Source organism: Prunus mume, linkage group LG5 (genome assembly GCF_029339155.1).
Source record: "Prunus mume cultivar Tortuosa linkage group LG5, ASM2933915v1, whole genome shotgun sequence".
NCBI classification, from domain to species: Eukaryota; Viridiplantae; Streptophyta; class Magnoliopsida; order Rosales; family Rosaceae; genus Prunus; species Prunus mume.
The window spans coordinates 8912571-8983838 of NC_142702.1; the positions used below are offsets into that span (position 1 = coordinate 8912571).

At 38.4% G+C, this 71268-nt stretch overlaps 5 protein-coding genes, 4 non-coding genes and 2 pseudogenes across 13 annotated transcripts in view; 3 read left to right on the top strand and 8 right to left on the bottom strand.

Moving 5' to 3' along the window:
* Window positions 1-1910, top strand: part of LOC103330954 (cyclic dof factor 1-like) — a 2820-nt gene extending 910 nt beyond the window's left edge. For both annotated transcript variants that reach the window (XM_008233560.2, XM_089052533.1), the window contains one exon: window positions 15-1910. In XM_008233560.2, coding sequence (XP_008231782.1) covers window positions 15-1352 — 1338 coding nt within the window. In that variant the 3' untranslated portion in view covers window positions 1353-1910. The remainder of the gene's footprint in view (window positions 1-14) is intronic.
* Window positions 1911-2648: 738 nt separating this feature from the next.
* On the bottom strand, window positions 2649-9130 carry LOC103330963 (putative inactive leucine-rich repeat receptor-like protein kinase At3g03770). Its single transcript, XM_089052531.1, has 7 exons — window positions 7330-9130; window positions 6468-6598; window positions 4994-5234; window positions 4313-4518; window positions 4176-4225; window positions 3276-3387; window positions 2649-3016 (listed from the first exon to the last, which is right to left on the bottom strand). The coding sequence occupies exons 1-7, from the start codon at window positions 8690-8692 to the stop codon at window positions 2759-2761; spliced, it is 2361 nt and encodes a 786-aa protein (XP_088908657.1). The 5' UTR covers window positions 8693-9130; the 3' UTR covers window positions 2649-2758.
* Window positions 9131-12852: 3722 nt separating this feature from the next.
* On the bottom strand, window positions 12853-19459 carry LOC103330956 (Pentatricopeptide repeat (PPR) superfamily protein). Of its 4 annotated transcripts, none has more exons than XM_089053205.1 (3): window positions 15711-19459; window positions 13325-13426; window positions 12853-13222 (listed from the first exon to the last, which is right to left on the bottom strand). In XM_089053205.1, exon 1 carries the CDS (start codon window positions 17841-17843, stop codon window positions 15852-15854), a length of 1992 nt encoding a protein of 663 aa, XP_088909331.1. In that variant the 5' UTR covers window positions 17844-19459; the 3' UTR covers window positions 12853-13222; window positions 13325-13426; window positions 15711-15851. The 4 variants fall into 4 exon arrangements, with proteins under 4 accessions (XP_088909331.1, XP_088909330.1, XP_008231783.3 ...); XM_089053204.1 differs by having other exon boundaries at window positions 13325-13491; XM_008233561.3 differs by having other exon boundaries at window positions 15707-19459.
* Window positions 19460-32327: 12868 nt separating this feature from the next.
* NOL (NYC1-like protein) lies at window positions 32328-38953 on the bottom strand. Its single transcript, XM_008233562.3, has 13 exons — window positions 38611-38953; window positions 38426-38494; window positions 37209-37270; window positions 36935-37021; window positions 35844-35911; window positions 35692-35740; window positions 35531-35616; window positions 34663-34720; window positions 34269-34319; window positions 33336-33386; window positions 33215-33256; window positions 32642-32752; window positions 32328-32509 (listed from the first exon to the last, which is right to left on the bottom strand). Exons 1-13 carry the CDS (start codon window positions 38885-38887, stop codon window positions 32462-32464), a joined length of 1059 nt encoding a protein of 352 aa, XP_008231784.2. The 5' UTR covers window positions 38888-38953; the 3' UTR covers window positions 32328-32461.
* Window positions 38954-44761: 5808 nt separating this feature from the next.
* LOC148916830 (U1 spliceosomal RNA) lies at window positions 44762-44922 on the bottom strand. Its single transcript, XR_016127598.1, has one exon. It is a non-coding gene; the product is annotated as a U1 spliceosomal RNA (small nuclear RNA).
* Window positions 44923-45604: 682 nt separating this feature from the next.
* LOC148916831 (U1 spliceosomal RNA) lies at window positions 45605-45765 on the bottom strand. Its single transcript, XR_016127609.1, has one exon. It is a non-coding gene; the product is annotated as a U1 spliceosomal RNA (small nuclear RNA).
* Window positions 45766-46402: 637 nt separating this feature from the next.
* Window positions 46403-46598, bottom strand: LOC148916832 (U2 spliceosomal RNA). Its single transcript, XR_016127607.1, has one exon. It is a non-coding gene; the product is annotated as a U2 spliceosomal RNA (small nuclear RNA).
* A 2476-nt stretch (window positions 46599-49074) lies between these two features.
* Window positions 49075-50097, top strand: LOC107881104 (uncharacterized; annotated as a pseudogene).
* A 986-nt stretch (window positions 50098-51083) lies between these two features.
* On the top strand, window positions 51084-53233 carry LOC148916833 (uncharacterized). Its single transcript, XM_089052298.1, has one exon. It carries the CDS (start codon window positions 52364-52366, stop codon window positions 53231-53233), a length of 870 nt encoding a protein of 289 aa, XP_088908424.1. The 5' UTR covers window positions 51084-52363.
* LOC148916834 (small nucleolar RNA R71) lies at window positions 52925-53031 on the bottom strand. Its single transcript, XR_016127620.1, has one exon. It is a non-coding gene; the product is annotated as a small nucleolar RNA R71 (small nucleolar RNA).
* Window positions 53234-64403: 11170 nt separating the features above from the next.
* LOC148916835 (uncharacterized) lies at window positions 64404-65939 on the bottom strand (annotated as a pseudogene).
* Between the last annotated feature and the right edge of the window lie 5329 nt (window positions 65940-71268).

A 71268-nucleotide genomic window follows, 5' to 3' on the forward strand; every position in this document is an offset into this window, starting at 1 on the left:
TTTTCAATTTTCAGAGTGAGTGTAGAGAAATGGAGGACCCTTCTGTGAAAGTATCCTGCAAGCAAGATCAATTTTTTGAACTAGATAAAGGCAGTGAAAACAATCACCATGGTCAAATATTGGAGAATGAGGGTGAAGTTGATTGTAATCCAGAAGAAGATTGCATTGCAAGTGATACTGATGAAGGCAAAGAAAAGTCTTTCACAAAGCCAGAGAAGGTTCTTCCTTGCCCTCGCTGCAACAGCTTAAAAACAAAGTTTTGCTATTTTAATAATTATAGTGTATACCAACCGAGGCACTTTTGCAAGAGCTGCCGAAGATATTGGACAGCGGGGGGAACAATAAGAAATCTTCCTTTAGGGACTAGGCGGCACAGGAATAAGCATTCATCTTCACAGTATCAAGTTGTGGGCGAACCGAGTGCAGTACCAGTCACCCAAGGAGACACCCTTAACTTTGTTGGCCAACAGCATCTATTGCCTGTTCAACTTCCTGCCTCTCCAAAACCTGTCAATGGGATGAGGGAAGTCTTAAATTCTGGCACAGATACAGTTTTAGTTGAATCTATAGCGACTGCGCTTAATCATAAAGACCAGAAGAGAAGTTCTAAAGATGGCTCTGCAGCCGCTGGAGATAATAGTGAGGAGCCCTCATCATCCAGCTCTTCCTTGACAGCCACTACTTCACAGCAAAATGCATGCCTGGGAAAAGAAATGGAGCAGGTTGATCTGCCAAGATATAGAAACGATTATAATCTTACATATACTGAGCAATATTTTCCTGTTCCACAATGGACTGAGAACCCAAGTTGGGGCATGATGATGTTTGGACCTCATAGCAATAATCCTAATCCTTCCCATATGGGTTCTCTGCCTATGGTTACAGTTCCAGGTTTTTGTATTCCCAGTTTCATTTTCCCAATTGCACCTTCCTCATACCAGGGTTACATGCCAAGCTTGGATGCTAGAAAATGGAACGCTCAATTGGTTGGATCTGATGGCAGCTTGTCACCTTCATCTTCCAATGGCAACAGCAGATGTTCAGGCAATAGCTTGCCAAGATCGGGAAAATATTCTAGAGATGCAAATGTACAGGCAGGAATAAAAACAAAACAGTGCCTTTGGGTACCCAAGACATTGAGAATTGATGACCCAGATGAGGCTGCAAAGAGTTCTATATGGTCTACCTTGTGTATCAAACCTGATAAGAATGCACCTATACTTAGAGGTGGTATTTTTAAAGCTTTCCAAAAGAAATCAGACACTAAATCCCAAACACTAAATGCTGATCGAGTTTTACAAGCAAACCCAGCAGCTCACTCTCACTCCCAATTGTTCCAGGTGACCAACTGATTGAGTTTGATATACAGAGTTATGTTTGCGGTTTGTCTACCGATATCCCAGTCTTTGTTCAGTAAAATCAGGAGTGAATGCTTATCATGTCTACATTCTAAGCTTAATTTGGTTGTGGAGGAAGAAGGCAGAAGCTAGTTGAGACAATTTTCAGGCATTTCTTTAGCTTTTCTCTTGAACAAAGTGAGTAGCCAGCCATCAAGATTGTTGTATAAGGTTTGGTCCTATAACAGGTGGCAAATTGAATTCTTAACAACCAAGTCATACATAACATGGTATATGTATCTCAATTTAATCCAAGACCATGGTGACAAATAAAAGGGAACGATTCCTTGGAGGAGAGTTTAATATTCGGAAGGTAGAAATGCGACTCTGCGACTGAAGGTACAGTTTTCTTAATCCGCAGTCCACAGCCGTTGAGATCAGGATACTAACTCTTAATTGTTTTTTCCTTCATAAATTTTGAAGGATTGATCTCTCAACGTGTGAAACTTTTTGTATTTGATGTATTTTTCCAAGCCCTCTAACATTTATCAAGTATTCATATTGCAATGTGAACATCCATAGCCCCCCTTAGCACTCCATCATGGGAGGTAAAAGTATGAAGAAATGTCAGTGATTATCCATAACAATAAAATCTTGAGTCTGATTTGAATAAACTCCGAGTACATACAATTCATTGATCAGCCTGTGTCAATTATGGATTTTAGATCAATGGGGTCCAAGTTAGAATGCCCCGTCAATATCGTAATGTTGGGGGAGGGAAAGAGGGGAATTAAACTTAAGACACGGATACGGGTAGCAATTTTGGCATCCCTTTGTGAGTATAAAAATTATAAATTTCGTAGTTTGGAGCGGCAGAAGCTAAAGGAATGCCAAAATCGCTACCCGTATCCGTATGAAAGCATATACAGTATAAGAACTACCAGACAAAGAATACCATCTCAGATACAGTATTTTCATAGTACAACAAATGGACTGGAACTGCAAAGAAAGTTCATTTGGTACCAATTTATCCATCTCCAAATACAAGATTAGACAGAGTAAGGCACTGTTTTGACCAACCACTTTAATTCCAAGCATTAAGAGCAGAAACGTCAAAGTCCATCAAAATTTTGGTTGGGCTTTTTGTGGGACCCTGGAGCTCATCATGAGGTGAAAAAAAACATAACTAAATAAAATAACTAAACATTTTTATAAAAAAAGAAAAGGGAATTAAGGCCTTGTGGAGCTTTTTTTTTTAAGAAAATGAATTTCATTAAACACATAAAGAATATAGTATAAGATATGACAACGTGCAGACAAAGTGGCCTCATTAAAACCTGAACACTTATACATCTTGTATGGTACATTACATACACTGGCCCTGCTAACTTCTAATTCATGGAAAGGTAGCAAGGTGAAAGTCAGACTTGTTGGGATGATGAAACTGGTGAGCCTTGATGACTCAGATAGTCTTCTCTTACTGAATCCTGAACTTGTGCTGCAAACTGCAAATTCCACAGAATGTCGTCAACAGAAGGCCTATCAGTTGGCTCTTTGGACAGACACCTCACACATATCTCCATCATTGTCTTCAATGATTCATCGGAGCACTCCTTGTGCACTGCTGGATCAACAATGCTCCTTCGACCCGTATCATCAGTCGTTAAACTTACTTGTAACTTCATAAGAACCAAAACCAAATTGCTAGCTTAGTTGGAGAAAGAAAATTTTATGTTTCAGGGTGTTTCAGTTCTGTCAGTATTCAGTAATGAAACAAAAGTTGGGCTTAGCTAGGGGCATATGTTCTATGCAATTTTTTGGTCTTTGCAGGATTTAATTTTCCAAACTTTTCTAACTGGGAAGTAGTAGCAGCCTAATCTTAATGTAAGAGTTTTAGAGTAAACAAAGGGAACCAATTGATTAAGAGAAAACACTCACAAGGTCTTTCAAAACACCGACTTCATTTTGGAACATGATAGGCCTCCCCAAAATGATTTCCAGCAAGATGACTCCAATATCATAAACATCATTCTTACACTCATGGCTTGCTCTGCAAAAGACGGGCAATTAACAAAGCAATCCCAGTATGCGTGCATCTGTTGTTTACTTGTATGCATAGATGAGTTTATGGCATATGTAGTTACAGATGCATTCTCTGAAATAACTAGCATTTTTTTGAAAGAATTACTAAGGCATTATTCAGGTTTCCAGGGGCCTCACATGGAAATTTTTTTCAGAAAATGAAGGATCAAGATAAATAGTATATATATAAAGAATGCAATCCCAAGCATATGAGGAAAAGATGATGCAGGAAAAATTTAATCTTCCACTTCTTTTAATTGGATCTATTTTCTAAATTAAAAGGGAAAACTGGATCAGGAATTGCTTATGAAACTATCACCAATATACAAAGTATGCAAAAATGAATAAAAAAAATTTAAAAGTTAAGTTCTGTGAGATAGTGAAACAATTGTATTGTTGGCATTTTGCACCACCAATGACAATGTACGGTTTAACCAAACAATAATGAGGTTGGGTAAACGAGAAATGACTAAGGAATGCATTTTCGTGAAGCTACATTCAATGACGATTAACTTCGTTTAGGATGGTCCCTTGTTACTACTGATGATCAGTAACTGAACCGGAAGGGAGTAATTTATAATTTTGTTGTACAAGAGATTCATGCAGGATTTGTCTAGATAGTTGAAATTGTTGGTCTTTCTTTTTTTATTTTTTGGCAGAGAAATTATTCGTCTTGTTCATTTGTGTATAAACGTGAAAAGGGAATTCAGTTTAGAAAAGTAGTGTATGATTTTGGGGAAGTAAGCATGTTAGTACCTCGGTTGAATGCTTCCTTTTGGTGCCGGAGAAGAAACTGTGGTGCCCATCTGAAGGATTAAAAAGCAATAGTTAAGTCAGGACAATCTCAAGGGTGATGCATTCACTCAAACAGATACATATTTTTTATGTCTTACCGTTCCCCTGCTTTCAGCCAAAAGAGGTAGGTTATAGCTGCTTATTTTTACATGAAGATCGTGATCCAATAAGACATTTTTTATCCTCAGATTATTTGATTTAACACCAGGAACAATCCCTGTATGCAGAAACTGAATACCCTTTGCAACTCCAATTGCAGCTATTATTCTCTGCAGCCAGGTAAGCTTCCGTCCTGGAGGTCCTTCTGCCAAACTAAGTGTTAGCAATGAATATTTAATTGCTGAAAATGCTAAGACAGTGAGGGAGGAAATCAATCAAAGAAAAAGAAGAAGAAGAAAGTAGTGAGTGGGGTTTTACTCTCCATTGCAACCTGTATGGCATGCATGCAATGTTGAGCAATTGATTAGGTCTCACCTAGAAATCTTCTAAAAAATATGAAATATTGTTGATAAATTTGGGACTTGATGCATTAGATATTATAGATTACTTTGAACAATAACTTGATTGATTTATCTTCGTTTCATATGCGTTACGTGTAGAGTATGAGATAACATCTGAATCTGCAATCACTCTCTCTGAATAGCAAACCAATGGCTCATATATCAAGCTCAGAGTAGGAGCACATTCAATATATCTTCATGGAATAAACTATAAGGTCATTAGCAAATGCGATCCATTTGTTCTAGTTAGCAGTATTAAGTACATGAAAAGAACTTTACCAGAGATGCAGCCTCTGAGCGTTCCATTTGGAACAAACTCAAATATAAGAAATACTCTACTGACGCCTGAATCATCTGGATGGCACTCCAAGCAATGTCCAAGAGCGCTAACCAAATGGCTATGTCTCAGTTTTGAAATCTGCTCAAGGAGGTGTGTGTAGACCTGTGGACTCTGCCTCTTTCTCATTTTCAAGCCTCTTATAGCAACAAAGGTTCCATCAGGGAGCTTCCCTCTATATATCTGGCATTGTTATTTTATTTTGAAGCAGTAACAGTAAGAAAATTGCTTGCTGAAAACTCTCAAGATTTCTTGAACAAAGTATATCAGTCAATAGTGCATAGGACAATTAACTAGAACAAACAGATTCCAAATTCTTGTACAAATTCAAATGATAAGTATTGGACCACTTTAACATTTATAGTAGACTTTCCGTGAACCATTGCAATATGCATAAGATCTATCTGATGGTATAACATCAATGAGTATCTTCTCAGAACGAGCAGAGTTTCACCAGCCCTTGAAAAATTCCCATTACCATTTCAGATTTGGATCCAATCCAATCGTTGAAAGTTTGATTCAAATTAAACAAAAATCAAAGGATTTTTTTTTTAAAATTTGGTCGATTTGAAAGGCTGATATATTATAACTTAACAGGAGTACCATATCTTAATATATGTTTCAAGGACACCAGGAAATACATAAGTAACCTTATTTGTTATGACATGGATATAATAAGGTTAGTGTGTCCGACGCGCCTAAATTGGAAGCATACCTTAAAAAAGGCTGCTTGAAAGGACTAGATTTGCTCCTGCAACCTCTTTTGCAAATTAGTCTTTTGTTCTCTTTCAATTTCTACTCTTTTTTCATTAAATGTGAGGCCACCTTGGAGTTTTAAAGGGAATCTTTACTCAACAGAAGCTTGTTTAAGATGGAGAAGTCTCACGTTTTAAGCATATCAGAAGTTCTACAAAGTAATTCCTAAATCTATTTACATAATGCTCTTGAGGAGTATGAACTCTAAATTAAATAGAGATTACTAAATCTATATACACATTCATACACACATACATATGTCAGTGTGTGTATTTAAGTTGCTTCAACTATGTAGTTCTTCAATTGTGTACCAAGAACTGGAGACTAGATGAAAATCAAGAACCTAGACCCCACCATGCATCGGTGAGCCATCGTAATCTAGTCCGACCTGTATATTATTTATTCCCGAGTAGTTAGATAAAGCTTGTTGAAATGTATCTTGTCCTAAATTGTATTTAAATTCAACATCTACATAATATAGATTCTCTTATCTGAGGTTCTTCAATCCACAAAGGATCTTTTGCATATCCAAATGGATGGAATTATATAAGCAAGAAACATAAAATGTGAAAGCAGGTGCAAATTAAGAGAGAACATCGTATTACTATTACGATGTACTGAATTAGTTAGAATTGTTTTGCAACTATAAAGAATGAATACCTGTCCATGTGAACCTTCACCTAGTAATGTTGAATCATCAAAGTTATGGGTGGCTTCCTGGAGCTCCTCCATAGCAAAAGTTCTATAAGCAGGAAGGCTAGCTCCCAGCTTCATTGTGTCTGATATATATTCTGCAAAGAAAGGATTCTAGTGTTATGACTTATTATAAAAGGAATAGTGATGCTAATTTATTTACCTACTGCCAATTTGAATGAAGTGGTGCCTGGGGTTTTAATAAGAATAAAATTTTGAGCAGTCAATTTGAGCAAGAAAAATTGCTTTCCTGGATGTATAAGCCAGAATTGTCAAGTTTATCATTATAGCAAAAATGAAAGATTCACGAATTGTAACACGCTAAATAGCATGTGAAAAATGCTTCATTTGAAACTGAAAAGCATGGACCTGAACAAGATTTACCATATTCTCCATATTTCTGAATATCAGAATATCCAAGGAAAACTATAAGGAATTGGTGGTACAATAAAATAAAATTCTCTCCATCTTAGTTCGAACCTAAAGACTCCAAAATAAACTAATATGTCTTTTTGGGGTAGCAATATAGTTTTTGGAAACTATTTTCTATAATTAGTAGTTCTTCCTGGAATTTTCTGGAAACATACATCAGTCTAGTTCTTGGACTTCTATGGAAATCTCAACCTTCATGCTACTCAAATAAAATAAAAAGATCACATGGAAATGGTTGCTAATCTATACAGCAAGTTCCCTTCTTCATTTATTTTCTTCGCAAAATCAGCCTTGATCCTCGTACATTAAACAGAAGCAACAAAAAGTTGGTACCAAAAGGAACAACTATAAAAATATTAAAGAAAAAAAAAAAAAAAGGTAGAAAATTTAAACTTACTTGCATCAGAGAGTAGCTTAGCTGTGTTCACTGCTGAGACTGTATCTGAAATTAACCTTGTTTGGGGAGTTTTAGTAGTTTGCTCACTATAAAACTTCTTAGCAGCCATGAAAGCTAAACCAACAACTGCAATTGCACCCACAATACCTCCCACTGCACTTGATGAAACAACGTGTTTACCATAAGTTCTCCTATGCTTTTCCTCACTAGGAGGTGGTATTCGCACAGCCAGAGCTTCATTGTGGCACAAGTAAGAAGGGTGCTGCTTCTGATCTTCATTTACTAAACAATTCCCAGAATACAGAACAACCCTGCTCTTAGAATCCCTTTTCAGACAAGTTGGCAAATCCCCTGACAAAAGATTTGAGGATAAATTGACAAAAGCAAGCTCAGAATTGCAAGTCATGTTCTTAAAGAGAAGTCCAGTGAGTTTATTTTCAGCAATGTCAAGATATTTAATGGAAGGCAGTGACAACCATGATGACAAAAATGGCCCTACAAATCCATTCAATGAAATGTCCAGCTTCTGGAGCTGATAGCAGGAGCCTAATGCAGTCTGGATTCCCAAGCGAAACTTGTTCTTTCTTAGCACAAGTGTGACCAACTTGGAAGGCATACTTGGAAAATGGGGCCCAAAATAGTTGTCTTCCAAATCAAGAACTTGCAAGTTTGTCAAGTTTCTGAGATCAGGCACTTCCCCTGACAAGAAGTTACTTGATAGGCAGAGAACTCTGAGAGTTTGTAAAGATGCCAAAGAATATGGCAAAGAGCCATTAAGCATATTGTTTTTCAGACTGAGAACAGCCAAGACTGGAAGTGAACGCAGCCAACCTGGAACTTGACCAGTGAACTTGTTATGGTCAAGTATGAGAGTCTGAAGGTTCCTCAGATATGAAAGTTGGAGAGGAACTGTACCACTTAAGTAATTTGTGCTTACATTGAGAATCTCCAGTGAAGACAAATGCCCAATACTTGCAGGCATTGGCCCCCATAAACCAAGAGAAACCAGTGAAAGCACTTTCAAGCTTGGTAAGCCAACAAGAGTGGCAAAGAAATAGTCTGCTGAGAAATCACGAGGCAGTGGAGGAAACCCATTGTTGCCAATAATGTGCAGCTGGGTTATGTTGCCTTCATAACAGGATAGAGTCAAAGATGGAGTAGGTTCAATTTTGCAGAAGTCTCTGATGTTGCTTCCATGGCTGAAGCTGGTTAAGGCTGATGGGTAGTTGAGAAGCTGCTGGATCTTCAGAAGGGTTTGTGACTGAGTGTGTTGTTGTAGCTGGCTTGAAGGATGGAGAGAGAGGAAAACTATGATGAGCAGAAGAAGATGTGAATGGCAAACTAGCTTTGCCATTAGAATCATCAACAAAACCCAAGTTGCAGAAACAACACTCAATAGATGAATCTATTTCTCCCCTTCTTTCTCTGCTTCACTTCTTCCAGGAAGGCTTAAAACTTAGCTTTTGGGGGAATGAAAACCAGATTTTGCTAGCAAAAATATGATGACATTTTCAACTGCACCAAACTGACTTAGCCCCTTCAAAATCTATCCTTCAATTTATTTTCCAACTTTTTTTTTTCTTTTCTCTCTTTGGTTATGTTTACTAATTAAACATCTGAACCCAACAAACTTAGTGTGCTAATCATGGAAAATACTTCTGTACCACCTAGTTCCTTACAAACTACAGAACCAGTTAGGTCTAAAATCATAGGGCTTCTTTACTCCACAAGAATTAAAACCACTTGATCTCATGAAAAGTTTTCTACCTAACACAACTAATTTGCCCTCCTCTATCCACCTCAAAAAATCGAACATGAAACACCAAATAAGTTAGTACTTGAGCACTGTACTACGTGGTCCATGCAGTTCACATGAAGTAGATAACCAATTATTTAGTGCACCGTCAATTGAATTACATTTTTTTCTTTCTATAATTCTAATTATTTTTTCATTCTAATATTTTTTTTAATGTAATTAATAGTGTAAATTATAAGATGATGAAAATTTCTCACACACACTACAAAGATGTTATCGAAATTCAAACCTGAAACTACTGTATTTCGAATTAATAATATTTTTTTAATGTGATAATAATTTCGAATTAAAAGTATTTCCAATTCACATGTGATGACATTTCTGTCTCTCAAAAATATTTCCAATCAACTCAAAAAGTAATAATTCTGTTTATTTTTCTTAATAATTTTATATTTGTATGACTTGATTGTCATACAAACAAAATTACGAAACTAAAATTGTCATAATTAAAATAAAAGGGATCAAATGCAATTTGACCAAAAGAAATTAATCACTGCCCTGCTTGGCAGATCAATAAATTAGGAAATTCCTCAAAAGTAGTAGTAATGGCGCATTGAAGTTGTGAACTTTCTGCATGACCCAAAGGCCAAAGCAAAATGTTTATAAGTGTGTGGCAGAACGAGTGCAGATAATTCCAAGGAAATGTCAGGTTTGCATTTTGCTTTTTACGTCAGAAACTGACACACACATACCAAAGGAAAGGAAATTTACAATATGTTTCATTAATTCTTCACGAGAAAACAATAATAATAATAATAATTTATAAGGAATTCCAATTTGTCATCCCTAGCATCTATTGCTGTTCGTGAGTCATGTTCTTCTGGTGGGTGTAATTCTGTCAAGTAGATCTCAAGTATTAGTCATATGAAACAACATCTAATTATCTAATTGTTGACTAATAAATAGATGAACACAACTTTTTATGAACAATGAAAATTTTCACGATAATAATTAAATGATCAAATAATTTTTAATTTGATTAATTATTTGCAATGATGATATTGAAACGATAACTTGAAAAATGACAAATCCAATCGTGATATGACATTGTGTAATGAACCCAAACAAGTGGTTAATATCGTATTAACTCACTAACACGCTAGCTATCATGAGGTGAAGCCCTCGGAGATGAACATTGCACGGCTCCTTTTCAGTTCATTCCTCAAATTCAAAACAATTAGAGCCTAACACACATAGACTCACAAATATTTACCTCATTCAAAGTGTTAAATTCGAAGAAAAGTTTCCTTATAGTGAAAGAGCTAAATATTTTCCTCGAAGACATAGCCCAGAGAAAGTGACATATGAAAATGCTTGCGTTTCTGAATGGTTCACGGGAGCTCATATGCTCTACAAAGGTAGTAAAAGAATACAAGTAGGTAGAGGATTAAATATGCCGCACCAGAAAGAAGGGTACTGTTATTTACACATCATATGAAGCAAGCATTGTTGTTTCGGAAAGAAAAAAGATACCTTAAGAATTCATAAAGCTCAAATCAGTCATTTTCCAGAGGAAAACCCACATTAAACAAGTGGGTTTTTATTGGCCATTCCTCAAGAATACATACAAACAATTGTCTTTGTCGGCCAGACAGTTTCACATCTTGAGAGTCACGGGTGAACTTTTTAATAATTCAGTGCCGTAGTGGTGCTTAACAATGGATACGTCCAAAACTATGAAGTTATTTCAGTGCTAATGCTGAAAAATATATTATATATTTTGAAAGTCTATCAATTATTCCATAAAAAAAAAGGGTAAAACCGTTTTTTTACAAAATTATCCAAAAACAAAGAAAATACTAAAAAGAATATCGCTCTCTCTCTCTCTTCTATCTCTTTCTCCCTTTCTCCCCCACTCAGGTATCAACCCATCCCCACCTGCTTCTTCATAGGCTGAGCTTGTTGAAGCTTCAAATTTGAAATTGGCTTTTCCTTCTCTATTTTTCTCTGTTTATTGACCTCCCAAAAAAAAATTATTACTTTGTCTTCTGGGTTTTCTCTTTTCTCTATTCCTTCAGGGCTCTACATATTTGTAAGGAGAACCTTTTTTTTTTTTTTTTTTGAGTGGCAGATCCAGGATTTAAAAGCCGATCAGGCAAAACTTACATTAAAAACTCAACAATAAGACTGAATTTCATTAATGAACATAGAAAAATACACCTAGTCAATAGATGTAATCAGCATGAATAATACTACTCTTATCACATTTTGTATACAACATTTCCATACCACATGATGTGGCACCTTACTTGGACATGCCACCTCATTTAATTTAATTTTATGTTTTTTAATCTTTCAATTAAAAACCCTAGTAAAAAAAAAATAATTAGACCTTACGTTTTATTCTCCACTCCATCTCTTTCTTCTCTTTCCCACCGAGGTAGCCTCCTCCCTTATTGTCATTCCAACCATTCTCCGTTCTCCATTCTTTTAGTTGATTCTTATTTGATTTCTAGCAAACCATCTTTTCTTTCCTTTTTGCTTTATAAAGAATGATTTTATCTAATTGTTTCATTGAAAATTAAAGGAGTCGAAAGGAAGAAAAATGTCTATATCATGTTAAGGGTTATGGGCCATTGTTCATGGCTGAAAGTTCTCAGAGGTGTCTACAATGATTGGTCTTTTCCTATTAATTGCATTGATCCTGCTGTGTTTTTTTAATTTACTCTTTTGTATCTTTTGTGATGGTTTTTCCATATGTTCTGGAAATTAAGGAGGGTGGGAGGATGAAGGGTTTAAGGTTTAGAGGGACTTTCAAGAGGGAATAGGAAATTGATTTGGGGAGACGAAGAGTGGTGGAGGAGGACTCAAGAATATGAGAAGTCTAACAAAGTTTATTATTATAATAATTATTAAATATATTAACCAAAATGAATGAAAAATAAGATAATTTAAAATGAAATTAAATGAGGTGGCATGTCCAAGTAAGGTGCCACATCATGTGGTACACAAAATGTAGTAAGAGTAGCATTACCTTCAAATGCATCTTTATACATAAATAAAGCTTATAAAAAAAATTAGCACAAGCTCACCCACAAATAATAGGGAGACTTTGGAAAAACCCAAAGGAGAGAGAAATTTTGTAAAAGAACTCAAAATGGACAAATTTGCCCTTATTTATTTTTGAATTTCCTAAGAAATCATTTACACTTGCATGTCTTTGATTTGAAAGTTGAGAGGTTTTTCTGTCTTTTTTTAAAAAGCTTTGACTTTTTCCAAAAGTGAAAAAAAATTTATGACTAAAACCTAAATTTACTCAAATATAATTAATATATTATCAACAAATAACCAAAACTCATACTATACAACTCATTTTCGAATCCTAAAAATTAATCATAAGAAGAATAAAAACCCAATTCATAAAGAGATAGAGAGAGATATATATATATATATATATATATATATATATAATAGGAAACTGAAGCCCACAAAAGAGAGAGAGAGAGAGAGAGAGAGAGAGAGAGAGAGAGATAATAGGAACTAAAGCCCACATGAGAGAGAGAAATCACAAAAATGGGCCGGAAAAAGAGAGAATTCACAAAATCGGTCAGACAGCAGCCCAATCTGACCTCCACTTAGGTTGGCCCATGCTTCTTGTTTTTTCGATCCTTCTAGTTTGCCTCTAATTTTAAATCTCTCGTAATTCAAGGACATTTTATAGATTCTATTAGGATGTCTTCTAATTTCGTCCAAAATATCCCCTCATGTTAGCGAGTCAAGAAATTCGACAGAAATTTGGATGTAACTACATGGGTCCAATTGCCAAAAATAAAATCACACAGACAAAAATGGAAAACCGGCGAACTACAAGGACCAAAGTGACTTTTGGCCTTTAAATTTTAAATTTTTATGTTTTTTTATCTGTGAATATTCCTCCTAGCCACACCCTCAAAAATTTACTCCATGTTTACGGTGTTATCTTTATTATTTAGTGCAGGAATATTTCCAAGTAGCCTCCCTCTTGCAGTTGGATGTGATTGCAGAATCCTGATTGTCGACAAAGTTACAGTAGCTCAGCCATCCCATTCCAATACAAGTTTTGCAGCCTCCCCTTCTTCAAGACTTGAACTCAAGCACCTGCATGAACAAAATTTCACTCACTTTAGGTTTAAACCAAGAATCATAAAGCGAGAGAACTCTCTGTCTTTACAAAACTAAAGCTGGTCAAAGAATACGTACCATTCACAACAAAATCAGCAGAGAACCTTGCAGTACAGCAGATGCGTTGAATTTTCAGTACTTGTTCCATGTATTCTACAGTTTTTACAGCTTCACAAATCACTATCACAACGTTAATGAATTTGCTATTAGTCTCCATCTGTCATGAGCTGTAGGAAGCACTTTTACTGTTTCGAAAAGCAACCAAACAACGAAGTATGCGACAAAAAATAATAATAATAATAAGAAAATGAACATAGTATAAAATAAAGTTATAATTCGAGAAGTAATTATGAAAACAAAAGCAAGAATCCCAATGAAAATTCAAGGCATGGACAATGGAACATTTGTGAAAAGAAAATGCAAATCGTCATCTTCAAAGATCAATTAACCTATTTGGGTCAATCAATTACAAGCCTAAACAGATTCAGAAAAATCATGTCTTCTAATGGAGGATATCATAAATCCAAAAGGGAAAACAAAATTTTCTTTTAAAGTTCCACAACTATCACCAAGATTTGAAAAAAAATTCTGAAAAAAAAAATTCTATCGAAGATCAGAGCCAAGTTTATCCATAAAAAATGAATATTTTATTTTTTAGTTTTGAAATGAAACGATGTGATTTTATTTCACAAATGGAACTGTGCAGAAATGTGGATGAGCAATCTTACCAAGATTCTATGAGAGAAAAAACAACAATTCAAGCTACATCTAGTTTAACAAACCTAAACATATTCATGACACTTTAGCTTTCCAGTCTAGAACAATGACAGAAATAGAAGCGTTCCTAAACAGGTGCCCAAAGTGCTGCCCAATACTTGACCTTCCCCACACCTCCTCCACTTCGATCCACCTAAAATCTTCGAAGATCCGTTGGTTTCTTTCCGACCAAATAGCTTAAATGATAGCCATCATCATACAGCCCCGTATTACTTTAGCATTCTTTCCACCACCCAATACTTTAGATTTCTCACCCAGAAAAGATAAATAGTGTTGCAGCACCACCTAACTAACATTAATCTCATTAAATAAAAACATCATAATTTCCAGCTAAACCGGCAGGATAAGAAAACATGATCCACACTCTCCCCCGCATTCTTGCATAAAATACACCAAATGAAGAATGAAAATACCCTAAAACTACCACGCAGTTCATTGAGCTCTGCAAGTAACTTTGGTGCAACCCACATGCCAGAGGGCCATATCAGTGAGAAAACTTAGACAAAGAGTATGAATAATTATTAAATGAATACTAGCACATTTATCGACACAAGATAAGAAGTCAAAGTACTGACCCTAACAATGTCTCTGACCACGTCATCACCTTCAATCCTCTTAAACATATTCCTACAGTATGTAACAGATGAATCCTTTCTATACCATAATTAACCTAGGTCCATGCAAAAACCAAATCTGACGTGTTCACCAAAACACATAAATAAATACCAAAGCCAAGGATTCTGATTTATTATACAAATCATGTCTTTTATTATTATAAAAATAAAAATAATCAGACAGGAAAATTTCAAAGTTTAATCTTGTGACTCAAATTCATTGCATATAGTACAAAACCAATTAGCTATGGCAGGAGACAAGTAGGTTCACAGAGTAAAAATCAAGACAATAGGAAGGCATTTTTATCCACAAGTTTTAAGGTGTGAGCTATAGTTGATGCTCAGCAGAAATAACTGCCTTGTCATCCACTCTTTGTTAGTAAAGACTATAATAGTCTATTAACAGTAGCCCAGTAATTGAAGTAACTCGTGATTTACCAATATTGCAAGCATTTTAATAAATTTCCAGCTTGCATTAAGTACGTTCAAACCACAAATCCATATAAAACACTAAACTCGGTAGTTTAGTTGACGTGAAATATGCTTGAACAAAGTACTTTGTTGTTCTTTCTCAAAAGTAACATACAAATTAAAAGTAGATCAACCATAAAAATTGATCTGCTTATAACCGAGATATTCGAAAACAACATCCAACCTTTGAAATCATTGCAGTTATCGGTTTTAACCCTCACTGAACTCTAGCAAACAAAAGTTTTCAACTGCACAAGAAACACAAAATTTACCAGAAATAATTTAAACCCATAAAGAAGCATCCACATAAGACATTGCAACATATGCATGTCTCACACAAAAGAACCCAAATTAATACATAAAAAACTAATGAAGCACCAAACCAGAATATCTAAGCCTAGAAGTTTGTCAATGACTGCTGAGTTGTAAGTAGCTCTGGAATATCAACCAAAGGATGAAACAGTATTGCACACAATTTTGAACAAACAATTTATGTGTATGGCTTGATATGCCAAGGGTTACAATATGTTATCTATATGGATGTAGTCTGTAGACTAGAGTAGCATAAAAAATTAGTAACTAGAAAAAGAGAACTTACATGCCTGATATAAACAATGTTGAATAAATGTGTGATTCTTGTTACTTTGGAAAGCCCAGCACGTTCTCTATGGACCGATTGGCCAAAAACACATACTATAGTGCACAATGGAGGACAAATATACACATTGTTGCACTGTCGAAACTCAATTCTGTGTGCTAATCTTTGCATTTTCATTTTCTTCTAGAAGAAATGGACAGACAGCATGTTTGTACGTTTGTCTATCTGGAATTACTCCCTCAATCACCATGTAGTCATGTAATTCAATGACTTCTTCTGGGCTGCAATTCTTACTGAAATTGGTAATAAGAGTGGTGTATGTTATAAAATCAGGAACCATACCCCTAGAAATCATTACCTTCATAAGTTCCTTTGCTTGTTGAGAACACCCAAACTTGCACAAAAAATTGATCAATATATTGTAAGTGACTCTATTGAATGAAATCCCAACCTCTTCCATTTCCCGAAACAAAAAAAATGCCTCATCAATCTTCCCACAGATTAAATATGCATGAATCAATGTGTTAAAGGTTATAATGTCAAGAAAATCTATCCTCTGTAATGCATCCATCAAATTTCTTGCAATATCCACTGATGCCTCTTTGCATAACCCATTTACGACAGAATTGTATATCACCAAATTAGGTTTTTTCTCCACATCTATCAGTTTGCCATAAATTTGAACTGCACTTCCTATGTTTCCTTCTTTGCAGTACCAATCAATCAAGGTTCCATAGGTGACAGTGTCAGGAAGTAGACCACGAACAAACATACTGCCCAACAATTGCATGGCTCCTATCAAGTTTTTGTTTTTGCACATATAATCGATGAGGATATTATGAGAAAAAACATCCTTGACAAGGCTTTTCTCAAGAATTTGGTTATGGAATCTTAGTGCTTCAGTCACAAGCCCATTTCGGCAGAGCCCGTTAATGAGGATTGAGTAGGTAAATTGATCAGGGCATATACGCCTGTCAATCAAGTCGGAAAATAACAAACATGCTTCCTCAACATCTCCTTCTTTGCAAAGCCAATGGATAATTGAATTGTAAACAACAGAGTTAGGGGTCAGACCCCTTTCCACCATTTCATCACACAATCTAAGTGCCACCTCCAAACTCCCTCCTCTTGCATACCCATCTACTAGAGTTGCATAAGTCCTCAAATTGGACTCAACACCTGCCTCAGTCATTTCAGCTTGGATTTCCTCTGCACAAGATAAACTACCAATTTTGCAAAACCCATTAATGATACAATTGTACGAAACTGAATTGGGCGTAACACAGTCCTCCGACATTACTCCCATCTTCCTCAAAAGCTTCAAGGCAAGTTCCATATTACCCATCTTGCACGCTCCATCTATAATCATGTTAAAAGAAACAACACTAGGCCAAATTCCACTCTTCAACATCCGATAATATTCTGACATTGCTTCTAGTAATTTGCATTCCTTACAGAGAGCATAAATAACCAAATTGAAGGTATTGACATTTTCAACATACCCATATGAAACCATTTCTTTATATAGCTTCCAAAACCTAACAATTTCATTCAACTTCAGTACATGATTAAGAAAGTTATTCCAAGCGTGAACCGTAACCCAATAACCATGCATCCTCAGCATCTTAATAACCTCATAAGCACCTTCGGTCTGCCCAAATCGAGTACAAGCCCTCACAAGTGCATCAAACACTGCAGGGCTTGAACAACCACAAGCTTCATCATAGCTACTAACCAACCCTTCCAAAACATCCAATGGGTGCAGACCATCTGCACTCATTAGATTCTCCATAAGAGACAAGGCATCATCAAATCTCCTACAATGGACCAACACATGAATTACAGTACAAGAACATTCTAAACAGTGAGGAAAGCTGTTCTCTCGAACCCAATTGTAAAATTCTAAACCCAATTGTGGGGAGTTTCGAAACTCGAGAACAACACGACTTACTAAGGAATTGGTAAGAGTGGGTGCAATCTGCTCTAGAAACTTCCATCTCCTCTGTTTTAGATTAACACAAATTGCTCTGAAAATAATGTTCTCAGAACTTGGGCTTGAGAATTGCTTACCCAAGTGAAGGCCGCGGCAAATTAGATGACTGGTTTTGGGTAGAGAGAAGCTCAGCACCCAGTTCATCAAAGAGCACAGTTTCTGCAATAAACCTTCAGAGCAAGGAAACCCCAATGCATCATAACTTCTATGATGTTTCTCTTTTAAGATGATAAGGCTGGCTGACTGAGATACCACGAGCAAGGGCGAGCGAGGCCTCAAAGGGTTCTTCGCGCGGGGGAACACGGAGTTTTCACTTTTTTTTTTTTTTCTTTTCAATTTGTGTTTTGAAAACAGAGTTAGGGTTTTTAACTTTATTTTTTGGAGGCTTTTTAACTTTATTGGTCCTTGAACTTATATTTTATTTTTAATTTGATGATTTTTTATTTGTTTTACAAGCGAAGTTCTCTTTAATTGAATCTAAATTATGAGTTAGGAAATTGGAACTTGGGTAGGTAGCACGTAGCTACTTTATTTCACAACTGTTTATTTCACAGCTTTTTAGGCAATTAGTTCCTCCTACTCTCTTTCATTCGTGTTGTGTTACTCACAATTGTACGGGCCAATTAGTAGTATAGCAAGACAAGTATGAGGTTGTATCCATAAGGATTAAGAAGTTAAACTTAGTTATGTAATTAAATTACCCAATTCAAGAAAACAGGAAGTTAAGTCTAAAACAAAATTTCAAGTGAGAGTGATTGTGCTTGTGATTGTCAAAACAAATGAAACAAAACGAAATTGGAATTTGAAGTGAGTGCGAGTGCTTGTGATTGTGAAAACAAATGAACAACATGAAATTGCAAATGAAAGTAAGTAAACAAGTGTAACAAAGAGTAGTCTTAAGGGTTGAAAAATAGATTTTTAGACTAGGGCATTTGATTCACCATAACAATCCAATTCTAGATTATAAGGATTCAAGTGACAAGTCTAATTTAGATTCAAAGAGGTGTAACAAAAAGGTGTCTACTTTAGTTCCAACCAAAATACACAAATTTGAATGGTAGCTTGACATTCTGATTAGCATATAGGCAAGTAGGCATAATGAATAAGAACATGAATCATGAATCAAACTTGAAACTTGAAATTTATAAACCCAGAATAGTCATGTTAGCTTACATCTAGTTATGGATTTAGCAACTCATAATGGGAAAGAAACCTAAAATGAAATGAGGAAACATAATGAATGCAACAAGAGTAGAAAAACCCTTTTATGAAGTTCTTGTGGTGTCCAATGCTTCTCCAAGAGCTTCTCCACATCTAATGCTTCTCCAAGAGCTTTGCCACGTCTAGAAGGATGTATGAAGGTTAAGGAGGTGATTTGTGATGAGTTTGGGTGAGTGGTGATGGCTGAGAAAGAGGAAATTTGTAAGGAAATGCAAGAGAGGCTTGCTGAGACAGTTTTGGTGATTTGGGGCTGTTTAGAGTTGTAGGTTGATTGCTGAAGTATTTGGGGTTGTGGGAGTGTTCAAGGGTGATTTTTGAATGTGTTTGAGAAATGATGGGAGTGTGGAGGATGGAATGAAGGATGGATGAGTTGTGGGAGTGTGAATCCAAGGATGTGGTACATTTTGGTGTGGAATGGAAATGGTATTTGTAGGGAAAAGGAAGTGAGAAATCTGAATTGAGTATGGCTTTCACCTACAACATCCACTTCACCAACCATACCTAACACATCAATGCAATAGAAAATCAGTTTCTTTTCTTGTTTGGATGCTACCAACAAATCCCACTAGAAATCATAGCTCAACCATAGCTCATCGTAACCAAGCAACAATTAGCTCATGCTTAGGTCAGAACGACAGCAAGTTCATGAGCTCATGAATTGGACTTTCCTTAAGCAAATGACAACTTTGAGCCCTCCATCTTGAAGTTTAGAATGTCATCTTTCTAACCACATGTCATTTGGGCCAATCCAAGGTCGGAGGAAGAAGTTAAGGCCGAAACAAATTGTTAACTCGGTTTGCACGTTTTTGCACCATTTTGCATCTTTTCCTATCCAAAGCCACTACTGCCACTAAAAGCTCAATTAACTGAATGACAAAGACAATAGGGTTTAAAAGCACAAATTCAACTCAAAAACATAACTAAATCATAAGTTAGAAGGATACAAAATGATATATAATTATACACTGATCAATTCATTCCCATATTTTTGTCACATTTTATCAATTTATGGGTTAAAATTTTTCATCTAAATAAAAATAAAAATAATTAATAATTTTTTTAAATAAAGTAAAATTAAAACTGAAACTGAACCTTACACCTACAGCCACAAAAACCCACCCCACCCAACGAGTTTTATTATTTTTTTTTTAAAAAAAGTCAAAATTTACTCAAAACTTTCATGAATGTTAGTTCTTATAATAAAAATTCAAAAAAATTCAAAAACTCACTTAAATAGACTTAAATGCTTTGAAAACTAAAACCCACGTAATAATGTCAGTTCTCTTATCTGTGTTGAAGTTTGTGGAACCAAAATTTACATGTTTCATCTTTGTATGGTAAACTAATTGCATTGGCAATATTTATAATTTTTTTATTTAAGCAATTCTTTTCTTATAGAATTGGAGCAGCTATTCTATGTTATGTTTTTTTTGGGCCAAACACTTGGGAGAATTCTATGTTATGTTGATTCGTACTGTGTTGCACTCTTCTATTTTCTTATTTTTTTCTTTGTCTGAATTTCATTTATTTATATGGGATTTAAGTATATTTAAGTGAATTTTTGGTTATTTTTGAAATTTTTTATAAAAATCGATATTTATGAAAAATGAAGAATAAATTTTGGGCTTTTTTTTTTTGTATTAATAATTTATACAATTTCTTTTGTTCTTTAGTTCAATCACTCATGTAAATTGAATAAAATGTAGTATATGAAATGTGGTCTAGTGACCCTAAACTTTACCAATTCAAAAAATATAACAATAAATTGTGCTCTCGCTGCATTGAGGCATTTAATCAAACACTTAATGGGCATTTGATCGAATACTTGTGGGCATTTGATCCAAGAAGTCCATTCATGACAATAAGGACCTACAGAAAATTATCCCAATGACCAAAAAATAGAACCAAGGCTCTCTGGAAGCCCTCATCTCCATGAATGCTTTAATGAATAAACAAAACTTTGCAGAGTAAAGGTTCAATACAATTGAACCAAATAAAATAACAAGTACATAAAACTCATATGGATACTGAAACACCAAATAAAAAATTAAAAAAAATGTTTTTTTATTTATATTTTATTTATATAGTTATATACCCACTTATAGCATCAATATCTTGAAAATATCCAATTCATCTAATTTGGAGAAAGAAATCCAAAATTTAAATATATTTTATATATGATTTTTTATTTATTTATCATTTTGCATGAATTTGAGAGACAAAATGTCCACATCTTGTCAGCTGCGTTAAATTTAAAGGAAAAAGTCCACCAGCTGGGTTAGGTTTAGACAAAAAAGCTCAATAGCTGTTTTAATTGCCTTCACATCTGAATTTACTTAATTTCCTTCGCCTTTAATTTTCAGTTTTTTTGGTTACCAGTCAAACACAACTTGTTCGTTTGAAGCAGCTCATTTTTTCTTCATTGGTTGGGAGCTCTTGCTTTGATTTCTATGATTTCTGGTGCGATTTTTAAATAAGAAACGTAGGTTTTTGTGCTTTATCTCCAATTTTTGTTCACTTGCAGTTTGATCTTTGATTTTCCGACTGTTGTTGCACTGTAGGATTTTTCGCGCGAATCTTTGTTCTTCTTTGAAGTGCGATCGGGGATTCTAGTTGAATTTTGAGTTCTGAAATTGTGAGGGAAGTTAGATTGTCCCGATTTCAAAGCTTTTTTGGATTCAAAGCAAGTGAGTTTTTCTATAAAAAAATTTCTTCCGAATTTACTCAAATTTGGATTATTAATGTTTATTCTCATGCAAAACATGTTTTTCTTTCGATTTTTGGAGGTTTTAATTTCTATGATTTCTATTGCAATTTCTATATATGAAACGTAGGTTTGAGTGCGATTTCTTCAATTTTTGTTTTATTTAATGCATGATGTATTGTTTTAATTTTATTTTTGTGCTTTTGTTCTTCTTTGTTGTAGACTTGTGGATGACATTTGAATTGCCAAATGCACTTATGGTGCAAAAACCCTTATTTAGTTTTGTCAGAGGATTTTCGTTTTGATTGGTAGTGTAATGAGGTGTGTAGTAGGTTCAAAATGCTAAAGTTATGGCACTTTGAGTAGAGATACTCGGTCACGGAGTCAAATTATTTGTTGGAATTGGATAATGATTTAAGGGTCATGTTCATGGTTTGTGGACTAATGAAGGATCAATTAATCCACATTTTTGTTAGGGATAAAGCTGTGATTAATGACTTGCAATTAGTTGTTGGGAATATAAGTTTTGCATTTCCTTTGAATGTTGGTAATACAAGTTCTTTATCTTTAATAAAAGATTCTAGTATGGATGTTATTGCTACTATTGACTCGAATGTTATGTTCTAGTTTTGTTTGAGTTCCGAGGTGTGTAGTAGCAATGAAGATGTTAACCGATATTAGCCAAATATGGGAGTTCTTGAGGTCAGAGGTACTTAACTAGTGATTGTGAGAGCTATATTTCTCATGAAGGACGGCAGTTTGAGAGTAGAGTGTGTGAATTTCGTGAGAATTTGCTGAAATCTTCAATGATTTAAAAGAGGTTTTGAGTTGGGAGTTCTTCTTCGATACTTTGAAGTATCGATACACCAAATTTTTAAGGATAAATATGTCTTTTCATCTTATTTTCAAAACAACATGAAAAAACTAGTATAGAAGGTAACCAGTTTGCTTGAATGCTTGTGACGCTTCGTCTCCACTTTGGCACCTCTTCGACTTCAAGATGGGCTGCAAAACCACCAAAATACCGTCGTTGCTGTTTCTCTCCCTCTCTCTCTCTCTCTCTAAGAAATATACGGGCAAGGGATTCTACTTGTCTTCCTTTTCTATGTTCGTTCATGGCCATAGTTTTCAATACATACTCATTTTTCTCTTCTGCCTAACTCACCTTTGACTATTCAATTGTTGGAAGTCTCCAATAAATTTATATAAGTATTATTTTCTTATATAAATTATTTTTGGTTAAGAATGTTTAGTGGGTAATACCCATTAACATTAAATGTCGGCAATACCTATTAAATTTTGACTATTCATTTGGCTGAGAATGTTTTCATTCAGTTTTCCTTTTTGTTCTGTTTGTCACATGAGAAAATCGGATATAGTATAAAGGGTTATTGATCCTAATGGTCCCTCAATTATTGCTCCAGTATCATTTTGGTCCACGAACTAAATTTTTCATTTGAACTGTCCTTCAACTCTTTTTTTTTTTGGGTATCAAGATGGTCCTAACGTTAAAGTCTGTCAAATATTCCGTTAAATTGAGGGGCAAAAAAGCAAAATATTATTTAAAGGGTTAATGACTGAAATGGTCCCCCAACTATTGCTCTAGTATCATTTTGGTCCATCAACTGAAATTTTCATTTGAACCATCCTTCAACTCTTTTTTTTGTTGTATGAAGATGACCCTACCATCAAAGTCTGTCAATTTTATTGTTATTTATTTTTGTATTTGTTTGATTTTAAAATTTTTAATTAATTTAAACAATAGAGAAAAAAATTATTACTTTTTAAGTCCATGTCAGCAAAAAAAAACCATGTTGGTGGTGAGATTCAATTGTTTCAATTTTAAAATTAGGTACAAGTTCCTATAATAGTTTCCTTTAATTTTTAATTATTGTTTACTCTTTTAAAAAATTTGTTATTTTATTTTTATATTTATGTGATTTTAATTTTTAATTAATTTAAACAATAGAGAATTTTTTATTTATTAATTATTAGATCGTCTCACTAAAGAAAAGCCATGTGGCTGGTGAGATTCAATTTTTTTAAAAATTTTCTAAGTTTTATAATAGATTCCTTTAATTTTTAATTATATATTACTATTTTAATTCATAGAGACATTTTTACCCCTCAATTTAACAATAAAATTGACAGAGTTTAACGGTAGGACCATCTTGATATAAAAAAATAGTTGAAGGACGGTTCAAATGAAAATTTTAGTTGGTGGAACAAAATGATATTGGAGCAATAGTTGTGGGACCATTGGGATCATTAACCCTAGCATAAAACTATAGGGGTAAATTACTCAAATGGTTCTCAAATTTGTACCCGATTTACATTTTGGTCCCTAAATTAAATTCTTTCATCTGCTTGCAATTTTGGTCAAGACTGCCCACCTAAATGCTCATAGAAGGGACTGTGATGTGTGGGGGAATGATTACTTTTGTTCCATAGGCCAGGGAAAATGGTGTCTCTCCGGTCGATCTCCTTTTGGTTATGCGATAAGCCCATAGGACTCTTGGCAACTCGTCGACCCATTTTCCTTTTGCGCTTTCCAGTCTTTTCTTTAGACAGTCCAACACGATCTTGTTGGATGCCTCTGCTTGGCCATTGCCTTGCGGGTATTTAGGAGTTGACAGGTGTTGTTTGATGTTATACTTTGCAAGGAATACGGTGATCTGCCTGCCCACGAATCTGTGTACCATTGTCGTGATTATCAATTGCGGGCAACCAAATCTGCAAATAATGTTCTTCCGGATGAACGCTCAACATCGCTTCCTTGGTAGAGGATAAAGCTTCGGCCTCGATCCATTTGGTGAAGTAATCGTAGCGACGATCATCATCGCCTTCTTGGCAGGTGCCTAGGCATAGGTCCCACTAAGTCAATGGCCCACCGCATGAATGGTCATGGACTGTTCTGCGAATGGTATTCCTCAACTGGAAGGCCAGGGATCGGCTTATAGCGTTGGCATCGATCACATATTTGGGCATACTCCGTGGAGTCTTGTCGCATGGTAGGCCAAAAATAGCCTATGCTGAGAGCCTTCGAGCAAGCGATCCGCCCCAGCGTGATTTCCACATTCGTCGTCGTGTATTTTGTAGAGAACTTCGAGCGTTTGCAGGTACTTGATGCAAGTGAGATGAGACCCGGAGTATGATCTGCGGATAAGCATGTCGCCTTTCATGTTGTATCTTGTAGCCTTTTGCTTGATTTTTCTGGCCTCGGACTTGTCCTTGGGCAAGTTTTCCTTCACCAGGTAATCAATGATGGGGTCTTGCCAGCTAGGATCCTCGTTGATATGTATCAGGTTTGGCTGCTCTGCCTCTTCTATGCTAGGCTGGTCAAGGTGCTCGATCGATAGAGCGCCTAAACTGGGTATCCGTCTGATCCTAAGCTTGCCGGTGCATCCGTGTGCGCGTTCTCGCTCAGGGCACCTGCTGGATGGTGAAGGTGGGAAATGCCTTCAATAGCTCTTGGACTTTGTCAAGGTACAAGATCATCCTTGGGTGCTTTGCCATGTATTCTCTTGAGGCTTGACCTGTGATTAGTTAGGAATCTGAGTAGATGACCAGCTTCTTGATTGATAGCTCATTTGCCAAGCGCAAGCCAGTGAGCAATGCCTCGTACTCTACCTCGTTGTTTGAAGCCAGGAAGCCAAGCGTGATAGCTTGCTCAAACAGATTTCCATCCGGTTGACGTTGACGACGCCGCTCCAGCCTTTTTGGTTCGATGCTCCATCTACGCGCAACTACCACATGTCTCGGGTGGTCGAGTTCGGAGGTCTTGTCATTCTCCAACTTTCCTTCTTTTTGTTGACCACTTCTCTTCTTCGATTGGTGATGTGAATTCGCAACAAAGTCCGCTAGGGCCGGGCTTTTATTGCAGTCTTCGGTCGAGAGGAGGTTGTACGGCTTAACTCTATAGCCTACTTCATGAGTCGCGATAAGCATCAGGGCTGTGGAGGATTGATCTCAAAGGAAAGTCGATCATGACGATGACTCGGTGAGCTTGGTAATAAGGTTGCAGCTTTCTCGCCGAAACTACAAGGGCCAAAATGAGCTTCTCTAATTTCGGGTAGCGAGTCTCTGCATCGAGGAGAGCTTTTGAAGTGTAGAATATCGGATGTTGGGCCCCAAGTTCTTCTCGGATGAGAGCTGAGCTGACAACCGAGTTGGACACTGCCAAGTACACGAACAAGTCTTCACCATGAACTGACTTTGAGAGTAGAGGAGGTGAAGTAAGGTAGGTCTTTATATTCTGGAAAGCTACTTCGCACTCCTCGTCTCACTTGTCTTTTTGTCCATTCTTCAAAGCTTTGAAGAAAGGTCTGCACTTGTCGGTAGATTTTGAGAGGAATCGATTGAGGGCCGCTACTCTGCCCGTCAAACTTTGTATTTCCTTCACTGTGGAAGGTGATTTCATCTCGAGAATGACTTTGATTTGTCGTGGGTGTGCCTCGATACCTCGTTGTGTGAGTAAGTACCCCAGGAATCAGCCGGACGATACACCAAACGTGCATTTACTTGGATTCAGCTTTATGTGATATCGCGGAGTAGGTGAATGCCTCGACGAGGTTTTTGAGGTGGTCTGCACACTTGGGGGCTTTGACCAACATATCATCCACGTAGACTTCCATGGTTCTGTCGATCTGCTCCTTGAAAATTTTATTCACGAGCCTTTGGTAAGTTGCTCCGGCGTTCTTCAGCCCGAAGGGCATGACCTTGTAGCAGTATGTCTCTCTCTCAATGATGAATGAGGTCTTCGCCTTGTCATCGTCGTACATCATAATTTGATTATAGCCGGAGTAGGCATCCATGAAGCTGAGTAGCTGGTTGCCGGTTGAATCCACGAGTTGGTCAATTCTCGGCAATGGGAAGTTGTCTTTGGGGCATGCTCTGTTGAGGTTGGTGTAATCGACGCACACTCTCCATTTGCTATTTTCTTGTTTCGCCACCAGAACAACGTGGGCCAGCCATTCCGAGTAGGAGACCTCTTCAATGAAACTGGTGGCTAGAAGCTTGTCAATCTCGGCTTCAATTATCGCGACTCACTCGGGAGCGAAGTTACATCTCTTCTGCACCACGGGCTTGCTGGCATGATTGACATGAAGTCGGTGGCAGATGATGTTTGGGTCGATGCCTGGCATGTCAGATGGCGACCATGCGAACATATCTTTGTTGTTCTGGAGGAAGGTGGTCAGCTCCACCTTCTCGTTTGGGCTTAGGCACGAGCCGATCCGCGCTTTTTTGTCCGGCCTGATCGGGATCGAGGGTACTAACTCAACATCTTCCTCAGCTTCCAATCTTCTTCAAGGGAGCTTTCGGGGATTCCTCGCCTCGATCCTTCTTGTTTGATTCGCACGAGCCGATCTGCGCTTCTTTGTCCGGTGGCCGCCAGATCGGGTACTAACTCGACGCCATCCTCGCCTTCCAACCCTTTTCGGGAGTCTTCCGGCGGATTCCTCGCCTTGATCATGGCTCCTTAATTGCTATTGTGAGGTAACTCCCTTCCCGCTCGAGCTTGCTTGTCCGATAGGGCGCTTCTCGCTTCACCGGCGGCTTGCATTATGGTGTGAACGCAATCGCTTGCTCTTCTTGAGCCATTGGGCTGTGCATCTCTTTGCCATGGCTTGGTCACTATTGATCTGCCCGATCCCGCCTCCAGGGATGGGGTAGCGGATCTTCTAGTGTAGAGCAGATGAGATGGCCTCGATATTACTGATCCAAGATCGGCCCAAGATTCCATTATAGGAGAGACCTCGTCAATGACCATGAAGGTTTGCGAGCAGACCACTAGGGGTGAGTGAACGTCAAGGTCGATTGTTCCAACAGTGATTGACGTGATCCCATTAAAGCCGGTGAGTGATTTGGCAAATTTGCTAGTCTTGGGCTCTAATCCCATCTGTTGGATAACAGATAGTTGTAGGATGTTGGCTGCGCTGCCCTCATCTACATGAACTCGCTCGATCATAGTTTACTTAATTTGGATGTAGATGACTAGGGCGTCATTATGCGGTAGGTCAAGCCCGATCAAGTCCTTCTGGAAGCCGATGATGGGTGTATGCACAATGACTGGTACTCCCGTTGTGACTTGGGAGACATAAGTTGCATGTGCGATCTTTCTCGTGCGCTCCTTGGTGGTCAGCTCGGACTCCTGGGAGTCAACTAGAATGGTGTTGATCTCAATGACCTTTTGGGAAGGTTCTTTAGCAGCTGCATCACAATCCTTGATCTACTGGATGGCATTCTTTGTGACGAATTATGTGCAATGGCTGTCTCTTACCAGCTCCCCAATGTGCTTTTTTCAAGCGTTGCAGTTCTTGGTGTAATGACCGTGCTCCTTGTGGAATGCGCAGTATTTATTGGTGTCCCTCCTAAAGGGGTCTCCCCTTAGGGGTGGTGGTCTTCTCACCCACGGCTTGTCCTTTACTTGTGCCAAGATCTGGTGGATCGGATAGTGAACTCAGTGAAGGTTCCTGTTTCCGAGCCTCCCTCTTGGGGCCACTATCTGCGCTTATCCCAGGCTTTGTGCTCGAACTTGTTGCTCTTTTGGCTTGCCTGCTTTGTCGGGTGACCAACTTGCTTGCTAGCTTTCTTCACAGCGATACGATCATCGTCCCAAAGTGTTTAGTGCTCTACCGTCACGAAGACTTCTACCAAGGTTTGACTTGGAGTTATGGCCAACTCCCAGTATAGCTCGTGCTCGGTTGGCAAGCCCTTCTTTAAAGCTGAGGATGCAACTTGGTCATTGCATCCTATGATGTTCGCCTTCTCAGCCTTATACTGTCTAAGGTAGTCTCGAAGAAACTCATATGGCTTCTTGCGCAGGTTGAACAGGTGGTCCACATGCTTTCTGACCGTCTTGTAAGAGGTGTACTCCTTTGTGAAGATAAGGGCTAACTCCTTGAAGTTGCTTATCGACGCGGACGGTAGAGTGTGGAACTAGTCTTGAGCTGCTCCTCGCAGAGTCATCGTGTACTTTGCACATCAGGGCGTCGTCTCGCCTTGTACAGATCATGAGGCTCTTGAAGTGCTTCAAATGACTCTCAGGGTCGTGGTCCCCTTGAATGGAGTGATGGATGACATTGTGAACCGCTTCAGTGGCGGAGCTCGTTCCACCTCGTCGGTAAAGGGCGAGCAATCGACTCGATCAATTTCCTTGCATAAGGCCTCCTCCGTGCTTCCTTTAAGTTAGAGACTTTGGAGTCGGTCATTTACTAGCTTCTCGACATCTTCTGCCCGCAGGGCTGGTAGCTCGGTCGACATCCTTAGTGCCTCGAGCGTAGCTAGCTAACTTCTTCATCCGCTCCCAGCGTCGATCCCCTTGGCTGCCCTGCTGGTGGGGTAGATTAGGAGATTGAGCTTGTGAGGATTCCTTTATAGCTTGCCACTGCATGTTGGTTCTCGAACGGGCTGGTGGGTGTCAGTCGACATCTTCAAACCTGCAAGGAGGGTCGCTCGGGCTGACGTCTTAGGTGCCTCAGGCGCGGTGGCTAACTTCTTCCACAGCTCCCAAGATGTTGAACCCCTTAGTTGCCTGTGGGGCGATGAGAATGTTGAGCTTGGGAGGATCCCTCTACAGCTTGCCGCCACATGTTGGTCCTCGAGCGGGCCGGTAGGCGTCGATCATTACGCTCGTCACGCGACTACTCACGAACTCAAGCTCCTTGTGGGCCCAAGCGGGCATGGACATTGGACTGCGGGCCGAGCCTCTCGTACACATTAGTCTTGGGACCTAGCCCCGAATGGCTTAGACTACGGCTTGCAGTTGTCTGCGTCTTGTCCACACGATCTCGTCCTCTCCCTTGCCCGCTTGCTCCGGTCTGACCAGCCAGGGACCTCTTGAACTGCTCACCGAGATGCTCGTGCGCCCTTCTCTCCTCGTCACGGGGTCCAAGGTTTGGGCCTTGATTCAAGTTGATCTGCCTGAGTAGCTGGCCAATCAAGTTGTTTTGATCATCGATCCTCTGTGTGAGTTGATCAACCCGTGAGTTAAGGTCCACCTGAATTTGCGGGTCAAGTAGAGTGGTGTGCATCGGGCCCAACGCCATATGGGCTAGGTCTCCATTAGACGCGTACAGGTGCATACGTCAAGTGTGGTTGCAGAGGATGGAGTGAATGGATATGCTCCAAGACTGGGACGACGTCGGAGTAGCCGTGGGACTGTGCAGCAATTTCGCAATCGAGCAGTGGTGCGGCTGCCGTGTTCCAAAGCGGATGGCGCGCAGAGCGCTCCGGCAGCAAGCTCTTGTGGCTGCAAGCCGTGTAGGTCACGGGACCATGTGGCGGCTGTTCGCAATTCTAGCAGCTGTTCTGCAATTCCAGCAGCTAAAGGTGGCTACAAGGCACTAGGAGACGGCTGCAAGGCGTTGGCAGCCACGATTCGGTGCGATTGCGTTGAGGCTTCTACCACGAAACCATGAGACGGGCCCACCGTGTTGGTGTGACTCTTTGTATGTCTCGTATCAACCATGATTGTTTGAAATAAAGTGTGGAAAATGGATTTGGAGCACGTTTTGAGTATTATTTCGCGCTCTAAATGAAAGCACCAATTTGTGGGAGTGACTTTCGTCCCACTAGAATATTCGCCTAAGATTCCTTCATCTTCTCCGCTTCTCTTTCTCCCTGCAAAACAGATCGGAGTAAAAGGACCACACCCGGGCGGTGTTGGCCAAATGCCCTCCGATGCCTAAGTTAGGTAGGGTGTTTCAAGGAAAACCGAGTGGCCGGAGCCGTGTGTGGTGGCGGAGCCTTGTGTGAGAGAGAGAGAATATGGCAGCTAGAGTTTGTGAGGGATAACTTATGTAGAGTTTCAGTAGGAATTCAGACGTACCTTAATCATTGTGCGTAGCCAAGTATTTATAGGGGGCTTCGGCGAGGTTGGTGAGGTTGGGGAGGTTGGTGTATTTAGGGATTAGGGATTTAACCAAATTCCTAATTAAGGCGAGGATCAAATACATCCAATTTGAATTAGGTAACCTCCCAATTAATTCAAGTAACTCCCAATTAGGTTAGGTAATTCCCAATTAGGTTAGGTAACTCCCAATTATGTCAACCAATTCCCAAATTGATTGGCCTAATTATTTGACCTAGGGTGAGATATTTTGCTTCCACAATATCCAATCCATAATTTTCCTTCAAATCAATAATCAGCTCAATAGGCTTTACTAAAGGATTGCTAGGAACTTTATCTTTGACAATTGAAGACACCAAACGAGACCCCATTGCCTTATTTCTCTTCTCAAGGATCAAACCACTACAACTTATGTATGTTATTTAAATTCTTAATATAAAAAAATCCATTTACATTGGACTTAACAACATGCACATACCACACAGAGCCATTTGATTCCTTCTTAGCACACATGATAGTAACACGACGAGGCTCATTTTTCAAGTACTTCATCTTAAAACCATTCTCATAATAATGTAGGTAGACTTGGATTGGATCCTTACCCAAATTATCAAACATCATGTTAGTTTCCTTCAATGTCTCAAAAGATAGTCCTTTTTAGAGGTAAATGAATTAAAGAAATGTATTTCAAGAAAAAACGAATACAATGAGAAAGAGTGCTTCTTTTGAAATGAAGGATTAAAAACAACAGAATATACACACACATGTACATATTAATATTTATCATGCGCATGTACATGATGAAGTTGTGAGGTACTCATAAAAAAATCAATACAAATATCATGAGTCAATCATGTTATATGTTGGTTCAGCCCCATAAAATGATGAAATACCCATTGTAAAATAAAATGACATAAATTCCACAATATTTTATTTATTTATTCTGAAAGTCTTATTTACAATGTATATTTGATGTAATTACAATTGTATATAACTCGAATATCCTACAGTATACCTACTTAGCTTGTTTTCCAAATACATAAGGAGGATAGAAACGAAAAAGAAGACAAAGATTTGTGGTTTGTTATTTGAATAACCTGTTGTGCATGTGATAACTGTTTGTGAGAAGTTCTTTGATGTAATTTTCTTTTTGGGGTTTTCCTTCATAAACACCAAGATCTACAATTTTAATCATCTAGTTTCCCCATCATGGAGAGAATTTTAAATGAAGAAAAGTGATTTGACATTTGGTTTTTCTTTATTATTTTAAATTGCCACATTAAGAGTCTTTTAGAAAGGTCTCCGCCAACGAGGTCTAGCTCAGTGAAGAACCCCCACGACATTTTGGTTGCGTGTGTGTGAAACTCCTTACTCTCTAGTTAGACTATCGCTTGCACTCAAAATAGAAAATTCTCCATTCTTCCCAAAAAAAAAAAAAAGGAAGTTAAAGCTCTCCATTAATCAGCTTATGTGCCTATATTATATTATCAATCAATTTCTGTCAGATATATGAGAACAAGAAAGAAAAAGTGGAACTAAATATTGACGGTCAACATTTGTGCAATTGATGCTGCTGTTGGATTTTGAAAGATAATGCCGGGATTTTAAGTCCCACATTGGAAAAATTTTTTATAGGCTAAGCAAAGCCCCTTTATCCTTTGGTAAGAATGACTTGGATTATGAGTGGTAGGCTTGTTAGACTTTGGCTATAAAATAATAAGGCATAAAATTTGTCGTTTCGTGCCCTTAAACCACAAAGGCAAAATTTTTGGTCCCTATAGTTTATCAATTCTTTCACTTTCGTCCTTTGGTTTGCCAAATAAAATGTAATTTGTCCAAGTGCAGCCAGCTCCACAAAAACAGCGGTAAAGCAAAATATACATGAAATCAAAATATTCTCAACAGAGTTGAAAATAATGTTGCATTGAGAATTGGTAATTTACATGTAAAAAAACAGCGGATAAAAAGATAACATTATAAACATATTCAATCTTCAAGAACATATCTGTTTCTTCTTGCACCGAAAGCAAATCTCTGCCGATTAAAAGGACCAAAAAAAAAAAAAAACAAAAGGTCAGTACATGTTTTCAGATAAAAATGCTATAATAATGACATTAAGAAGTTGGGGTCTTTCTCTATTTTTTTTTTAATGTTCTTTCACTTAACTGAAAATATCTGGGAGTAGGCTTTTATCCCAGTAAGGAAACGAATGTATGTAGGCTTCATTGATCCATTGGCAGGAACGGATCTTATATTTGGAACAAGATACTCAGCTACCTGTGACACCCATGTAGAATTCACAAACCAGATCGAAGGAAACAAATACGATTATATAATCCACCAAAAAAGGATATCGAGAAAAGAAAAAAGTTAATGCATTTTGCGCAGACCTTCAACATGCATGCACATACACGTGTGTGTGCGCGCACGAGCGTGCCCATGCGTGTTTGTATCTTTTGGCAGAGTATTCTCAGACCAAATGGGATTTGAATTCACTACCTTATATTCCATCCATTCATACCCAGAGACCAAATTTCTTTTCACTCAAAGGTCCATCACTTTTCTATGTGTATCGGTATATCACTTACCTTTTAAACCATATGACATACAGGTAAATCATAATCTTGGTAATTTTAGAACCAGAAAAGATCAAATGGCTTGTGAGTGACCACTAATCAACATAGGCATCATAGAGTAACTCATACATAAAAAATTATTGGATTATGATTGAATTCTTACCACTTCAGGTGGTTCTGCCAAAACATTAATGAAAAACTTGGCCTGTATAAAACATGTTTGATTAATTAATAAGAATTATGCAGAAGATGACTGAAAAAAAGTTCTATGAGCCGTATACAACCTGCTTCGTAGTTGCACCAGACATGAGAAGATCAGTTGTAACCATTCCTGGCTGCAACACCAGAAATTGGCTTCAGTAAGAAGCCAAAAGGAAATATTTTCATAACAAAAGACATTAAATGAACATCTCTCCAGAATAACTACATAAGCTATTGTACTTGTTCATTACAAGAGTAGTTACCAGGGAACAGTATAAATAAAGGGGAAGATTAGGTGATACTGAGATATATACATAACATAGCCATATGCAAAGTAGGTATTAAATGGGAAGAATGTAGATTTCCGAGGAGAAATAATAATTCCATGATTAAAAAGAATCACACAGAAGATGGTGCAAACTAAAGAAAAGCATGATGATATGACTGCCATCAAATTGATATAGTTTTGGAAACCATTTAGTTACACTATCACTCTTTTTGCAGTTGTAAACTACAACTATAATACATTAGAAACTAATCTCATATTATCTTACTAAGTAATGTAATATATTGAAGATTTTAATTCATTGTTGAAATGATAATAACGATTTGATGATGATAATAATAATTAATATATTATTATTATCACTATTCCTATTATTAGTACTGTTATTATTATTTACATGGTTACTTGAAAGGTCAATATCACCATTTTCTTAGACATGCATTTTTTATTGCAAGTGAACAAAAGAATCAACAAGGTCAACTTAATCCAGTTAAAAACTTCCACCACTTTGATAATGACACAAAGAGCATCTAATATTGAAGTAAGCTGATGACGCATTAAGCTGAATAGAGGATACAATCAATGCATACATGATAGCATAATATTAGCAACATAAAGTTTCAATCTTGCAAGTGGAACATATAAGAGTTCAGAAATTAGGTTTTTCTTTTTTGAGAAAATAAACCGAACAAAAGAGAAAAAAAAGAGCACCGAATATGGAATAACATACCGACAAGTTATGCATTGCGACATTTTTGACATCCTGCATCTGCAGTTCAGCCTGCAAAAGTTTTAAGAGTTACATATTATGTAGGTAAAGGAAAGTTAGCTGGGGGCAGATTTGGATATATGATGACAAAAAAAAAAAACAAAAATTAATCGTTCAAATGGTGCCCACATTCACAAGAATCCAACCATGTGACATGGCTAAGAGTTTTAAAATCCAACCTAAACTATATTTATTTCATTTTTTAAAATAATCATACAGTAGTTACTGTGATGGGTGGGAACAAGCCCCTATAGGACCTAGGTAAACATTGCATTGTCAAGGGAAAGCAAGAACATCAACGATAACGAAGAAGATAGAACACTAAGCCTGTAATAATCAAAACAAGTCGAGATACCTGCAATGATTTTGTTAAATGCACCACACTACGCTTTGTTGCCCCGTATGCAGCAAACCTACAGACATAAACAAAAAGAAAGAAAGAGCCATCATGCTACACTGATCCAGAAATTGCATTTTTACAGATTCATCTCATGTGCATGTACAAGATGGTGACATAATAATATAATTGTACTTCAACTACACAGTGATAACCTGACCTCTGTTCTTTAGTTTAAATGATGCATATAAGGTTTACAGAAGACCTAGTCTAATCACCAGAAGTTTCAGTGCCAGTGGTTGGGTGGTTATATGGCGGTGCCAGTAAAGGTATTGCAGCTCCAAATGTAATGGCCATGGTAGAGAAGGGCAGCATGTGTGGTGGCTAGAGGGAGTCATGGTACCAGAATGGAGGTCAGAATGCTGACAAGAAGGTGGTCTTGATGAAGCTAGGGGTGGTGGTGTTCTAGTGATGTTGGAGGAACACGTGTGCATGACAGTATAAGGGTAAGATCCGTATTTTTTCTTTTAAGAAATAAATAAAAATAAGGAAATTTTAGTTCTATGCTGAAATTAAAAAGAATTTGGTGCCTCTCGATTCACTATTCTATGGAGAGAATACCACTTGGCCAGTCAGGTCGGACTCAGTGGATAATAATGGTAACTCAGATCCAGGGTTGGACGATCTTGCTAAAGATTCCGTTTAAGTAGTTTCAATGTTGTCCACTTTTTTGTGGCCCAGATAACCTCCATAACTTGTTTCCACTCTGTAATGGATATGGTTGTCTAGACAAGATGGGAAAGAAGCAGCATTGCACAAATCATATGAACCAAAGTTTTCTACCTAAATATGGACGTATAAAAGATAGGAGAAACTGATATAGCACCTCGGGGTTGGTCTTCCGTCAGAACCAGCTCCATCAATGTTGAAAATATGACCACCTCGAGGCTGGTTTAACATCATCTTTATTGCCTAAACAAATAAACAGAATCATGCATAAGAATCATCTTACATACAAGCCACTTAAAAACCAAGGGAATTTTCTACCTCACGGCAACATAACATCAAACCAAGCGCATTCGTAGTGACAACTTCACTGCACGTATTGTGTCAAAATTGTGAACAACCAAAAGGATTACAAATATGGTCGAGAAAAGTTTAACTGTAAAACAAAAGGAACGAGGGCACGGAATAATCACATGAGATCTTCATCTGAAGCCTCTGACAGTGGTTTAAAGCTATATGCATTTGATCCTGCATTATTGATCTGCATCATTCTCACCATATGGTACATAGAATTAAATATTCCTCAAAATATCACAATCAAATATTCCTCAAAATATCACAATCAAATATTTTTCATGAAGAGAAAAGTAAGAATTGACTGCATAACTGCACACCAATTTATAGTACAACATGAATTGATTGGGAGGAAGGGAGAGAGGGAAGAAATGAGGAAAGGAAGGACCGCTATTGTTGGGAAAATATTAATAACTATGACAGAAAATGGAAACCCCAGCATCAAATTATCCCACTAACTGGGATCTATAAAATTAGAACAGTTTCTTACAATCCAATCGTGATGCAGACAATATAACTTCAAAATCATCCAGAAGAGGAGGAATACATTTTTTTGCATTAAACTGGACTTTAGAATTGTGAATCTTTAATTTCTGGTTCAATTCAGCATGGGAAGAAACTGAATTTTTAAGAATATGCAAATGACTAATTTAAGAATTATCACTAACAGTCTTGCATACATCTAATTCTTCCTAGACCCTGCAAATGCGGAAGCTTTGTACACATGGCCACCCATTAGTTTGTCTTGTCGCTGTTTTTAAATTTGCCCTTGCAATGCTAGACACCCGAGTTAACAATACAAATGTATTTAGATTTACACTGGGCCTATTTATAATTCTTCATAGGTATACTATTTACATTTTCCTTTATAGTCAAATAGAGTGATCAGGCTAATTGGACTACACTCATTGAGGAATATTGTCTTAAAGGATTGCATCATCATCAGACATATATGCAAAAGCGACACTATGTAGCTAAGAGTCACTTGGAAGACCGAGTTTATATTATTAATTAATTGGAACAGCTAGCCCAGTCTTGATTTTTAGTAAATATTCTTAAACAGCTGTAAACAAATACAGAAAACATTAAATGTTGTGGGTGACAAAGACAAAGATGTGACATTCAAAAAGAAACCAAGTCCTTCACATCCCGCCCTTCAAAAAACATCAACCGCCTGTGTGTGATAAAGAAAAGGATCTGAAGTTAATACCCATATATCAATGTATTTCAGTTCTTTCTGTGCGAAAGAAACTAAGTCTTTCACATCCTGCCCTTCTCTAACATCACATGTAGTACCCTGTAAAGGAAGAAGTGAAAAACGAGTTAGAACCAACAACATGAAGTATGTAAAACTCCAGAATCAAAATACAAGAAAAACTATCGCATACACACACATGCAAACAAGTGTGCATGCACGCACAGACACATATCAGGATGAAAAATATTTAATAATTAGATTATAAAAAAAGTCTTAAAGGAGGTACCCACACGCGCTGCTCCCCAAAATCTTCCCTAAGGCTCTGGACAGCAGATTTAACCCGCTCAGCTAGGGATCAAAGTTTCAAAAAAGGAAAAAGGTAACAATTTGGTACTTCAAAAATAAACTTGAAATACATTCTGAGTCACAACTTCCATCAGCCAATAGGTTTTTATACATAACAAACATCGAATGAGGTATATTCATTAAGAAAGTAAAACAGCTAGTAAAATTGCAACTTAATATCAAAAGAAAAAGTCTGCATAATAGAAATCTTTTATTAATGACATAATAAACATGTCCAAACTACACACTCCAAATTGCTTAAATGTGATTTCCATTTTTACAAAATTACTTGTGCATGGTTTTCACACAGAATTTTTTGCCTTTACAAAGCCCTTCAAAGATTCACTATACAGAATTGTGCTCCTAGTGAAGCACCTAGTGTGAAAAGCAAAAAAAGCGTAGCTTGTTACAGATTCCAAAGAATGGCAGCATATATAAATGAGGGCATGTTTGGCAGTAGTTTTCAATACTGAACAAAAATTCTTTCAGCAACAGTGCTTTTGAGAAGAAGTGATGCATTAATAAGAAATTTACGTGAAGTCTGATTTGGACCAATTTAACATTGTTTAAGAAAACTGTAAGAGTATTTTTTTTTAACATTGAACAATGGGAAATAGATTGAAATTACAGCCAGAATTACACAAAAGAAAGTGTAATTTGACCTTACATTTCTAGAGTCCATGTAATTCACAGTGTAATGGTTGCATATAAACACCATGGGACAAATTTTATTCCAAGGAAACCTCTAGGGGCGAAAGACTCTTTTACTTTACTACTGTGTTTTGAAGAACTTGTTGCTTAGTTGTCCAAACCTAGGGTGCCAAGAAAGCCACCCAAACCAAATCCCCTTCTCATGCATGGTTTCTCACACATGTACCTTACTAACTTTGGACCCGTGTTGTATCACTATAAATCCATAGGAAATGGCTATTTTTAAGGCATACTATTCTGAAACTGTATCCAAAATTGCTTTCAGATCCTACATTGGAAGAGACTGCTTTCTTAAAACCGGTACGCATTATGAAATTTATAGATCATCAACACTTGCATATATGATAAAGATACATCACACACACTTGACCACAAAATTTTTGACAATGAAGCAAAGAAATCATATGCCGAGGAAATTCAGAATAGGCACGTTGAGTCAGAAGATACCTGATCTTGAGCAAATTATGACGTTATCCCCTGCTTTTAGAAACTCTTTGGCTAGAGCATATCCTATACCTGAAATAAAGATAAGGGAAAACCAGAGGCATATAAGGAGAACACAACCCAAAACCATAAAACCCATAAAATCATATTTGTGAGAAGAAAAAAAAAAACGAAAGAATGGAGGCGACCTTTCGTTGAACCTGTGATGAGCACATTGTAAGGAGGAACCATGGGCTCTCTTCCATTCCCAGAGGCTTCTGCTCTTACCAATGAAGCATTCAAAACCCAAGTGCCAGAGCTACTCAGGCAAAGAGGGTTTTGGCGGGAACTAACGGTCTGTAAACAGCAACGGTCGAATTTACAGAAATTGGGGTGCGGGTTGAGCCGAGGGAAGTAGGTGTGATGGGTTTTGGAGAAGAGCAGAGGAGAAAGAGAAGGGCAAGAAATGGAAGTGGTGACTGCCATTTGGGGGATAGTGAGGACCGAGGAGGCTAAGACATTAATGAATGAGAGGATATAAGGGATATAGATAAATTCGTGTGGCACTTGGCATTTTCAAAGGATCATCTATTTGCTTTCTTCCAGGCACAACATAAAATTCTTGTAAGTTTCCATTTTTGGCCTTAAGTTCTTAAAAATACAACAGAAAAATAAAAAAATGCAAACAAACAGTATTAATACACTTGTGATATTTGTATTACTAGCCCCTTAGTGAGCATGTACCAATTGGTTTTCTTTTTTCCTTTTTTATTTTATTTTTAAAATTAAGAAAAGATAACATGGTAGTTATGTTCCATAAAAATAAGAACTATATCTGATCTTGTTTTTAATTTTAATTTTTTTAATATGAAAAAAGTGAATTTACTATATTATCCTCATTTAATTCATAATTTCAATTCTTTATGTTTGTATTACCAAAGAGCATTTTATGGTATTTTGAATGTTTCACAATTCTCTATTTTTTGCTTTATATATAGGGAGTTTCACTAAAATACCCAAAATGGGAGTTGAAATTATAAAAAAACCCAAGCACTATTTAAACATATAAACACACCCAAAACCCATCATTACACACACTCAAAATCCATTTATAAACACACCCAAAAAGTTGACTTTGGGGTTGATTTTGGATGTGTTTCTATGTTTAAATAGTGCTTGAGTTTTTTTATAAATACATGTCTAGGATTGGTTTATTTATAAATTTGTATTATATATATAGATTTTAAAGGAAAAATTCCAAAAAGTATCCTTTTGGATTAGAGTTATTTATGCTGATACTCCTGTGGTTTATGGTGTTTTTATAAAACCCTTTCAGATTTCAGAAATTACACTACCACCCCTTGAGGATTCAAATTGCTTTCAAAAACCCTTATCTTTAATTTTTTTTATTCATTTAAATAATTTAAAACCTCATATGGTGTTAGTGAGTTTTGTAAAAATACAAAAAATAAAATGAGATGTTAGTTTAAATGGGTCGATGAATTATTACCGTATGCGCATTCTTAATGTGATATAAACATTAGTAAATTTACCACTTTTACTTCACTTTGTATTAATATGCCGCTGAGCTTTGTAAAGCAAGCTTGTAACCTAAGCGGGGGCTTTGAGTTGATGGAATATTGGCTCAGTATTAGCTGGTCGGGTTCGGATTGGCTATCTACTGGCTCGTCTATTCCAAGCCAGGAGTTGAACCCTGTGGCTCGAGCTTGGTGAGAGATAAGACTTTGGGGGCATATACATGAAGAAGACTTGCGAGAGTAAGAAGGAAGGAAAAAAAAAATACAAATTTATAAATAAACCCAATCCTAGACATGTATTTATAAAAAAACCCAAAAACTATTTAAACATAGAAACACACCCAAAATCAACCCCAAAGTCAACTTTTTGGGTGTGTTTATAAATGGGTTTTGAGTGTGTGTAATGATGGGTTTTGGGTGTGTTTATAAAGTGTTTTGGGTGTTGGGTTTTTTTATAATTTCAACCTCCATTTTGGGTGTTTTAGTGAAACTCCCAAAAAAAAAAGGACATGACGTGTTTTTTGGTTGTTGAGAAAATGAATTTCATTAACACATCAAGATCACAGTACGAGATGTGACAACGTGCACACAAGATGGTCTCATTAAAACCCTTCTAAGGAAAAACCAAAGGTATAAAACCTCTGAGGACTAGAACTGGTAGGACAGTCATCGTAGAGACAGTCCCATAACCATAGGGTGGCATATCAAACCAAAAAGTAAGATCCTCTTGACTAAGACCATAACGTGCAATACTATCGTCAACCCCATTAGCAGTCTAGGGAACATGGTGAATAAAAGAAGACGACGCATAAGCCAGAAGAAGACGAATATCCTCCACCAAAACCCCTTCTGCCGCAACGCAAACTTCATCCTTAAGAATCAATTAGGTTGCAAATAGAGAATCAATTTCAACAATTAGGGGCAAAAATGAAGCATCAATTGCAAATGAGAGCCCAAATTTGAGAGCATACAATTCAATAGCAAGGACAGAGATCAAGCTGGGAGCATGTAGAGCTACAGCCCCGCAAAAACCATCCTCAGAGTCGCGAACCACCATACCTACCCCACGGGTCCCTATAGACAGGTTAAGGGTACCATCAACATTAAGCTTAAAAAAAACCAGCAGGAGGAGGTTGCCATCGCTTCTCAGAAACTAGCCTAGAAGACCGCCTATGATGAAGTAAAAGGAGCTGTTGGTGCTTAGCATCATAGTTCTTGGCACATTAAACAATTTGCTCAAGGGGCAAGACCTCCAAAAATAGTAAAATTACGGGTTTTCCATAATAACCACAGAATAGTAGCCAGGAGAGAATGTTGACCACTAGGAACAGCATCCTAAGCAGCCAACAGCCAACTGGCCGCATCAGTACGAGGGAGGCCATTAAGATAAGAATCCCAAACCTGAGAAATAAGTGCACAATCCTAGAGAGCATGTAAAGAAGTTTCCACCTGAGCAGGACACCAAAAGCAAGTAACATTATGGGTGATCTTATGTTTAAAAAACACATCACGGGTTGGAAGGATATTCTGAGCAAGCTGCAATATAAAATGTTGGACCTTGGGGGGCACCTTCAACTTCCAAAGATGTTTCCAAAGTTTCTTGTGGGGAGGAAGAGGAAGAAGAGGACCCCGCCCCAGAAGAAGAGTGCTTAAGCTGTTGGTACTCCAGAGCAGTCCAGTAACCACTCGTAACCATATAACGCCCATTCTGAGTAAAATGCCAAATGCAACGATCCTCATTATCGAACACAAGAGGGATATAGAAAGAATAAGCTCAGCTTCAGGATAGTTAAACATGCGATAAACCTCAGGAACATTCCATCGGGCATTAGGAGTAATTAAAGTACTCACTCGGACATCGGGAGAAAGTTGGGGTGCGATGGAACAGTAAAATCATGATTATGAGGAATCCATGGGTCACCATAAACTTTGACGAGTCGCCAATTGCCAATGCGCCAACGTTGACCAAGGGTTAGTAACTCACGCCCCCACAAAATAGATTGTCACGTGAAGGAAGGGGCAAATCCTTCAGTAGCTTGCAAAAAATCAGAATCAAGAAAATAGCGAGCCTTGAACATTCGGGCAATAAGAGAGTTAGCAAACTCAAGAAGACGCCACCCTTGTTTAGCCAATAAAGCTTGGTTAAAGCTCACAAGGTCACGGAAAACCCAATCCACCATCATCCTTATGTGTGCTAAGATATTTCCAAGACTTCCAATGCATACCTTTGTCAGTCCCTTTTGACCACCAGTATTGAGCAAAAAGACTTTCAATTTCAGAGCATAAACCAACAGGTATTCAGAAAACACTCATGGAATATATAGGCGTAGTCTGACACACAACTTTAATCAAAACTTCCTTACCAGCTTTGGAGATAAGTTTGCATTCCCAACCAGTAATCTTTTTCTAGACACGATCCTTAACAGCACAAAACATATATTTTTTTATTCTTACCAGCCATAGTAGGAAGACCCAAATGACGTTCATGACAATGAACAACTGGCCCCCCAACAAAACTTGAAGCTGAAACTGAAGTGCCGCATTGGTGGATGGACTAAAACACAGCGCAGATTTTAGAAAGTTTATATGTTGTCCTGAAGCAGTGTCATACACACGGAAGATCCTTTTCAACTCCTCAACCTGGTCAAATTTAGCATCACAAAATATACAAGTTGTCATCAGCAAAAAATAAGTGACTAATAGACGGCTTAGAGGGAGCGATGAAAACCCCTTTGACCTAGCGTCACGGTCAACTTTTTGGAGGAGAGCAGATAAACCTTTAGCAACAACAAAAAATAAATAGGGCAAAATAAGTTCACCCTAGCGAAGACCCCTGGTAGGAATAATATGGCCAGAAGGCCGACCTTGTAATTGCAAAGAGTAAGAGACAGAGGTAATACATCCCATAATCAGCTGAATAAAACGGTCAGGAAATTCCATGGTACGCATCATACGCTTCAAGAAAACCCATTCAACCCTATCATATGCTTTGGCCATATTATGTTTTAGGACAATCTTGCGCTTCCCTGACTTTCCCTACGCTTTAGACAGTGAATAGTTTCAAAGGCAACAAGGACATTATTTAATATCATACGATTAGGAATAAGTATGTGAATACGTAGAGTAATCCTTCAAGATAAAGAAGGTAAACAAAGATTAGGCAGTGCTTTTCGAGATGCTTCTTCTCAACATGCCTTTTTTCTTATGTTACCAAGTTCTACTGGTGCAGACGTCTTTGTCATTGATGCCACACAACATGGGAAAGTGGGAAGATTTGTCAATCATAGTAGTCCTTCTCTTAATCTATTTTTAAAAGGTGTCCTTTATGATCATGACGACGTGAGAATGCCACACATGATGTTATTTGCGAAGAAGAACATACCACCGAAACAAGAGCTCACTTATGATTACAATTCTTCGTAAGCATCAAGTTATCTTCAAGATTCATTAGAAAAGAATTTTCCTCCATTTGAATAAGTGCCTTTTTTTCTTTCTCTTTATCTAGAAAGTGAGAATTTCGCAAGGGTCTTGTAGCTTAAGCAAGTTCAGTTCCCACTCCTCCAATATCGCTTGTACAAAAAAAAAGAGAGAATTTTTAAATTGGTATTTATCTTAGCCACATATTTTATGGAACTATTTTTAGACCACTAATTGTGCCTGAACGAAAATATATAAAAAAAATTGGACCATATATATAATACTTATAGCAAATGTAAAACTACCCGTCAATATCTGTTTTTTTTTTTTATATATATATTATAATAAATGAACTACGCATTTGCAGCAACAGCAAAGGACAATCTTCAATCCATGCTTATAAAGATTTTTATGAACTTTTTTTAATGAGTGACTTTCATGAACTTCACATATTTTTAAGGGCTAACTCTTAAAGGTTTGGGGTCATTCTTAATATCGGCCATAAGGTTTCAATTTCATCAATTTACACCCCAATATTTTCAAATCTGACCAATTTAAGCATTCCGTTAAGTTGGCCATTTTGTCAGACATTAATTGATGACGTGTCTACTATGAGACCCACCTGCTAACCAATCCCTAAAAATAATTTATATAAGATAATAAAATAACATAGAATTTAGGCAAAATTGTAACAATGGTCCCTCAAATAAGACCCCACTTTACTTTTCGTCCCTTAACCCCGAAAATTGTTATGGTCGTTCATCAATTAGATATTGCATTGCACCACTCGTCCTTTCCATCTATTATGTTAGTTTTTTCCGTCAAAATTAATCCCATGTAATGCACGTAATATTTTTTAAGGTGCAAATATGACTTTTACCCAGCTACTATCCTCACCATTTCTCAGCCCTGCCGCACGCCACCCCTCCCCCAAAAACGACCCCTCCCCTTACCTCACCAATGCAGCCAAACAACAACAATTCAAGAATGCAAAAGAGAAATCGTCACAAACCTTCCTATTCTTCTATCACTCAACCCCCACCACTATCCTTTGCCTCCCCACCTGATTCCACTCCCCAACCTACTGTACCCCCAAATTTTTTACCTTTATCCAAAAACTTTGTCACACCTACAATATCACCATATCAACCACCTTTTTCGCAACACACATCCAACCCCATCCCCCATTACCAACCCACCTACGCCTTGACTTCAACACAACCAACAACTTTCAAACTACAGAGAACATATATTTGCAAAATAATAGCACAAAGAAGAAAAGTAACTGCACAGGAAGAATTACAATTGGCTAGGAAGAATTGTTGCCCTCGATAACAAAAATAACAATTGCCTATAAGATTGGCACGAGAATTACTATTTTGATAAATATTGCACTAAAATTTGGACAGGGGCTGCGCGAACGCAAGCCCCCACGGCAACAAATTATGACATTGGCTCTCCTACTTGAGGAGACCATAGGCAGGCACCCCTCCTAAGTGCAATGGAGGTCACCAACCTAGGACATGGGCCTTCTTGATCACCCATAGACCCTGTCCAGGTAAGTATGTTTGCACATGCTCATCCTTTTGTATTTATACGTGCCCACCTCAACCCTCCAACCTTCACTTGGGCGATGTGGGACAAGTACACGCATATTGGTTTTACTAATTGTGCTTGTATTGCAAAGCAAGTTCTCTAGTTTCACTAATGGTCGTTTGAAAGTTGCACTTGATTGCGTGACAAATTCTAAAGGGAGCAGATTGTCTAACAGAGTAGTCGATTCGCTTAGCTTCTGATTCAAATGAAATATTTAAAATCTACAGCTTGAAGGGTATTTATTACAAATTATATAGTGGGGCAGAATTTTTCATTTGTATTTTTCAATATCTTTTGATTTATACTTTTTTCGTTCCGTATTTTACTAATTATGCTTTTTAGTATTCAAAGTAGAAATATTTTCAAATGTGTTAGGTTAGTTTGGTTTAAAGAGGATCATACTTTTTGCAACACACATCCAACCCCATCCCCTATTACCAACCCACCTACGCCTTGACTTCAACACAACCAACAACTTTCAAACTACAGAGAACATATATTTGCAAAATAATAGCACAAAGAAGAAAATTAACTACACAGGAAGAATTACAATTGGCTAGGAAGAATTGTTGCCCTCGATAACAAAAATAACAATTGCCTATAAGATTGGCACGAGAATTACTATTTTGATAAATATTGCACTAAAATTTGGACAGGGGCTGCGCGAACGCAAGCCCCCACGGCAACAAATTATGACATTGGCTCTCCTACTTGAGGAGACCATAGGCAGGCACCCCTCCTAAGTGCAATGGAGGTCACCAACCTAGGACATGGGCCTTCTTGATCGCCCATAGACCTTGTCCAGGTAAGTATGTTTGCACATGCTCATCCTTTTGTATTTATATGTGCCCACCTCACCCTCCAACCTTCACTTGGGCGATGTGGGACAAGTACACGCATATTGGTTTTACCAATTGTGCTTGTATTACAAAGCAAGTTCTCTAGTTTCACTAATGGTCGTTTGAAAGTTGCACTTGATTGCGTGACAAATTCTAAAGGGAGGAGATTGTCTAACAGAGTAGTCGATTCGCTTAGCTTCTGATTCAAATGAAATATTTAAAATCTACAGCTTGAAGGGTATTTATTACAAATTATATAGTGGCAGAATTTTTCATTTGTATTTTTCAATATCTTTTGATTTATACTTTTTTCGTTCCGTATTTAACTAATTATGCTTTTTAGTATTCAAATTAGAAATATTTTCAAATGTGTTAGGTTAGTTTGGTTTAAAGAGGATCATACTTTTTTTTTTAGGTCAAGAAAGAGGATCATACTTACTCTTCAAAGTTGTATACAAAATTGGCTGTAGAGATCAAAATGTACGTTGTCAGGTGCAGAGGAGACCCCCAACATGTTTACGAGTACAAAATAAAAAAGGCCATGATTTTGGGCCACCACGGGAATAGAAAATCGAATAAAATAAGTCAAGAAAAAATTTCAACTAGCTTTGTTGGGGTGCGCCAGGCCCATGCTGTAGTGCAACACTTGGGCGACACGTGAGAGCCCCAGTAGCAAGCTACCGTGATGGACCCTCCCCTTCAAGAAATTAATTTAATATCATGTGAGTCATTTACCCACGTATCAGATATTAAACTGATAAGAACAGATACTACACTTGATCTTAGCCAAAAGGCCGAGAAAGGTATGCGTTGAAGATCTACGTGCTTAGCATTTTATAAGCCATTATGCTTCGCTATTTTGCTCTCTAGTTCGATGTGGGACAAAATAACGCAAGGATATTTGATACATTCTCACATCCCTTTCGTCCTCTTGTGCGTGAAGGCAAATTCAACACATCATTCATTTGGGTCAAATTCCTAATTTGTATTTGATTGCTGTATTGGATGGTCTGGAGAAAAAGTTCGACAAAAAATAAAATAAAATTGATATCCCTTAAAAAATATAAACATATGACAAGGACAATAGTGGAGGTGGCAAGAATTTATATTTCGACGTTGATTGATGGAAGCAGCAGCCACAACTAGAGCGACAGTTTTAGTGAATGGTGATAGAAATAATAGTAATGGTGGTTTTAGTGAATGGTGATAGAAATAATAGTAATGGTGGAGGAAAATCATGTTGCCTATTTTTAACAACTACAAGTCTCTTACTTCTATAATTTCTTTTTATCCTAACTTCACATGGAAATGATTGAAACTCGGCTGATGAGATATCTAAATTCCATCATGACATAAAAGATGAAAACCCTAGCCCCTTCTCTCCAAGAAAACACTCTACAAATGTTTTCACTTTGAGAGAAGAGAGGGTGGGGAGCCATTGTTCTTCCTCCCCTCTCCCTTTCTACCTTCTCCCATTTTCCCTCATTTTCAAAGACAGAAGGTTTCCTCTATTTGTCTTCTTTTTGTAATGATTTCGCTTCGGCTTCAGATTTCCACCACCATCCTTTTTGTTGTTTCTTCATATTTGGAATAAGTCAAAGAGACTCTTTGGATTTTCTATGTAGTTTTCACCTCTCCTTTTGTGAGAGTTTTTACCTTCCTTTGTGAGTTTTCCACCTCTCCTTTGTGAGAGTTTCCCACCCCTCCTTTGTGAGAGTTTTTCACCTCTCTTTTGTGAGAGTTTTATTTGTATTGTTATGGCTTGGTTTTTTTTAATCTTGATCTATTTTTGGTTGTTCTGAGTTTGAACTCTTAGTTGGGATGCTTATGCCAGAGTTTTTCAATTCTGCGTGATCGTTAGTGGAGGAGCCCGTATTGTCTTCATTTTGATGTTAGATTGTTCTGTTATTGTAATGACCCTTTGTGGCTAGTTTGTATTAGACTCTTGTGACTAGTAGCTTTTTTGGTTGAATTATGAATGCAATCCCAAAATTGCAAAAAAAAAAAAAAAAAAAAAAAAAAAGATTTCTAAATTTCATCCCACTCCAAAATATTAAAAACTAAATGTGAACCATGCATTAATTTATGTCCAGCAAACTAAACATGACATGCCATTTCTTCTTAAATACGAGCAGCACCCGAGTTGCTTGAGGCTGCGAACAAGTTGGCTAAGAACACCACACAAGTGAATCGAGGCCTATAACAAGTTTTGAGAAATTGTAGTACCTATGCCACTACAAGTCACATACATACTCACAATTAATTTTATGATAATTTCTATTAATAATGGTGTTAAGTCAATTGCGCGCATAACTGATTTAGATGATTTTTTTTAATCGAAATTGGTAAGTTTTATTAATAGAAAGTCAAAACACTTACAATGTTATCCAGAATTTTAAATTTAGACTCACTCTGTCCAAATAGACCCATTTCATGCCAAGTTCTTCAAAGCCAATGTCTTGTTGATGCGAAAAAGTTGTTCGGTACTTTTGGGCTCAACTTAGTGATATATGGGCCTTCGGAGTGCTTAGGCTTCAGTAGGGCGTGACTCCTGCAAAATAAGGGTCCACTCGGTAAGACCTAAGGCATTGGTGTGGTATCGGCCGAAGGCTCTCCGATGCTTAAGTGACTACGGATTTAGTAAGAGATTTGAACATAGCAGTATGCCGAAAGTTCAGATTACCTCCATTTTGGGGAATTGTGTTCCTTTTATAGACCTTAGGAGATGTGTAAGTTTTGTAGAACTTTGATGTGGGATTGTAGAAAATCATTATGGAGGCTCCACGTGTCCAGTGGGCGATTTTGTGTTTTTAATTGCGATCGGTAGCTTGGGTGCCGAGGGCTTCCTTGCCGATGCCATATTTTGTCCACGCGTCTTGTTCTTATTGGCCGCTAATTTTGGTATCAACATGTCTCTTAGTAGATTTTCCTCATTCATTAGTTTTTGGTCGTAATCCTCATTCATTAGTTGGGTGTTGTAGAAAAGTACAAGCTACGTATGGATCTGGATCCAAAGTTGAGCCGACAAGCTTGACCAACCTTGTCTAAACCTTTTCTAACTCCCATGCTCTTACGTTACTCAATTGTAGATAAAGTTCAACTTTGGGAAATTGCCTCTTTCATTGCCTTTTTGCTTCAAGTTTGGTCAACTTTAATTAAGTCAAACTCAAACCTATCTCACACGTCCTATAAAATTGCCCATTGCCTTTTACTTGATTCCCAGTTTCTCCAAACCCATTTTGCCAATTTTGGAACTTCTTCTCAGAAACCAAGAAACATGAACATGAAGATGCTCTCCTTCCTCTTGCTTGCTATCCTCACCCTCCGGTGCCTCAAGCCCATCTCAGCAGCCTGCCATGTGGACGACGAAGTGGGACTACTTGCCTTCAAATCGGGCATCACAGCTGATCCATCCAACAGGAAATCGGGTACGGACTCTCTCTCGGGTCAACCCGACTAACCCAATACCTTCTTATTGGGTAAAATCTCACCCTCCCTCTCAAAACTCAAGTTCTTAAATGGCATCTATCTCTAAAACCTCAACCTCTTAGGTCCATTCCCGGATCTCCTATTCGGGCTACCCAACCTCCAATACGTCTACATCGAACATAACAGGCTCTTGGGTCAAATACCCAATAAGATTGGCAAGTTGACCTAGCTCGGGGCACTCAGTTTTATTACAACAAGTTCACTGGTCCAATCCCGAGCTTAATCTCCAAGTTGACTCGGTTGACGCAACTCAACATGGGCGGCAACCTCTTAACCGGGTCGATACCGTATGACATTAAAAACCACCATACGACATTAAAAACCTCAAGAGCCTCTCCCTGTCCAATCTCGAGCAAAACGGTTTGTCGGGTCCCATACCCGATTTCTTCAGCTCATTTTCGGAGCTTCAAATTCTCAGACTTTCCTGGAACAAATTTTATGGGAAAATCCCAGCTTCAATTTCAGCTTTGGGCCAAAACTGGCTTACCTTGAGCTCGGTCACAATGCCCTGATGGGTCAAATCCCAGATTTCCTTGGAAATTTCAAGGCCCTCGACACCCTTTATCTCTCATACAATGGCTTCTCGGGAATTGTGCCTTAGAGATTTGTGAATTTGGCCAAGATTTTCAACCTTGATCTTTCTCATAATTATCTCATCGACCCATTTCCACAATTGAACGTGAAGGGCATCGAGTCCCTCGATTTGTCTTACAACAGCTTCCATTTGAACCAAATTCCCAAATGGGTTACTTCATTGCCAATCATTTACTCTCTGAAGCTTGCAAAGTCGCTTTCCTTATCTTGTATGTCAATGTAGAGTTAATCTTATTAGCAGTTTAAACAAAAGCAAAGGGAAAGGTAATGAAAAAACTAATGACCTTTGTTGTTGGAAGAACCTGAACTCATAGACTGGGAGTAGTATTATCTTATAGCAATATTTTTAACATAACAAATTGGGATTCATATAATCTCATCATCTTCTTCTTCTTCTTCTTCTTCATCTCTACCAGCCTATACAAAATGAGATATGCACATGATGCCATCCATTAGTATACAAACAGAGGTATACCATGCTCACACAACCTCAGATCAATCAATATATTGATAAGGTCATAATTTCACACATTTGCATGCCTTCTTTGCTTAGTAATTTTGTTTAGCTTCTCTTTATTTTGAGTTTCTTACCTATGTTTGTGTGTTTTGTAGGTTAAGACAGCAAGAGATCACATTTGATGCAATCCATGCTTGTTAAGGGCTGATTGGGATAAGAGGAATATGGGCTTAAAGACAAACCCAATTTGGGCCACACTCCTTGTCAGTCCAGTTTCGTAGGTCATATTGCAGGCCTCATTTCAGCAACTTACACAAGTCGGATGAGGAGACATCCTTGATATAAGTTGTTCCAATGGGTGTCTATTATAACATATCAAAATTTCAGCCCAATTGGATAAATCTAGAGCCCTTAGCACGTGAAAGACTGAACCAAGTTCACAGAAATGTCATGATTGGCTGCCATCACATCTACATCCCTAGAGCCATGTGCTCAGCATGGGCAGCCATACATGGGAGTCAAATCAGCTCAGGAACTCAGAAAGATGGACAAAAGTCAAGCTTTCCATAAAAGAACCATACCAAGGCATGTATTTGGCAGCTGGAGCAAGTGGCAAGCATGGGCAGAAGGGAGCAGTTGGGAGCAGCTAAGAGAGCTGTGCTTCACCAGCAATAGGGGAGGACGAAATTGCACTCTATAAATAGAGGGCTGCACACTCATTCAAAGAGGGAGAGGCAGATACACAATTTCACTTCACCCATTACTCTCATACACAAATTCAGATTCACCACAAAGAGAGAAGAGAGCTTGGAGTTGTCCTGGGAATTCCTTGCTGCCATCATCTAGTTCTTCTCCTCTCTTTATCCTATCTATGTATTTCTTATTTTCTGTATTCATAGTTATGTTTAACTAATCCATTTAGTTAGGGCTTAGGATGAAGCCCTAGTCATGAATATTCAATGTTATGGATGATTTTATAGTTAATTGATTTCCTTGCTTTCATTATCAAGTTGTTAATCTCCAGTTTATTATGTGCTTGATGTATGTTTTCTTAGAGTAGCTAACTAGGATTTTATGCATCTAGCACAGGTTGGGAAGGGGTTTAGATTCACCAATTCTACTCTCCTTTCACAAGCAACACATGAATGGCCTAAGAATCATTCAAGGGGTTAATAACCATAGGTTGACTAGGACAGATACCATGTTCTAGGACTTGTGTGATTATCATATTTTCAAGGAGCTTAATGACTCTTGTATGCTTTATTCTAAGTAGATACCATGCTTAGGTTGCATATTAGAGATCACGTGTTGTGTAGATACCATGCATAATCACATGCCTTAGGAGAATCATGCATTCTGCACCTAGATAGCATAGGCTTGTATGCGATAATCTATTGTTGATGAAGCTTGAGTCAATTTCTATGCATTCATAACTTGGATAGGAAGACTAGTGGTAGATTCCGAGGCTCTAACACCTCTCAATCTTTGTTTCACAACTTGTTGATTGCTGCCAGTGTTTACTTTCGAGCACTTTCATTTCACGTTCTTCTTTTCATTTCAACAACAAAACCCCCCATTTCGAGTGCGTGTGTGGTGCTAGGATTCTGTCCTAGACCTTGAGTAATTAGCAAGAGGCATTGTTGAATTCGACCTTGCCTTTAGCTAGTTAGTCAGTTTCCTTGTTCTATGATTTTTCTAGCATTCTAAGTAATTTAACTTGGAACCAAGTTACCATTCTCCGTGGGATCGACCTCGTATTTACATAAGCTATACTATAAACGGTTCGTGCACTTGCGAGAATTAAAGTTGCTGTTTTTAATAACTCATTTTAGTTGTTAGGAATTGAATCAACAAGTTTTTGGCGCCGTTGCCGGGGAACCGGTAACGTTGGTGCTATAGTTAGATTACTTTGATTGTTTTGTTTTTGGTTGTTTCATTTGTTTCTTTTCGTTGGTTTTTCTTTTAGTATTCAGTTTTTGTATTTAGTTGTTATCTCCATTGAAAGCACTGAATTGAGTTCCTTGGTGTGTGCATGTCCGAATCTGACCAAGAGCAAAGTTCACCTGAGCCACTTTCACCAAGAACCGCTGCTGTACGTGCTGGTTTGAGGAGGAATTATAGTTCTTCAAGCGCTGATTCTAAAAGTTCCGAATCTGAAGGTTCAATCACGATGGCAGAGATTATGAACACCAACAATAATGTTGAAGGAGGTCGTGCTCTTGTTGTCCAACCTCGGAAACCCCTGCGTGAGTTTTCCATTCCCAAAGTCACCGATCAACCTTCGTGCATCATCTATCCTCACCTCACAGTTGACAGGTTTGAGATTAAAAGTGGTATGATTCATCTTCTTCCAACTTATTATGGTAATACCATTGAGGATCCTTACATGCATATTAAGCAATTCTTTGAAATATGTGCTACGATCAAAATTCATGGCCTTGATGATGAGCAGATTAAGATGAGCCTATTCCCATTCAGTTTAAAAGATAAGGCTAAGTCTTGGTTATACTCTTTGCCTAATGCTTCAATTTGTACTTGGGATGAGCTTTCTAATAAGTTTTTGCAGAAATTCTTTCCGGCTCAAAATACTAACAAGATTAGAAAGGAAATACTTGGTTTCACACAAAATGAAGGAGAAGCTTTTCATGAATGTTGGGAGAGGTACAAGGAGATGATAAGTTCTTGCCCACACCACAACATAGAGAGTTGGATGCAAATGCAATCTTTCTATGAAGGTTTGCTTGATTCCGAAAGGATGATGGTAGATGCAACAAGTGGAGAAGGACTGATGAACAAAACAGCAGATGAGGCTTTTACTCTCTTTGAATCATTGAGTGCTAACTCTCAACAATGGAGCCACAATAAAGGAAGAGGAGCTCCTATGAAAGCTGTGGTCTTCTGAGGTAAATACTAATAATGAGATTGCTGCAAAACTTGATGTTATGTGTTCTTTGCTTCAACAGGCAATGACTGGCCCTCTAGGAAACAAAGTAGAAGTTCAAGATCAATCTTTTGCCAGAGCACATGCTAGAACAAGCAAATGCCCTTCAAGCAAGGAATCCTAATAATGATCCTTACTCAAACACGTACAATCCGGGGTGAAGATATCATCCTAATTTCAAGTGGAGCAATAACTCAAATGTGCAACAATCTCAAGGACCTCCCCCAGGATTTCAAATACAACAAAGGCAATTCCAGCAAGCTCCCCAACAAGTGCAAGAGCAAAGGGGTGATCAAATGGGAGAATTGCAAGACATGTTGAAGAAGTTCATGGGGCAACAGATGAAAACCAATCAGAATCTTCAAAATGCAGTGAACAAACTAGAAGTGCAAGTTGGGTAGATTGCATCCTCCATGAGCAATAGGGCATCCAGAACATTTCCAAGCCAAACAGTGGTGAATCCAAGGCATCAAGAGCATGCTAAAGCAATACACATCTTGAGAAGTGGTAAACAAGTTGATAACAAGGTTGGAGATGTCAACGAAGAGCAAGAAGATGGAGAAAACGTGGAGATCATTCACCCACCACATGGGCAGCCCACAGCTTCCGACAAATAGTCCCTCAATCCTTCTGGAAAGAGCACAAACCCTAAGGTATCATCTAATGCTAATCAAGTTCCAATTTCAACTAATGCTTTTAGGCCTATTGCACCCTTTCCCAGCAGGTTATCAAAGTCAAAGAAAGATCAAGGCTTGGATGAGATAATGGAAACATTCAAGAAGGTGCAAATCAACATCCCATTGCTCAGATTCCAAAGTATGCAAAATTTTTGAATGATCTATGCACTAACAAGAGGAGATTCAAAGAGCATGAACAAGTTGCATTGAGTGAAGAGGTAAGTGCAGTGTTACAAAGAAAGCTACCTCCAAAGCTAAATGATCCAGGTTCATTTTCTATACCTTGCATAGTTGATGATTTTAAGTTTCAAAAAGCTTTGCTTGATCTTGGTGCTTCTATAAACCTTATGCCATATCATGTTTATGAGAAACTTAACATTGGTGAGTTGCAAGCCACATCTGTGAGCATTCAATTGGCAGATATAACTATTAGGTACCCTAAGGGCATTCTAGAAGATGTTTTGGTGAAAGTGGAAGAGCTAATTTTGCTAGAAGATTTCTTGGTGTTGGAAATGGAAGAAGCACCAATTCATGACAATCAGTTACCACTCATTCTAGGTCAGCTATTCATGGCAACTGCCGGTGCCATTATTGATGTGAAGAAGGGTACATTGACCATGAACGTGTTTGATTAAACAATAGCATTCAAAGTGTTTGAAGCCTCCAAGTTTCCAAGTGATGAGCATGAAGTTTTCCAGTTTGATGCAATTGATACTATGGTGAAAGAAGCACTGCCAATGAGTTATTTGTAGCCCATTGAAGCATGCATCACACAAAGCATAAGGAAAGAAGAAGCGGACAGCTTAGAGGCTGTGATCTCTCCTTTACTTTTTGAGCTTGTTTGCAGCATGGATAGCTACATAGAAGTTGGAAAGAGGTATGCAAACAAATTTGAGTCATTACCCCCACCTACTAATAAGGTTTTACCTTCTATTGTGCAGGCACCAGAGTTGGAATTAAAGCAATTGCCAAAACACCTTAAATATGCTTATTTAGGTGAAAATGAGACTCTACCTATTATCATTGCCTCACACCTCGAACCAAATGATGAGAAGAAGCTTTTGAGAGTTCTAAAAGAGCACAAAACTGCAATTGGGTGGAGCATTGCAGATATCAAAGGCATAAGTCCAACACTATGCATGCACAAGATATTATTGGAAGACAACGCAATGCCTAAGAAGGATGCCCAAAGATGTCTCAATCCAAACATGAAGGAGGTGGTAAGGAAAGAGGTAATGAACCTTTTAGATGTTGGTATTATTTACCCTATATCTGATAGTAAATGGGTGAGCCCAGTGCAAGTTGTCCCCAAAAAGTCAGGTATCGCAGTGGTGAAGAATGAAGCAAACGAGCTTGTACCTACACGGGTGACCACGGGCTAGAGAGTTTGCATTGATTATAGGAAGCTCAATACAGCAACAAGTAAGGATCACTTCCCTCTTCCATTCATTGATCAGATGCTTGAGAGATTGGCTGGCCATAGCCACTATTGCTTCCTTAATGGATATTCAGGCTACAACCAAATCGCCATAGCCCCAGAGGATCAAGAGAAGACGACCTTCACATGTCCCTTTGGCACTTTCGCTTATAGGAGGATGCCTTTTGGTCTCTGTAATGCCCCAGCCACTTTTCAAAGGTGCATGATGAGCATTTTCTCCGACATGGTAGAAAGGTTCATTGAGGTATTCATGGATGACTTCTCTGTCTTTGGTGATTCATTTGATCAATGCTTGCATAACTTATCCAAGGTGTTAGCTAGATGTGAACAGACTAACCTTGTGCTTAATTGGGAAAAATGTCATTTTATGGTTAACCAAGGCATAGTTCTTGGTCATGTCATCTCTAGTAAAGGAATCGAGGTAGATAAAGCTAAGATTGATTTGATTGCCTCCATGCCCTCACCTACTTCTGTCAAAGAAGTACGTTCTTTTCTTGGCCATGCAGGTTTCTATAGGCGTTTCATTAAGGAATTTTCTAAGATTGCAAGGCCTTTGTGCAATCTCCTTGCCAAGGACATGGATTTTGTCTTTGATCAAAACTGTGAGAATGCTTTCAATGCTTTGAAGAAGATGCTCACAACTGCCCCAATCATTATACCACCGGATTGGAGTTTGCCTTTTGAACTGATGTGTGACGCCTCAGATTATGCTGTTGGAGCTGTTTTGGGACAGCGAGTTGATAAGAAGCCACATGCCATCTACTATGCTAGTAGAACCCTCAATGATGCCCAACTCAACTATTCCACCACAGAGAAGGAGTTGTTAGCTGTCATATTTGCTTTAGAGAAGTTCAGATCATATTTGATTACTAACAAGGTTATTGTTTACACTGATCATGCAACATTAAAATATTTGTTAGCCAAGAAGGATGCCAAGCCACGACTCATTAGATGGATTCTCTTGTTGCAAGAGTTTGACTTGGAGATAAAAGATAAGAAAGGAAGTGAGAATGTTGTGGCTGATCACTTGAGTAGATTGGTGCATGTATCTAATGAAGAGGAGGATTCATTGCCATTGCATGAAAGCTTCCCTGATGAGCAACTCTTCTCCATTTGTGCTTTGAATTCTCTCAATCCATTGCCTTGGTTTGCTGATATTGTTAATTATTTATGCACTAATGAACTTCCTACAGGGTTATCTACGTTCCAACGTGACAAGCTTAGGAAGCAAGCAAGATACTACTTTTGGGATGATCCATATCTATTCAAGCATTGCCCAGACCAAATAATTCGAAGGTGTGTGCCTGAAGGTGATTTTAAGAGCATTATGGAGTTTTGTCACTCCCATGCATGTGGAGGACATTTTGGAGAAAGAAGACTACCAGCAAAGTGCTACAATCAGGTTTCTTTTGGCCTACCCTTTTTAAGGATGCTTGTGCTTTTTGTGCTTCATGTGATATATGCCAACGGATGGGTAATTTAAATGCTAGAAATCAGATGTCTCTCATTAATATCTTAATCATTGATATATTTGATGTTTGGGGAATTGATTTCATGGGCCCTTTTCCTACCTCTTATGAATTTGAATATATATTAGTTGCTGTCGATTATGTTTCCAAATGGGTGGAAGCCATTGCCACTAGGACTAATGATGCTAAGGTTGTGATTGGTTTTCTCAAAGGAAATATTTTTACAAGGTTTGGCACACCTAGAGCAATCATTAGTGATGGTGGCTCCCACTTTGTTAACCAAGCTTTTGCAGCACTCTTGAAGAAATATGGAATCACGCATAAGGTGGCAACACCCTATCATCCTCAAACTAGTGGGCAGGTTGAGATAAGCAATAGGGAGATTAAGCACATACTTGAAAAGACAGTGAACACCACAAGGAAGGATTGGTCCATACGTTTGGATGATGCACTGTGGGCTTATAGGACTGCTTATAAAACTCCTATAGGTATGTCTCCGTATAGGCTTGTTTTTGGAAAACCTTGTCACTTACCAGTGGAGCTCGAGCACAGGGCTTATTGGGCAATCAAGGCCTTCAATTTTGATATGAAAGCTGCTGGTGAAAAGAGGAGGCTTCAACTCAATGAGTTGGAGGAGTTGCGACATGAAGCGTATGAGAACGCTAAGCTTTACAAGGAGAAAACAAAGCAATATCATGACAAGAAAATTCTTAGGAAGACGTTTGAGAAAGGGCAGAAGGTTCTCCTATTCAATTCACGCCTTAAGCTCTTCCCAGGTAAGCTTCGTTCTCGGTGGATTGGCCCTTTTGTTATTACTAATGTGTTTGATCATGGCGCAGTGGAGATTCAAAATATTAAGGATGGCAGCACCTTCAAGGTGAACGGACATCGGTTGAAACCTTACTTTGATGCCAACTTTGATGCCAATATTGAGTCTCAAGCACTCAAGGAGCCTCCACCACTCTCTTGAAGCTCACTAGTGTTTGGACGTCCGGCTGAAGACATAAAACTTAGCGCTTCTTGGGAGGCAACCCAAGGTGACGAGGAGAAGATAGAATATGCGAGAAAGCTTGCTTGCATCCTAATTGCCTCAAAGGGGAGTTTTTCTGAACTATAACCTTTGGTTATGTCTTTCCCTTATCTTCTTTCCTTTCATTTATGAGGCATTGCTTTTTCTTACACTTTAGACATTGAGTTTGGGGGGAAGGATTTAGTTATGTTGTTTCAAATTGTCAAATTTTAAAATTTTGAGTGTGTCTAATGTCTAAAAACGCAGGATTTTGTGTCTTATTTCGTTATCCTTCCAAACACCTATGATAAGACTTGGATCTAATACTAATATGGTTTCTCAGAGATTGATAGTCATTGTTTAAGGACTTTGTGTGGTTCTGAGTTAACTCTGTCTTGCATGCCATCCTTGCACTTATTGAGCACTTTGCCGAGTTAGTCCAATTTCTTGCTACTTGGAGATGTTATGCAATTCTACTTATCTCATGATCTTGGTTTCATACTCTAGAACTTATTTGAATATCTCTTGAGACATTTTGTTGCCATACAATGCTTAGGAAGTGATTTAGGCCATGTTTGAACCGTTTGAGCTTTTCTAACCATCCCTCTACATGTATTCATCCCTACTCAACCCATTTGAGCCTGCGTTAAGCCTTTCTTTGTTTAAACCATTCCTACCATAATGAACCTCTGTTTTCTTATTCTTACTTATTCTATGAGCAATTAAAGTTATCTTCAAAAAAGAGTTATAAAGAATGCAAGGTTTTTGGAGCAAAAGTGAATCATTAGTGCCATAACCCAAGTGTTGAAGAGAAATAAGTTTGGGGGTATTGGTAACTAATCAAAAGAGGTAATGAAGTGTGACCAATGTAGTCACGGCCCTAGGGTGTTATAAAAGAGAAGATCATGGTGATCTAGGGTAAAGAGCCAAAAAATTAGGCCAAATAAACAGATATAAAGGTGCTGAAATTATGTTGAAAATCTGCTCATGTATGTGTTCCTTGCTTGTTACAAAGTTCAGTAATCTCTTATGCTCTTACCTATGCTTTAATTATGCTCAAAATATTGTATATCTCATATCCCTTCTTTCATTCAATCACTACCCTAAACCTCATTACTACCCTTGTAAAGTCCTTTTGATCCTTGGTGTTGCATGGTATTATGTGGAGAACAGATTGGATAATGAGCTTATGTCGGAATTTTTGATTTTGCTCTAAGTGTGTGCGCATGTACTTATTTGAGTTGCAGGTGTTGTTCTGATTCGGCATTCACACAATACACTTAAGGATGTCATTGTGAGCCTTGGTTACCCCTGAATCATGTGTGGAACTTAGATTGTGATTGTTGTGTTTCTTTGGAACCATATATTTCGGTGATTCTTTGAGGATATTGTTTGGAAGGCTAGCAGCTTATTTCCTTGTTTTCTAAATGGTATTTTTCCTTTGTTTTGCTCGAGGACTAGCAAAATCTAAGTTTGGGGGTATTTGATAAGGTCATAATTTCACACATTTGCATGCCTTCTTTGCTTAGTAATTTTGTTTAGCTTCTCTTTATTTTGAGTCTCTTACCTATGTTTGTGTGTTTTGTAGGTTAAGACAGCAAGAGATCACATTTGATGCAATCCATGCTTGTTAAGGGCTGATTGGGATAAGAGGAATATGGGCTTAAAGACAAACCCAATTTGGGCCACACTCCTCGTCAGTCCAGTTTCGTAGGTCATCTTGCAGGCCTTATTTCAGCAACTTACATAGGTCGGATGAGGAGACATCCTTGATAGAAGTTGTTCCAATGGGTGTCTATTATAACATATAAAAATTTCAGCCCAATTGGATAAATCTGGAGCCCTTAGCACGTGAAAGACTGAACCAAGTTCACAGAAATGTCATGATTGGCTGCCATCACATCTATATCCCTAGAGCCATGTGCTCAGCATGGGCAGCCATACATGGGGCAAAAGATGGACAAAAGTCAAGCTTTCCATAAAAAAACCATACCAAGGCATGTATTTGGCAGCTGGAGCAAGTGGCAAGCATGGGCAGAAGGGAGCAGTTGGGAGCAGCTAAGAGAGGTGTGCTTCACCAGCCAAAGGGGAGGAAGAAATTGCACTCTATAAATAGAGGGCTGCACACTCATTCAAAGAGGGAGAGTCAGATACACAATTTCACTTCACCCATTACTCTCATACACAAATTCAGATTCACCACAAAGAGAGAAGAGAGCTTGGAGCTGTCCTGGGAATTCCTTGCTGCCATCATCTAATTCTTCTCCTCTCTTTATCCTATCTATGTATTTCTTATTTTCTGTATTCATAGTTATGTTTAACTAATCCATTTAGTTAGGGCTTAGGATGAAGCCCTAGTCATGAATATTCAATGTTATGGATGATTTTATAGTTAATTGATTTCCTTGCTTTCATTATCAAGTTGTTAATCTCCAGTTTATTATGTGCTTGATGTATGTTTTCTTAGAGTAGCTAACTAGGATTTTATGCATCTAGCACAGGTTGGGAAGGGGTTTAGATTCACCAATTCTACTCTCCTTTCACAAGCAACACATGAATGGCCTAAGAATCATTCAAGGGGTTAATAACCATAGGTTGACTAGGACAAATACCATGTTCTAGGACTTGTGTGATTATCATATTTTCAGGGAGCTTAATGACTCTTGTATGCTTTATTCTAAGTAGATACCATGCTTAGGTTGCATATTAGAGATGACGTGTTGTGTAGATACCATGCTCTGTGAGCATTCTTCATATCAATCAATACATTATACATACATTCTTCATACATACATTATACAGTTGCAACTGGACTGATTATGATCTAATTGGGAGCAGTTGTAGGATCGAATTGTAATCAGCATAAATAGGTTCTGTTTACCTAGAATGGCTTTCCTTTACTTGTATAAAACACATGCTCCGGATGAGATTGATCACCCACGACAAATCTATGAATTTTATTTCCATGTTCAATAAAACTGCATCCAGGGTTTCTGATGAGACCTTTCTCCTTCATCAAAGCCCTCACCTTTGAAGCATCTCTCCACAAACCAGCTGCAGAGTATACATATTTGATAGCATGATATAGTTTTGGAATCTGATGGGTCCAAAGAAAATAATCTCTCTGCTACTTCCTTCCCAAGTTCAATGTTGCCATAAACCCTTCAAGCACTGAAAAGGGCCCCCCAAATGGCAGAGTTTGGCTTCAACGACATACGTTTAATCAGCTCATAAGCATCATTCAGAAGCCCAGAGCGACCCAGGAGATCAACCATGCATGAATAGTGATGCAACCTAGGCTCAATTCCATAAACTTCAGACATAATGTCGAAGTAATTCTTTCCCTCCTTAACAAGCCCTGAATGGCTACAAGCACTTAGCAAATGAGTGAAAGTGACGTGATTAGGCTCCACACCTACCTTAACCATGCCTTTAAAGAGCTCCATTGCTTCTCTCCCATTCCCATGCACAGTATAGCCTGCAAGCATTGCAATCCAAGCTACTTTGTCAGGATTATTTACCTCCCCGAAAACCTTCAGTGAATAATTTAATCTCCCCAACGTTGCATACAAATCTAGTAGTCCAGTTGCAACTGTGGCATTTGCATAGTGTGAAAATATATGAAGAATATGGTTTGTATTAAGTGAGTTCAACCGTATACAGAAGCATGTGTTTTATACAAGTAAAGGAAAGCTATTCTAGGTAAACAGAACCTATTTATGCTGATTACAATTCGATCCTACAACCGCTCCCAATTAGATCATAATCAGATCATTGACTATTTTGTTTCCTTTTGCACTCCCCCTCAAGTTCGAGTATGGATGTTAATTATACCCAACTTGCTGAGATGCGTATGAAAGATGGGTGCCCTTAGCGGTTTTGTAAAGATGTCAGCTATCTGATTTCCTGTTGGCACATAAGCTGTCTTAATTTCACCCTTTTGGATCTTTTCACGAACTGTGTGACAATCTAGCTCGATATGCTTGGTTCTCTCATGGTACACCGGATTCGCAGCAATATGTAAGGCTGCTTGATTGTCGCAAAACAATCTTGCTGGCCCAGAATGTGGTACTCGTAAATCTCTAAACAAATATCTTAACCAAGTAAGTTCACAAGTGGCTGCAGCCATCGAACGGTATTCTGCTTCGGCTGATGATCTAGACACCATGACTTGCTTCTTACTCTTCCAGGACACGAGTGAGTTTCCAAGGAAAATGCAATATCCTGTTACTGATCGTCGTGTGATAGGAAACTTGGCCCAATCTGCATCACAATAACCAACCAAACTTAGCTGACTTTTGTAGAAAACAGTAAGCCTTGCCCAGTGCGTTCTTGGTATTGAAGAAGATGATGTGCTGCGTTGAGGTGGTGCAGCTTGGGTTCTTACATGAACTGACTCAAAGTATTCACTGCATATGTAATCTCTGGCCTGGTGATGGTGAGGTAGATTAATTTTCCAATTAATCGTCGATATTGAGCTGGTTCCTTGAGGGCATCACTGCCTGTTGTCGTCAGTACCAACTCAGGTTCCATAAGGACTTTAGTGGGTTTCACTTCAAACAAACCAGCTTCCTCCAATATGTCTAGAGTGTACTTTCGTTGACAAATTGAAATCCCGTCTTTAGAGCCTGCAACTTCCACACCAAGAAAATATTTAATAGTCCAAGATCTTTAATCCGAAAACATCCGTTGAGAAACTGCTTGAGAGTCCGAATTTCCTGCTCATCATTTCCTGTAATGATCATGTCATCAACATACAGTAATATCACAGTAATAGGGTTTCCACGAACCAAAGTAAACAACGAGTAATCGGCTCGAGATTGTTGGAAACCAATGTCTTGAATGGCAGAAGAGAACCGACGAAACCAAGTGTGTGAGGCTTGTTTAAGACCGTATAATGATTTGTGAAGTCGACAAACCATCTACTCCCCCAGTCGACGATGACCAGGAGGTGGTAACATATAAACCTCCTCAAGCAAATCCCCATGTAAAAAGGCATTTTGTACATCCATTTGATGTAAAGGCCAATCGCAAACTGCAGCAATGGATAACAAGCACTGTACGGTGATCAATTTGGCCATGGGAGCAAAAGTCTCCTTGTAATCGATGCCCTCGCGTTGTGTAAACCCTTTTGCGACGAGATGAGCTTTGTAGAGCTTGATGGTGCCATCCAAGTGATACTTGATCTTGTAGACCCACTTGCACCCAATGGGGTGATGACCCAAGGGCAGAGGGACAAGAGACCAAGTACGGTTGTCCTCAAGGGCCTTGATCTCAGAACTCATGGCGGCAAGCCATTTGGGATCCTGACTAGCCTGTGCATAATTTGCTGGTTCAACCAAGTAAGAAATGTTGGAAACAAAAGTACGATGTGCATGAGATAACTGAGTGTAAGAGACATACCGATGGAGGGGATACCGGGTACCGGACGTGGAAGAAGAGGGAAGATCGGGCGAGAACAGAGCAGCATGATGCGCCTGGTAGTGTTTAAAATGAGCCGGTGGATAGGAGGGTCTGCTGGAACGCGAAGAGGAAGATGAGTGCCAGTGCGATGGTGTCCGGATCGGGTGAAGGGATGACGGGAAAGCTGGTACATGTGGTGGATCGGTTGGTTCTGGTGGCATGGTGAAAGACGACATAGGAGATCTAGAGGAAGGTCGAGTAGTGTTGGAAGATCCGGACGGTGAGGAGGGTAGGTTTGGAGGCGTAACAGCTAAAGGGTGGTCGGTGTGTGGGCTGGAATGAGTTTGGGTTGGGTCAAAAAATTGGTCTCGACATGTGTGGGCCAGTAAGTGGGATAGGTAAAACGGGGAGGTCTTATTGGTCTTCGCAGGTTAAGTGAGCAAAAGGAAACGTGTGTTCATGAAATAGAACATCACATGAAGTAACAATTTTGCGGTTATCAAGATCATAGACGAGGTAACCCTTCTGCCCAAGGGGATATCCTAAAAATAAACAACGACGTGCACGAGTATCAAATTTGTGAGTGGGAGTGAGATTCGTAGCATAGCATAAACACCCAAAAACTCGGAGGTGAGAATAGGTAGGTTGAACCCGGTGCAACAGTTCATAAGGGGATTTATGGGCAAGTAAGGGTGTAGGGAGGCGATTGATGAGATAAGAAGCAGTTTGAAGACTTTCTCCCCAAAATTTTAAAGGAACATTAGCTTGGAAACGTAAGGCTCGAGCAACATTCAAAAGATGGTGATGTTTGCGTTCAACAACCCCGTTTTGTTGCGGTGTGTAAGCACAAGTGTGGTGAAAAATGATACCATGGCTATCCAAAAAAGAACGCATGGAGATGAATTCACCACCGTTATCAGCACGGAGAACTTTGATGTCATGATTAAATTGTGTTTTGACCCAAGAAAAAAATGATTGTAACAAGGATTGTGTGTCAGACTTAAAACGCATAAGATGAATCCATGTGAAGCGAGTAAAATCATCCACAATAGTTAAAAAATATCGTGCCCCAGAATGTGTAGGAATTTTGTGTGGGCCCCATATATCACAATGTATTAGATCAAAAGGTGCAGTAGATTTTATTGAACTGTGAGTAAAAGGCAAGCGTGTTTGCTTTGCAAGAGGACAGACATCACAAACATGCGTAGAATCAAACATAAGATTGGGAATTTCTTTGGATAAAAAATGGAGAGGAGCTGAGGAGGGGTGCCCAAGGCGTTGGTGCCAGAGATCCGAGGTACGGTGAATATGATTAGCTAGGTGGGGATTTGGTTGTGGCGTAAGGTAGTAGAGCCCATCAAAATGCTTGCCCGGGCCAATCATCCTCTTCGTTTCCACATCCTGCACAACACAAAAATCCGGATAAAATGTCACCATACAATTCAATGCTCGAGTTAATTTACTCACAGACAATAAGTTCACACGAAATTTGGGCACATGTAGAACTCCATCAAGAGACAAATCAGGTGTCAGGCGCACAGATCCTATACTTTCAATGGCAACGTGCTTGCCATTAGGCAAACCAATAGAATCATGCTGAGTCCCACTATGAGTATTATGCGTGGGTGTTAGACGAGATATGTGATATGTTGCCCCACTATCCACAATCCAATGTAAGGTAGAATGCGAATCATGATGTGTAGTATTGCAAGTGGGGGAAAATATACTTGTCACATTTGCAAATGGCTGGGCATTACCCTTCTTATTGTGAAGCATAGCAAGGAGTTGATTGTATTGCTCGGTTGTGAAGGTGGGGCCTCCAGTAGCAGAAGCTGGTGGACCCTTGGCAAGAGGTGTTTCCAATTCTACATTGTGAGCAGCAACCCTCTTGTCATTGTGAGCAGGTGGCTTCTTATTCCTGGGTTGCACATTCTTCCCATGCCATTTGTGACCCACTGGAAATCCAATGATGTAATAGCAATGATCAACGGAAGGGTCACAGTGCGAGCATTTGGAGGGTTTGTAGGAGCCAAAAGAGCCTATGGTCGCCGGAGCAAGCGAAGTCTGCATAGCGTGAGAATAAGATGGATTTTCTCGGTGACTTGCCACTTCCATTTGTCTCTCGTGTTGGAGAATTAACCCATGGACTCTTCATGTATCAGGGATAGGATTCATCATCAAAATGGAGCCACGAACAGTGGAGTAAGAATCATTTAATCCCATTAGAAATAGCATGACCTTCTCCTTTTCCTCACGATCTGCGAGCTTTTTCAGGCCCTCATAGTCACAAATGAGGGGTTCATGATAAGTAGCCAATTCATCCCAAAGTGCCTTGAGTTTGGTATAGTATATGGAGACTGATTGTTGTCCTTGACGACATTCGCAATTTCTTGTTGAATCTGATAGATCTTGGAGTCGTTGCTTTGGGAAAATCTGTCTTTGAGATCATTCCAAACGGCGGCTGCTGTGTCAGAATAAAGGACACTACTGGCAATGTCGGGATGAATCGAGTGTAGAAGCCATGACAATACCATGTCGTTGCAACGCTACCACATAGGAAATTTGGCATCAGTTGATGATGGTGCCTTGATAGACCCATCGATTTGTCCAAGTTTATTCTTGGCACTGAGACTGAGACGCATCGAGCGACTCCATTGTCCATAGTTATTTCCTTTAAGGGGTGCATTGACAAGGCTGAGCCCTGGTGTGTCGGAATGGTGCAAAACGAGAGGATCAGATATGGTTGATGAATTGGTGAGGGTCGTTGAATCTGTGGCTTGTTGGGGTTCACCTATGGTGGTGTGCTTAGTGGTTTTGTGGGTGTCTGTAGCGGAAGGTAGGTGGGTTTTCAGATTCACCAGTCTTGGTGCTCTGATACCATGTGAAAATATATAAAGAATATGGTTTGTATTGAGTGAGTTCAACCGTATACAGAAGCATGTGTTTTATACAAGTAAAGGAAAGCTATTCTAGGTAAACGGAACCTATTTATGCTGATTACAATTCGATCCTACAACTGCTCCCAATTAGATCATGATCAGATCATTGACTATTTTGTTTCCTTTTACACATAGAGACCGCATTTCGTTATCAAACCATGGCCACCCTCACAGGCTTCAAGCAAGGACAACACAGTGCCATCATCAGGATTAATTCTAGCCCTTCTCATGAGATTAAAATAACCCACTCCATCTAATGCAGTCCCATTTTGTAGATTTCAATTATGCCTTTACATTCTTGTTCTTGTTTTTGAATTATATTTTAATTACAATAATTTTAATTCATGTTATCTTTACTGTTTTTTGTAATCTAGTTTATTTTACACACTCGCATTTCAATTATTTAATTTATGCAATTTACATTATGCACTCGTCTTTACATTCTTTATTTTACGCACTCGTCTTTACATTATTTATTTTACGCACTCGTCTTTAAATTATTTATTTTACGCAGTTATTTAAATTCAAGCACTTTTTACTTTACGCACGTATTCTTCGTTTCATTACATTTCACCTTCAATCTTCATCTCCACCCACTCCACATAATTTGGTTGCTCACATAAAGCCTTGACTCCAAGGTAGTGAAAGAACCTAGTGTCACATCCCGGGATCGGCTCCTCCGTAGCAGAATATTGTCCGCTTGGGCCCTCTCTCTGCCCTCACGGTTTTGTTTCTAGGAGCTCACAAGTAACTTCCCAGTGGGTCACCCATCTTAGGATTGCTCTAGCCCCAACTCGCTTAACTTCGGAGTTCTCATGACTCCGAAGCCAGTGAGCTCCCAAAAGGCCTCGTGCTAGATGGAGGCGGGCATGTATATATAAAGCACATCATCCCCTCTCAGTTGGTCGATGTGGGATTTTACACCTAGGCAGTGAGGAGGTTCCTTGCTCGGCCAAAAAATCGTTTGATTAAAGTCAGATTTCGGACGCATCATCTACTCACATTCCATTCAAGCCTAATTCGTGGCTTGGTAGTGGCACGCCTCGCACTCAATTAAAGAAGAGATTGGTAGCCTCAACCGAAAAAGGGGAACATAATTTGGCACGCTCGGTGGGATACACTATATGAGTGATCAAAATCAGTGGAATTATTCCTACTAGCCGATGAGCTATAACGACTATAATTCTTATGGCTCGAGTAGCCAATCCACTGTCCAATATGGTAACCACAACCAAAATGGCCAATATAATTGTACACATCAAGATGGCTATAGCTGCAAATACGATTCTACATATCAATATGGCTCTGGTAGCCAATTCAATGGCTAGCATGGTGGAAACAACAATCATGGCCAAAATAATATGATGTATCAAAATTATTTGAATGGCCAACATGGCTATAATGGCCAGTACAATCAAGTGGCCGGAGGACAATGTACTTACACATATAGCCAAAATAATTCGGCCAATATTTATAATCATCCTAGTTATGGCTTCCACCAACCAAATCATATTATTGGCTATAATGACCAAAATAATATTAATATAGGTGAGATGCCATATGTTGACCGCATGGACAAAGAACATCAAAATTTCATAAAGGAAACATCTAAAGTGAAAGATGTATTTATGGAGATGGTGGATGAGTTTTATGCTTCCAACAAACTTTTGATCCAAGGTTTGCATGAAATCGCCTCGCGACTTGCGATCGAAGAGCAAACTCTTAGTCAGAAGCTTAAATCTCAGCAACAACAGGAAAACCATCAAATGACTACAATACGGTCACTCATTCTACCTACCTATGTGGAGGAAAATGAGGTTGACTGACAATATATGAAGAAAAAGAATGTGGATGAATCAGCCTTGGAATTCAATATTCTAACCCATTTACCTTTTGAAAACCTCACATTGGTTGAAGAAGAGGAAAGTCTTGGTATGGTTGCAGTTCGGCTACTCGTTTCACCAACTTTTCTAGAGGAAAATGAGGATAGTTGGGAATATGTGAATGAGAGAGAAGTGGACGAGTCGGCCTTAGAGTTAAAAACTCAAATTGACTTTCCTATTGAAACTCTCATGTTGTTTGAGGAAGAAAAATCCACCCAAGAGAATGCGATCCAACCAGCGGTCGAGGTTGAACACCAAACTATGACCCAACTCCATCCTTGAAATTAATGACCAACAGGATCAAAAAGAGAAGTGTCTAAACACGATCCAACCTGAAGCAATCATAATAGACACAGTTGTATGGGACCAGTCGGACGTAATTAGACCACAATTAGAAATGGTCAAGTTTATCAGACCTCAATAGAAGACTAAGTTCGGCCAATTAAGCGGACTTGGGGGGCAAGGAAATTCGGCTAGCATGAAAGGAAAAAATAGTTTTGGTCGTAACAAGGTGACTTGTAAACCAATTTATAGCTTTCGCAATCGCGAAATCCATGCCGAAAATAAGAAGGGCTCACAACTTGGAATTAAGCATGGGTGGCCACCCCCTAGTCTCCATAAAAATATTATTTTCAACGGCTGCTACCCAAATAAGTAGGCCGATAACGTTCGAATAAAGGTCATGTTAGTTTTATAGCCATAAAAAAGAAAAAGAAAAAAAGAACTTGTTACTGATTTGGGCACTACAAAAGTTCACAGACAAAAGCGGTCGAACAGTGTCGGTCGTCAAAGGTTTCTTCTCAATACAAGAATGGCCGAGCCAAAGTCTATTATTTTAGCTGCAAATTATTTTTGTGAAGAAAATACATGCAAAGGTGTTCAGCAGTGATTACGGCTTAAGCTCAGAAGCAAAATATTGGATGAAGGCTGACACTATTTTCTTCAAAAAAAAAAGAAATTTAGTCATATCCAAAGCCTAAAATAAAGGACGAAATTTATTGATGGAAATCAAAAGTTCATCAACTAAAAAAAGAAATAGTTTGGGGTTCAAATGCAGCCTAGTCATAAAAATACAAAATGGTCATAAAAGGACCATGACAAGGTTTAAAGATGCTTTTGGATGACAGTTTTGAAGTTAACCCATAATTCGGGCTTGGCACTCAACAAGGTCTTGTAGTCGTCTTCCTTCTCTTGGAAATCAGTTTGTTGCAGCATAAATTTTTCTAGTTTGACCTAATGTGGCCGAAAGTCTTGAATGGCATTGTCAATCTTGGCAAGGATGGTTGATTTTCCGGCCTCAATCTTTCTTGCTCCTCCTCTAGTTTGTCCAACTCTTCTTTTCCCTCATGGTAGATATGAAGGTGGGCTTGCAAAATATGGTTAGTTGATTGAATCTTTTTAGTCAAGGCTTGGCCAACATTATACTCCATCAGGGCTTGATTGTAGGCCGAGATGCCCTCAGCCAATTGCTTCATGAAACCTTTGATTGTGGATTCATCCTTAGTTGGGAAAAAATAAGCATCAAGGAGACTTTGAATGGACGAGCAAAGACGAGCATGTTGAGCTTCATTAGCTAAATCGGCATAGTCTTTGTCGAGGATGGTTTGGACGGTGGTTTAGGCCGCAATATTTAAGGAGGAATTGTATGAAGAAGTGGTGGCAGCCTTTGTTGCAGCCAAGTAATCTCTCATGCCTTAGAGTGACTCCAATATAGCCTCTAAGGGGAGTGCTTCCTGCCAAAGGTGCATAATGTAAGCAGCATGGTGGTAGTCCAGCATTTGCTTAATATATATTTTTAAACAAGTACCTTTTTAGGTTACAGAACACTCATTTCATGTGTTGCAAGTGCGATAGTGTCTTGAATATGTGGAGCAAATTCAACTTCAACTGGAGTCTTTGATGAAGCCATAGTTTTTGAAGTCCCAACGTTAATTTCCTACGGAAAAATCAAGGGGTGAGCATCCATAAGGGATAAGGGAGGAGGTTTGATTAAGAAAAATGTCTACCTGCATTGTATCCTTAACTATTTCAACCACATTGAAAGGGGAGACATGTTTGCCTTGATTGTCATCAGCTAAGGCCGCAACAAGGGCCTCATTAACCTCAGCTATGACAGTGTTATCAACCGGCGAATTAAATTGGTCTTCGGTCTCAAAGCCTATGGATTCTTGAGAATGGCTGGGAGAGAAAAGGTCCAGTAGATCCTACCAAAAAAAAAAAAAAAAAGGTTAGCCCGTGCAAGAATATTATAAAAATGGTAACATAATTCTTTAGTTGAGAGTACCTCAATGATGGGATCTTTCTTGGCCGTTTTATTGGGGCTTTCTTGAGCCATAAATTGTTTGCTAGTTCATCATCATCTTCATCACTACTTGACTCGTACGTCATGCTAATTTTTTGGCCAACTACAAGTCAAGTAAAATTATGATGTTATTGCATAACCAAAGAATAGAAGTTAGGGGAGAAGTTTCCTGCCCATAATATTTCTCCATGATTCTAGGCAATTAATGGCCCGCTTTAACATTGACGTCTTCCTTATTATTATTAAAGCCAATTAATGGCTAATTATAAAAATCTCCAAGAAAATTGACGTGAACAAATGGGAAGAGGAAATCTCATTTTACCCTAGCCAATTAATGGTTAATAATATGGGTATCACATACTTTATCTTAAACCATGAAGAGAAGAAAAGAAAGGTGCATTTACTTTCTTATTTGAACCAAAAGGAAGTTGATCATATTAATTGGGGGAGACTACCCATAAAATATCTTGCCATGATTATAGCCAATTATTGTGACTAATTTTCTTTGGTGGGTTAAATATATAAAAATATGGTGTGGTTACATTCCTAGTCAGAATGGTTCAAATAAGAGAAGCAACATGTTTGGCAAGAGGACCAATCAATGGTTTGCTAGTTCTAAAAAAAAAATACTAGTAACAAAATTGGGCAGATTAATAACGGCCATAAAAGACAATATTTGTGATGAAAGAATGAAGAGTGCGGCTGCATGAAAATAGTTAATTAAACTTTCACAGTTGGATTGCTTTGGCAATAATACAAAAATAATAGTTTAAAGCTCATCTAGGCTGATATAAGAGTAAAATCTTGAACCGGCAGTGTGTTCATAAAAAAGAATTAAATTTAAGTTTTCATAAACTTAGCTTGCGATAAAATTCA

Bases quoted from the DNA above. Each gene is read 5' to 3' on its own strand.
- LOC103330963 (XM_089052531.1), bottom strand. From the start codon at position 8,692: ATGATTCTAATGGCAAAGCTAGTTTGCCATTCACATCTTCTTCTGCTC. The intron at 4,519-4,993 runs GTAAAGTTCTTT...TTAGTTTGGCAG, and splicing joins GCTCAGAGGCTGCATCTCTG to AAGGACCTCCAGGACGGAAG. The intron at 3,388-4,175 runs GTACTAACATGC...CGTCTTTTGCAG, and splicing joins AAAGGAAGCATTCAACCGAG to AGCAAGCCATGAGTGTAAGA.
- LOC103330956 (XM_089053205.1), bottom strand. From the start codon at position 17,843: ATGAACTGGGTGCTGAGCTTCTCTCTACCCAAAACCAGTCATCTAATT.
- NOL (XM_008233562.3), bottom strand. From the start codon at position 38,887: ATGGCAGTCACCACTTCCATTTCTTGCCCTTCTCTTTCTCCTCTGCTC. The intron at 37,022-37,208 runs GTACCTCCTTTA...CTTCCTTTACAG, and splicing joins TTGGGGAGCAGCGCGTGTGG to GGTACTACATGTGATGTTAG. The intron at 33,257-33,335 runs GTTGTATACGGC...TGTTTTATACAG, and splicing joins CTGGTGCAACTACGAAGCAG to GCCAAGTTTTTCATTAATGT.
- LOC148916833 (XM_089052298.1), top strand. From the start codon at position 52,364: ATGTCCGAATCTGACCAAGAGCAAAGTTCACCTGAGCCACTTTCACCA.